This window comes from Mauremys reevesii, linkage group 6 (genome assembly GCF_016161935.1).
Source record: "Mauremys reevesii isolate NIE-2019 linkage group 6, ASM1616193v1, whole genome shotgun sequence".
Classification (NCBI taxonomy): Eukaryota; Metazoa; Chordata; order Testudines; family Geoemydidae; genus Mauremys; species Mauremys reevesii.
The window spans coordinates 112,380,697-112,452,785 of NC_052628.1; positions in this window are offsets into that span (position 1 = coordinate 112,380,697).

Sequence of the window (72,089 nt, forward strand, 5' to 3'; positions counted from 1 at the left end):
GCGGTACCGTATCAAACGCCTTACTGAAATCCAGATATATTAGATCCACCGCATTTCCCTTGTCTAAAAAATCTGTTACTCTCTCAAAGAAGGAGATCAAGTTGGTTTGGCACGATCTACCTTTCGTAAATCCATGCTGTAATCTATCCCAGTTGCCATCGGCCTCATGCTCCGGAACCACTCTCTCTTTTAAGATTTTTTCCATGACTTTGCATACTACAGATGTTAGACTAACAGGCCTATAATTCCCCGGGTCACTTTTTTTCCCCTTCTTGAATATAGGAACTACATTAGCTAATCTCCAGTCAGTCGGTACAATCCCCGAATTTAGGGATTTATTAAAGATTATCGCTAACGGGCTAGCAATATCCCTCGCCAATTCCCTTAATATTCTAGGATGAAGATTATCCGGGCCCCCCGATTTACTTCCGTTAAGCTGTTCAAGTTTGGCTTCTACCTCAGATACCGTAATGTCTACCCCCATATCTTCATTCCCATCGGTCCCTCTATCACTATTCCTTAGCCCTTCATTAGCCTCATTAAAGACCGAGGCAAAGTATTCGTTCAGATATTGTGCCATTCCAAGATTATCCCTAATCTCCACCCCGTTTATAGTTTTAAGCGGTCCCACTTCTTCTTTCTTGGTTTTCTTCCTATTTATATGGCTAAAAACCGTTTGCTATTGGTTTTAATCCTTCGCTAGGTCCATCTCCACTCGTCGCTGTGCCTGTCTCACAGCGTCCCTGCACCCTCTGACCTCAATAAGGTAGGTTTCCTTGCTGATCCCTCCCATTTTCCACTCCTGGTACGCTTTCTGTTTTTTCTTAATGACCCCTCTAAGACGTTTGCTCATCCAGCTCGGTCTAAAACTGCTACCTATGAGCCGTTTCCCCCTTCTCGGGATACATGCCTCTGACAACTCCTGCAACTTCAACCTGAAGTAACCCCAGGCGTCATCTGCCCTTAGATCCCTAAATATGTTAGCCCAGTCCACTTCCTAACTAGTCGCCTTAATTTAGTAAAATTAGCCCTTTTGAAATCATACACCCTAGTCTCAGATGCACTATTGATTATCCTCCCATTTATTTGGAAACGAATTAGCTCATGATCACTCGAGCCAAGGTTGTCCCCTACAACAATGTCCTCAACAAGGTCCTCGTTACTCACCAAAATCAAATCTAAAATGGCATCCCCCCTCGTCGGTTCAGCAACCACTTGATGAAGGAATTCATTAGCTATCATGTCTAGGAAAAGCTGAGCCCTATTATTATTACTAGCATTTGTTTCCCAATCTATATCCGAAGTTAAAGTCCCCAAGATCAAGCAGTTCCTATTAGTGTTTACCTCCTTAAAAACATTAAAGAGCACTCTATCCATCTCTAAGCTAGATCCGGCGGACTATAGCACACCCCAATCACTATCCCGGGTGAGGCTCTGGTAGTTTTCTTCCCCAATGTGACCATTGCCCAAACAGACTCTGTATTGTCCATTGCAGTGCTAGTTATCTCATTACATTTTACCTCATTATTGATATACAGTGCTACTCCCCCACCTTTACCTTTGCATCGGTCTTTCCTAAACAGCACATACCCTTCCATACCTGTACTCCAGTCATGGCTACTGTTCCACCATGTTTCTGTTATTCCTACGATATCGGTTTCAATTCCCGGACCAGGAGCTCCAGTTCCTCCATTTTGTTACCTAAGCTTCTCGCATTGGTGAACAAACATCCTAATTTTTCCTGTTGGGCTCCTCTCACTCTTTTCACCCAACTCGGTAGGGACACAGTACTTCCAGTATGACTTGTAGATCTAGAATCTGTCCCCCCCCTCTTCCTTACACGTAACCGCCCCCCTCTGGCTATATCTGTTGTTATCTTGTTGTCCTCACTCCCAATGTGAAAATTTGGCGTGGAGAGCACTAGGACCTCTCCCGACCGTCTCCCCCCAGTGTCTAGTTTAAAGCTCTTTTAATCAGATGTGCCAGCCTCCCTCCTAGAAGTCTACTTCCTTCCCTACTTAGGTGGAGCCCATCCCTTGAGAACAGTTGTCTGTCCCCAAAAGCCTCCCAGTGCCCATACATCCCAAGGCCCTCCTTGTAACACCACTCCCTCAGCCAACTATTAATCGTCACGATCCTCTCACCCCTTTGGCGCCCTTCCCTAGGGACAGGTAGAATCCCACTGAAGATCACCTGAGCCTCAATTTCCTTGAGCGTCTTACCCAACCTGGCATAGTCTCCCTTGATCCTCTCTAGCGAGAATCTAGCCGTGTCATTCGTTCCTACATGAAGGATGATCAAAGGGTTCTTACCCGCTCCTCTTAGGATCCTTTTCAACCTCAGGTCCACATCCCGTATTTTAGCACCCGGTAGACAGCACACCCTTCTGTTCTCCGGATCGGCCCTGGTCACAGGCCTGTCCAACCTTCGCAGTATGGAATCCCCAATCACGTAGACCTGCCTTCGCCCGGGGACAGCATGGTCCTCTAACCTATCCCCCGTTCCCCCTGGTTGCAGGCTCCTTCCATTCCTATCATCCCTTGTGGTTCCCCTTAAGCCATCCTGTATCCTCCCTGGGCCCAAACTTGGTGCTACTTCCATCGACTCCTCCCCTTTTTCTATGGGACTGGCCGCTCGCCTCTTTTTCTTTGGCCTCCCACCAATAGGTGATACTGGTGGTAGAATGTCTGTGCCTAATCGAGTAAAGAATGTGAGCAAAGCCAAACAGCAAAAATTAAGACGTTTGTACACCAATGAGAGGAGCCTAGGTAACAAAATGGAGGAACTAGAGTTACTGGTTCAGGAAGCGAAACCAAATATTATAGGGATAACAGAAACATGGTGGAATAGTAGTCATGATTGGAGTACAGGTATTGAAGAGTATGTGCTGCTTAGGAAAGACATTAATAAAGCCAAAGGTGGTGGAGTAGCACTGTATGTCAATGATGAGATAGACTGTAAAGAAATAAGAAGCACTGTAATGGATAAGACAGAGTCTGACTGGGCAAAAATCACATTGGGGAAGAAAGCTACTTGAGCCTCCTCTGGGATTGTGCTTGTGGTGTGTTATAGACCACCGTGATCTGATTTGGATATGGATAGAGACCTCTTTAATGTTTTTAATGAAGTAAATACTAATAGGAATTGTGTGATCATGGGAGACTTTAACTTGCCAGATATAGACTGGAGGACAAGTGCTAGTAATAATAATAGGGCTCAGATTTTTTCTTGGATGCAATAGCTGATGGATTCCTTCACCAAGTAGTTGCTGAACCAGCAAGGGGGGATGCCATTTTAGATTTGGTTTTGGTGAGTAGTGAGGACCTCATAGAAGAAATGGTTGTAGGGGACAACCTTGGTTTGAGCGATCATGAGCTAATTCAGTTCAAACTAAATGGAAGAATAAACAAAAATAGATCTGGGACTAGGGTTTTTTATTTCAAAAGGGCTAACTTTAAAAAATCAAGGAAACTAGTTAGGGAACTGGATTGGATTGAAGAACTTGTTGATCTAAAGGCAGAGGAGGCCTGGAATTACTTCAATTCAAAGTTGCAGAAACTATCAGAAGCCTGCATCCCAAGAAAGAGGAAAAAAATCATAGGCAGGAGTTGTAGACCAAGCTGGATGAGCAAGCATCTCAGAAAGGTGATATTAAGAAAAAGCAGAAAGACTACAAGGAGTGGAAGATGGGAGGGATTAGCAAGGAAAGCTACCTTATTGAGGTCAGAACATGTAGGGATAAAGTGAGAAAGGCCAAAAACAATGTAGAGTTGGACCTTCCAAAGGGAATTAAAACCAATAGTAAAAAGTTTTATAGTCATATAAATAAGAAGAAAACAAAGAAAGAAGTGGGACCACTAAACACTGAGGATGGAATGGAGGTTAAGGATAATCTAGGCATGGCCCAATATCTAATCAAATACTTTGCCTCATTCTTTACTGAGGCTAATGAGGACTTGGGGATAATGGCAGGATGACGAATGGGAATGAGGATATGGAGGTAGATATTACCACATCCAAGATATTACCACATCCAAACTCGAACAACTTAATGAGACTAAATCGGGGGGCCCAGATAATCTTCATCTACGAATATTAAAGGAACTGGCACATGAAATTGCAAGCCCATTAGCAAGAATTTTTAATGAATCTTGAAACTCAGGGGTTGTACCATATGACTGGAGAATTGCTAACATAGTTCCTATTTTTAAGAAAGGGAAAAAAAGGTGATCCAGATAACTACAGGCCTGTTCGTTTGACATCTGTAGTATGCAAGGTCTTAGAAAAAATTTTGAAAGAGAAAGTACCGTAGTTAAGGACATTGAGGTCAGTGGTAATTGGGACAAAATACAACATGGTTTTACAAAAGATGGATCATGCCAAACCAACTTGATCTCCTTCTTTGAGAAGGTAACAGATTTTTTAGACAAAGGAAACACAGTGGATCTAATTTACCTTGATTTCAGTAAGGCATTTGATACAGTTCCACATGGGGAATTATTAGTTAAATTGGAAAAGATGGGGATCAACATGAAAATTGAAAGGTGGATAAGAAACTGGTTAAAGGGGAGACTACAACAGCTCTTACTGAAAGGTGAACTGTCAGGCTGGAGGGAGGTTACTAGTGGAGTTTCTCAGGGATTGGTTTTGGGATCAATCTTATTTAATCTTTTTATTACTGACCTTGGCACAAAAAGTGGGAGTGCGCTAATAAAGTTTGTGGATGACACAAAGCTGGGAGGTATTGCCAATACAGAGAAGGACCGGGATATCCTACAGAAAGATCTGGATGACTTTGTAAACTGGAGTAATAGTAATGGATAAAATTTAATAGTGAAAAGTGCAAGGTCATGCATTTAGGGATTAACAACAAGAATTTTTGTTACAAGCTGGGGACTCATCAGTTGGAAGTAACAGAGGAGGAAAAGGACCTTGGAGTATTGGTTGATCACAGGATGACTATGAACCGCCAATGCGATATGGCCGTGAAAAAAGCTAATGCGGTTTTGGGATGCATCAGGCGAGGTATTTCCAGTAGTGATAAAGAGTTGTTAGTACCATTATACAAGGCACTGGTGAGACCTCATCTGGAATAGTGTGTGCAGTTCTGGTCTCCCATGTTTAAGAAGGATGAATTCAAACTGGAACAGGTACAGAGAAGGGCTACTAGGATGATCTGAGGAATGCAAACCCTGTCTTATGAAAGGAGACTCAAAGAGCTTGGCTTGTTTAGCCTAACCAAAAGAAGGCTGAGGGGAGATATGATTGCTCTCTGTATAAATATATCACAGGGATAAATACCAGAGAGGGAGAGGAATTATTTAAGCTCAGTACCAACATGGACACAAGAACAAATGGATATAAACTGGCCATCAGGAAGTATAGAATTGAAATTAGATGAAGATTTCTAACCATCAGAGGAGTGAAGTTCTAGAACAAACTTCCAAGGGGAGAAGTGGGGGCAAAAGACATATCTGGCTTCAAGACTAAGCTTGGAGGGGATGGTATGAAGGGATAGCCTAATTTTGGCAATTTTTGATCTTTGACTATTAGTGGTAAATATGCCCAATGGCCTGTGATGAGATGTTAGATGGGGTGTGATCTGAGTTACTACAGAGAATTCTTTCCTGGGTGCTGGCTGGTGAGTCTTGCCCACATGCTCAGGGTTTAACTGATCGCCATATTTGGGTCGGGAAGGAATTTTCCTCCAGGACAGATTGGCAGAGCCTCTGGGGGGTTTTCGCCTTCCTCTGCCGGGTGGGACATGGGTCACTTGCTGGAGGATTCTCTGCACCTTGAGGTCTTTAAACCATGATTTGAGGACTTCAATAGCTCAGACGTAGGTTAGGGGTTTATTATAGGAGTGGGTGGGAGAGATTCTGTGGCCTGCGTTGTGCAGGTCAGACTAGATGATCAGAAAGGTCCCTTCTGACCTTAAAGTCTATGACTAATCTATTGCACTATGTGAAATGTCCTTAGCAGAATCTGAAAACATGCAAACCTCACCCAATTTTGGGTTCTAGTAGCAAAGCCAATGAGAATATCAGGTTTGTAAAGTTTACGAAACATCAATACTGGACTAGATTTGGAAATGAGGTCTGTGATGTGTCCTCACCCCACAGGGTGCCACCTGAAACTGAGATACAGCTGAGCCCTGTATCTCACCAGTCTGGGTTCCCTCTCACACCCTGACATTGTGACAAGCTGCAAAGCCCTCCAAGCCTGCACTCAGACCAACACCCATAGGCAGGGGGCACATCCAGCTGTGTTCATGAATGCTCTGGCTAGCCACATATGAACCCACAGTAGAGAGGCTACAGTCACAATACTCCCATCTCCCCAGCCTAAGACATCAGAGCTGTACCATCCTGCCCTGGTCAAAACCCGACCAGTATGAATTTATTTCCCAGTCCACCATTTCTACAAAGGAAAGTGGATGACCAACTCTTGTTTATAAGCTGAGATGTATCCCCTTTGTACTTCAAACAAAGTTTTATGTTTTAGGGAAAATATAAAACAGATTTACCTACAGAAAAAGATAGCTTTTAAGTGATTATACGTGATAGCAAACAGATCAAAGTGGATTACCATAAGGAATAAAACAAAACCACAATCTAAGCCTAATGTACTAGTTAGTATTTGAATTAATCAGTGTCTCACCCATTTAGATAGTACAAGAGGGTTAGCTTTTGCATACACAAACAGGCTTCCTTCATTCCTGCCTGGGACCAGCACTCCCCTTCCACCCAGTTCAGTCTTTTTTCCTTCAGTCCTTTTAGGTGTGTTGCTGTAGGGAGAGTGAGGTCTAGTCATAATGTCATTTCCCCCTTTTATATCTTCTTTCAACTTGCTGGAAAACTCTTTTGCTGTGACCTGGGTCAAACCGTTCCTATTGTGTACTGCTATCTCTGAAAGGTTTTATTGTACCCAGTTCCTGGGGCAATCCTTCTGCTTGGATGCATTTCCTCAATAAGCCATTAACATTGTTTGGCCTTTTTATTGTTGTACCTGAAAGGCTGCGTGTGGGTGTTCTCGACCTCACAACATGTTTCAGTAATACATACAGTAACACAAAACTTCATAACTTCACATACGATGATAGCACATACAATCCAATGAGATATTAATGTCTAGCAGATCAAGACTTTTAGAATGATACCTCACAAGGCATACTTTGTACACAACATATCCTAATTATATGACAGTGGGGAATATGGGGGTGCCAGGGTGTCACAAGGTCCCCTTCTGGTTTTGAATCCATTCTGAAACCAAAACCATAGATGCATATTTGGATCCAGGGAATCAAGTATAGACGCCTTGAAATGTGAAGGTGCTTGGATTCAAGGGAACTACTTGCTTGTGTGAAATTAGAAATGGGTCCCCCTCACATTAGATATTAATATCCCCAGTATTATGAGGGAAGGGTTGGAACTTTGCGATCTGTCACCTGACAGATCGTAATGGTAACATGTGGATAAGGGAAATGAATTGTCAGGAAGGAAGGACATGGTAAGTCATAACAATGGTTTCAGTCTTGTTTTGAAGAGCTTGGTCTAGTGTTTGTGGGGCACTGTGTGAAATGAAACGTGGAGCGCCCCCTGCAAGTCACATATGCCACTGATTTGTGAGGAGGCAGCATTTGCTGTCTTGGCAAGGGATTGACATGCTTGTCATTAGCGAGCTGGGGAGAGACAAGGTCAGCAAATGGTTAGAATAATAATCAGCTCTTACCCATATTGTGGAGATACCTGTTCTTCCCCCTTTGGGCATGAGAGCCACAGTGAGTTGGCTTCAGCTGATGCTTTTGCATTTGAGACCACTTAGGCATGGCTGCTTTATGGGGAAAGTATCAGAGCTTCAAGCAAACAACTTGACAGTGGAAAATGCTTGGGGTGGTCCATTAATAAAGGTGGCCTCTAACTGTCACAGGAGGGCTACAATGAACAAGGATGTGCTAAGATGGCTCAGCTAAATAAATAACATCTTTTCTAATGGGTTTTATTCTGAGCTCACAAATCACTTTTTAGACGTTGACATTATTGTCCCAGTTTTATCAGCGGGAAACTGAAGCATAGAAAGGGACACTGAGTTGCTCATGCTCACAAAAAGCAGGTCAGTAGCAGAGCTAGGAGGGATGCTTGTATCTGTACGAGAGTTCCTGGAAAAATGCTACCTCCCATTGATGTCAATAACTGAATCACCTAATTCCTGTCATGAGGTTAGTTTCCTAGTTCTGATGGAATCATAGGCAGAAAACATAACACCGTGATAGCCAATGGGAAGGGACCTTTCAAGACTTTAAAATCATCCTGACCTCTTTGGTTCCTAATATATTTTTTTCAAATTTCAGCCTCTGCTCTGTTTAGATATACATATAACGCGTATATAAAGAATGTTTTGCAATTAGATTGATTCTGGAGGGCTATGTTTTCCATTACCATTTTAAATTTTATCTACTCCTGCTGCTAAAATAGCTTTGCCAAATCATCCTCCCCTTTCAATCAAAATGAAATCTTAACAACCACAGCAACACTCTTTATATACCTCTCTCTGGGTAGGAGGTATTTATATGTATTAAAATAATTTCTCTCTTCTAGCAGACCCAGGAAATGTGCCGTGTCTTATAGAAGGAGAGTTAATAGTTGTGAACAGCCATGGGAAAAATTGATTTGGTTCCATAAGTAAATGCAGAGAGAAGCCATTATGCTGTGTTTACAAGTTCAGAAACAATGAAGTGTTTTGTTTTGTTTTTTTAGGGTGGCAAACAAGGTCACTTTGAAACAGAATCATCTCGTCTCATATTTAAATGTGTTCAGTAAGAGCTAAGGGGATGTAAGTAATATAGATACATGAAAAGCAGGCAGTCTCGTCAAAGCACTAAGGACACTGAGTATTTGAAGCTAGGATTTAGTAACAGATACCAAACTTCCATCTGATGCTTTGGTTTTCTGGACATGGAGAAAGGCCTGACATGGCTGCATAACTAGCACTGTCAGCAGAAAGATGAGAGAGGGATCACAGTCACTTAGAAAAGGGAGGACTCAGGGCTCGTTCCTATGTGCACTGAAGTCAGTGGCAGAACTCCCACTGATTCCAATGGTGCACTAAAGGAGCATCTTTTTGTTACATATGTATACAATGCTTAGCACAAAGGCATCCTTGCTCCCAACCAGGGCTGCTAGGTTCTACCACAGTACGTATAATATATAGTAATAGGAACAGCAACATTAATGAGCTTACATAGGGAAATTCTAGGGGGAATTTGGGTAGGTGTGACAGAAAGCATTCCTGTATTCACACCCTGCACACTATTGTAATAATCTTTGTACAAGGCTGGCCAAACTGGTCAAACAGACCTGTTATGAACATAGGAGTGTATGCTTGTCTTAATTTGCATTTAATTAGAAAACAGAATCATCAAGCAGAAAGGGGGAAGGGGAAAAAACAAAGGAGGTTTACACAGGTGAAAAAAAACAGCAGGGAACATCCTTCCTCACAGACTCTGTCACCTGGTTCTCCACTGGAAGTGCTTTTCAAGAGTGGGACTGACACTATAAAGAGGAGGGACAAACACTGGAAGAGCCCCTGCCTCTCTCTCCTTGCCCATCTCACCATTTTCACTTGAGAAGACAAAAGAAGCAGCCATTGGACTTGAGGGGAGGGATCCTGACGTGAAGAGTTTGGTCAGTAATGCTGTTGGAAGCATATGGTAAGAAACTTCTCTTTAAATCTGATATGGTTTTGTTAAATTAGGCACTAGAAAACATTTCATCTTTATTTTTCTTGTAGCCATTTTTGACTCTTATGCCTCATTGCTTATACTCACTTAAAATCTCTTTGTAGTTAATAAACTTGTTTTATCTAATCCAGTGTGTTTAACTTAAAGTCTCTGGGTATCTCTGTTTAAGGGAACAAACTAATATCTATTATTCCCTTAAAGGAGTAGTGGATTTAATACATTTGAACTATCCAGGAGAGGGCTGGGCAGTACAAGACTAACATTTCTGGGAGAAAAATCTGGGACTGTATTGGAGTTGCCCTGCTGTATAACCAGGGCTGGTGAGATCTCAAGTGTAACCCAAGTGTGGCGGCAGGCTGCAGTTACACACAGACACTCAAAGTGTGGCTTGCATGCTGGAAGGCTGTTTGTGAACACCCTAGGTGGGAACTACTTCAGCGAGGTATTGTGAGACACTCAAGCTTACAGGGCAGGGGTGACACAGCGGTCTGGATTGCCCCCCGGTCTGGCACAATAGGCAGACACAAAATTTGCAGAAGGTCTTCTCCTGAAAACTGTGCTCCAGGATTAAAGCTTCCATGTTAAAGAAGTGATGGTTTTGATGTCTTAAATGGGATTTAGGTCATGCATGGGTCTTTTGACAAATTTCATGCACTGGGAGCAAATATATCTTGGTAAATCAAAACAAAAATATAATAAAGAAATCACTGAATACATCCGAGAGACTTCATTCTGTATAGCTGTAGCACCAAAAGGAATAAAAATCCACTTGATATTTCCATTCATTTTGTTGCAGTGAAAGTTGGACCAAAAGCCTAACAGACAAAAAGGGAAGCATATTCATAAAACATCACATTTTTCATGAGACGCTGTTAGGCCCGGACAACCTGAATCTGGAGAATGAGGTCAAACAATGTAATTGTTTTAGTTCACCAAGACCTCTGTGCAAAGTGTATGATAAGGAATTATTTTAGTTATGGTGGCTTTGTTGTTTGTAGTACATAACAGCCAATCTGCTTCTGGAAAGCAGCCAGATATCCAGCTACATTGTAAACCACTTAGAGATGGCATCATAAAACATTTTAGTTCAGCTTGGGTTGTTGAATGCTTCTAATGAGTGTATTTTTCCCCTCAAGCAGGTTTGCATGAAGTTCTATGAACAGGTTTTTTTTAATCTTTTAGTGAAGCCACATGCACCTACATCCTTAAAAGACATAAACAATGTTAATGATTCAACATATCAAATAAGAAACCTAACCAGAGGGGGGAAAATGCACATCAGACAGACAAGTGGGTGCCCAGCCATTCTTTTATTTTTTTCTTTTAGAGAAGGGTAATGCTTTCTGCTCTTTAAAGGGAAGGATTCACATGACATTTCAGGGTCAATTTTCAAAACAGTATGTAAAATTCACAACGCCCTAATGGATCTTGTACACACAGCTTGCATGCTGTTGCAAAAAGGTATGCCTTCAAAACCACTGTTCTTGGATTTGCATCGAACAAGAGTGAATCCAATGAGAACGCATGGAATCTAACTTCCACTGAAAAGTTAGTGGAGCTTCAGCAAGTTGTTTGCTTCATCACTCAGAGAGAACAGCCATTTAAAAACCATCAGTTCTCTAACTAAAGTATACAATGGATATAATCACTTATGGTTAAGGAATGTAAGCCAGTTACTGCTGTGCTAACTACTGGGTGAGTTTAGGAAGGGCCTTCTTCTGTAATCATAAGTATATGTAATTATTCATTATGAGCCATGCACATCTTCTTTATCATGTGCAAGCCATTGTTGGAGACAGGATACCAGACAACCTGCACCATTGGTCTGATCCAGTATGGCTATTTTCTGTGTGCTCACCTTGCAGGTTTTGTTCGCTCCACCTGCAGCAGAAACCATGATGAAAATGGCAGAAAAGATCAAATGATAAATTAGCTAAATGAATTCCAGAGAGACTGTGAAAAATGGAACAGGGGGAGGGGCAGGGATATTCTCTCTCCCTCTCCCCACCACCCCAGTATCTGCTAAATATATAGGGCACCCACTGGTGCCAATGTGATTTTTCAGAAATCATTCTTCTTCCCTAGTACAGTGTCCAGGCCCAAATGTATTGTGTGGCTCATTGGTGATGTTGAAAAGAGTCAGAGACAGATGTGGGTTGAGTGGGCGGAGACCAGGAGAATAAATCAGGCCCTACAATACTATGTTTTAGCAACAATGGGGAACGTTGTTTTACCTAATTCCAAAGCTACTGAAACATTGTGGGGGTCTCCAGCCTTGACTCACCTCTGAACATTGAGTTTAAACTGCTACTTACACATGAGTATGATAAAGGGAGCATGTACCTAATAGAAAATCTCATAGAATTGAATGGGGGTAAAACCAACTGGGCTCTGTAAGAAATTACCATAGAAAACCTATAGAATTGAATAGCAATGCAATTCATTTCTCTAGGTTGTTCAACTATATAATTCGATAGCAGGGATATAAATCTCTATTCCATTTTACAGAAAGGTTAAAAACACTATGGAAAGGATATAATTTTAATTGAAATCTGTAAGACTGTTCCAGAGGGTGAGAGGGGCCAGAGAGAAGTCGCAATTAAAAACGGAACAGAGATCAGACAAAGTGAACAATCAATACAGAGACACTGGGAAAAAGAGGGAAGAGAGCAAGAAAGATTCTAATTAAAATAAATCTAGTATATCAAGTCACTCACTCATGCCAGCCTGGACATTATGGGCAGTTCTTTCTTTCCTTTATATACAGCATAGGCTTCCCTTCTAGCTAGGAGCCGATGTCAATGGACCTCTGCAGAAACTACCACTCACATCCATGCGAACTATGAGTGTTCTACACCTCTGAAAATCAGACTGCTTATTTAAGTGCCTAACTTTAGGCACCCAAGTTTGAAAACATTGGTCTAGATGGAAAAAAAATGCACACACAAATGCATTTATTGGAGTTCAGAACATTTTTCTGTTTGCCCTATAAAAAAAAGATGTGCATTAAGAAAGGAAAGTCACAGAATTTTTCTATTTGCATGGATTCATATTTCTTAGAAGCAAAGCTTCAGAATGGTTCATTTTTATGGACTTAGATTTGTAAGGGAGCTTCATGCAAATGAAGAACTTACAATTATCAGAAGCCTGCCATAAAGCGATACAGAAAAAAAAATGCAAGTGTCCTTAGCCCTCCAGTCAGGGTATTATAAATCGATCGTTTCACTACCACTGAATCAGACTTTGTCCATATTAAAGAAGATTTGGTATACTGGAAAATAAAGTAATTTAGGATTAAGTATTGCCTTTAATTTCAGATATTTTTATTCTTTGTACTGTGTTTCCTTATCTATAATATTACCAATTAAAAAAATGGGTTATCTGTTTCTGTGAAGTGTTTTCCCCTCAAATAGTGCTTTGTATTTAGCCATCCCCTCTGGTAATTAACAGTGACCTGATTAGAAAGATTTATTTTCTGCACATGAGAGGTATGTTGGGCTTTGCTCTCTGTTTCATGGTCTGTTCCCTGCAGGTTGCTACAGTCTGCTCTCAGGCCTGGTCTACTGTTAAGGCTTTGCCAGCAGAGCTAGGTCAAGTAGGAGTTGGTGGAGGGGAGAGAACACACCCCTAACAGAGGTCATTTTGCCAGTACAGCTTATTTCCCTTAGGAAACTTGTTTAGGCTATACTGGCAAAGAGCACTCTTCCTAGTTTAAACTGCATCTCCACGAGGAGGGTTTGTTGGCATGGCTATATCAGGATACACACTGGCAAACCCTTTCCAATATAGGTATGACCACAGTGTGCAAATCCAGTGATTTATGAAGACCACTCATTAGAGCTGCCAAACCATTTAAGCAGATGTGTTATGGATAAAACAGCTCCTAGGTTTCTTTGGTTTTTTAAAAGACACAAGGATAGTCACATGTGAAGCCTTTCAAATGATAAAACCAGGTAGTTATAAACTGTACTACCAACACCAGTCAATGGTATTGCCTCCTTTCCAAGTGTGGCTATGCCAGCTCTCTCCAGCACTGCCCACAGAGGTAAGGGGTGAAAATTTGAGCTATGCTTTTGAGAAGTACAGAACAGAACTCACAGCCTGGAGGGAGGCTTTGATCTGCCTTTGCAACCTCCTAGTCATGCCCTGGTTTTTCCAAGGACTGGAGAGGTCTCTGGCCGTAACATGGCCTTGGGACCATAATATGGCCCGAACACACTTCCCATCCGCATCCCTGCCCAAACACTATGGCAGGAGCGGCCAACCTGTGGCTCGGGAGCCACATGCAGCTCTTCAGAAGTTAATATGTGTCTCCTTCTGCCCTTCTGTTGGATTAGGGGCAAGGATTCTCTCCTGATTACTTGGTGTGCTGTTTGAGACACCTTGAGAGGGCCTGATTTTCAGAGGAGGCACCTCTTAAGGTGTCTCAAGTTGGGGACCCAAAAATCATGAGTCACTTTTAAAAATTTAGGCCAAACACATTGCCATTTACCAAGAAATCTATAAACAGACAGTTTGGCTGAAAAGACAAGCACATATCATTAAAATGCTACTGAAGACAGAAAATAAAAAAGATATGATAGTATCTCAGAATAATGAAACACTCATCAAAAAATATCTCAGAACTACAATACTGATGAGCAGGAACATAAAAACCAAGGTCTACCCAACAGCTGCCAAGTCTTGACAGAGAAATATCAGACCCCACTAAGAGTGAGTGATAAAATCAAGCAGACATAACTCACAGCTGCAAAACAACATCTCTGCTGAAGTACTTGCTCTGTTAACTATAGAGTAGAAGGCTTTGTTCTTGTACAAAGCTCAAGTGGCAAATGGAATCCCTATATTCTGAAATGCACAACAAATACGTCTCATAAATGAAACAGCCAAGAGGAAAATGCTCACATGCAATAGGTAACACGTGATTAGAAAAAAGACAATTCGTTTAAAAAGAATAGAAGACAATGGGGACTATACTCAAGGCCTGGTGCAACCCACAGCAAGGTCGACATAAAGTTTGTGGCAAGGTCTCTGGATTCTGTAACACTCAGTGCCAGTGAAACAATTCAGTAAATTTGGGCACCTGTGAAGCTAACCTGGCAAAGTGAATTGGCAAAACAGCAACGAAGTGTGGTATAATGGATAGCACACTGGACTGGATATCAGAAACAATGGGTGTGAATCCCACTTTTGCTGGTGCTCTAGTGTATGACCTTGGATATGACACTTCACTTCTGTTTTCCCCTCCCATCCTTTCTATGTCTTAGCTCTTTAGGTTGTACACTCTTCAGGGCATAGACAGTCTCTCAATGTGTGCTTGTGCAGTACCTAACACAATGGGACCCTGATCTTGCAGTGAAGTCCTGTAATGTTAATAATAGTGTCGAGAAATGTGGCTCATGCCCATTAAATACCCCATTCTTGTGTAACCTAAAAAAAAAAAATTGCTGTGGTGGTCTGTCTCTCACCCTCCTCCGACCCCCAGAAAGTCATCAACATTGGAATATGCAGTTTGTGAAGGAGAGGGTGTCATTAGAGAATACACATGGGGAACCCTCTTGAAAAACAGCCCAGTGGTAGCTTGCAGGAAACATCTGTGCAATGTGCTTCACAGCACTGATAGTACAGTGAGGGAAATATAAAACAAATGGAGATGCCAGAGGAATGGAATGATACAAGCAAGCTCGGGGGAGCTCTTGATGGGCACAGCTTATTAAAATCACATTTCCCTGGCTATAATTTTCTCTTCAATCCATCTGAAAGACAGTAAGCCAGAATTCTTGCTTTGTCAGCAAGCAGCCCTCTTCATATGCACCATGAAGGGAACAAAACCAAAACAAGAATTATTTGTGTGTGTCCACAAAAATAGTGCTTAAAGGAGAAACAGATGATAAAATGTATTTGGACTTTCAAAAGACCTTTGACAAAGTCCTTTAAAACAGGTCATTAAGGGAAACAAAATAGTCCTGGAGTGAAAGTTGAACTGCTAGCATGGATTAGAAACTATGAGACTAATGGTGAAATCCTGGCCCCATGGAAATGATGGGAGTTTTGACAGTGATGTCTATGGGGACAGGATTTCACCCAGAAAACCAGATCAGGGATACATGATGTGTCAACATGGCAAAAGTGTCACAGCAGGGTGCCCCATGGATCCTTACTAAGACCAGTTTTGTTTAGTATATTTATTAATGATCTGGAAAGGAGGTGAACTCAGGTGGCAAATTTGACAGATCACACAATATTAATTAATTTGGACTAGGGCAGAGAAGTCTTTGAGGAACTCCAGAGACACCTAACAAAACGAGGTGGATGGACATCACAATGGCAGAAGAAATTTAGTGTTAAATGACAGGTAATACATATTGTGAGGAATGATATGAACTACTAATACACATTGATTACATTGTAATACACAATCTAGTACACTGATTCTAAATGTACTAGAATTATTCAGAAAAAAAAAAGGCTGTGATTCCATGAAAACATCTGCTCTATCCATGCATGTTGTTGCAAACAAAACAAATATCTGTTTGTTTTTGAACCAGTGTTCGTGAATACTTCCTTTGCAATATTTGTCCCAGTCTCTAGTCCTAGTCCATTAAATAAATAAATAAATAAATAAATAAATTAAGTGGGCATTAAGATTGCAACGTCAAGAAGCACTAAGAAATTAGGAAAGGCCAAAGTTAGGTTTGCTCATGGCCTGAACTGGATTATGCTCATGACACATGGAATGATTGGCAAATTTTGCGGCCAGCCTCTACTGCACCTCCACTAAATATGTGTAAATAGTCATTTTCAGAGGTTTTTAATTTAGCCAAATACGGGGGGATTTTCACAGGGATGGCAAAAGACACATTCCTAACACCAGTGTGGCCCCCTTGCCAACTTCCAAGTCTGTGTTCCAATGCATGGAAGTGCTAGAGATTCTCAGTCAAACAGCTGTAAGAATTTAACATTGGCAAAACAACCAACTTCCCCATAATTTTGTTCTCAGAAATGGCTGAACAATTTTAGCTGAAACTCTATGAAAAAACAAATTCCTGAGTCAGACACCCCACAGGAGAAAAAAGCAACTGAAACCAGGGTTTAATAATGGAAAGTTTAAGCACCTTTAACTATAGGCAGAGCTGTCAGCTCCATGTGGCTCAAGGCTAATGAGGTTTCCTTCTTTTCTCAATAGCAGGGTAGCTGTACTTTCAGAGCAGGAGAATCCAAATGCCATTCTGAAGTGGCTAGGCCATAATGTGCATCATAGTAACAACCATGACATTCCTAAATTGTTGCAGACTTGTACTACACAAGTGTGCTTATTTAATTTGAATGTTACTCCAGATATTGGTGCTTGTATTTCAATTATCATTAGTCACAGAGATATATCTGAATGTGTGATGTATGGAATGTTTGTGTTTGCCTATATTTGAACTGATTGCACATTCATTGCAAGTAAACACAGGTGCACCTAGTTGAAATATCACCCATTCAAGCAAATGCAGGTGTGTTTATCTGAATGTGCAAACTTACCAAATCTCTGAAAGCAGCCATTCTGAAAGCACTTCAAACACAGTTTTAAACAGGGGCACCTTAAAGAAAAGCACTTAAATCTATATGCAGACATCTAAATAAGTGATCTAAGCTGTATAAGTTCTGAACAATCACAAGTCCCTCTCAACTCAACTGGCATCATGCTGTGTACTGAGGGACTGCCTGTGTGGGTTGAATACCATGGCTTTTCAACTAACAGTATAAAGCACCATTCACACTGAACCTAAATTGATTTAAACTAAACCACGTATGGTTTGTCTACACTAGGCTTTACTCAAAGTTTTCTACTCTTACTACTTGTGGGGTCAGCTCCACAGCTTGTAGCAATGGTGGGACTGCCAGTGTAGACTAGTCAGTGCTACCTGCTGGTATCTTTTTAATTATTGTTTTGCCTAGACCTCCTTTAGCAGGGTTAGGGGGACACAAGAGTTAACATATTGGCACCTGATTAGGGCTCCCACCATTGCCAGTCTATACTGGTGCTCTCACTATTGTTTCTATGGTGCAACTTTGCCGGACCAGTAGTAGCAGAAGTGGGATATTTTCAGAAAAAAAAAGTCCCAGCTGTAGTAATTTTATGTGAAACCTAATCATGCTCTTAACGCTCTCTAACACCACTGAAACGGGATCTTTTAGAATGATTGTAAAGTAGCTCGGAAAAGATGTAGTGAGGGCGTCAACTGTGTTAACTACTACTTAGGCAGGGTTACTTTCCTTACTTTGGTTTAAAAACTGTAGCTTGGATAGTATCAGAGGGGTAGCCGTGTTAGTCTGGATCTGTAAAAGCAACAAAGAATCCTGTGGCACCTTATAGACTAACAGACGTTCTGCAGCATGAGCTTTCGTGGGTGAATACCCACTTCTTCAGATGCAAGTGGTGGAAATTTCCAGGGGCAGGTTTATATATGCAAGCAAGAATATCTCTATATATGCAAGCAAGAATATCTCTAGCTTGCTTCTTGCTTGCATATATAAACCTGCCCCTGGAAATTTCCACCACTTGCATCTGAAGAAGTGGGTATTCACCCACGAAAGCTCATGCTGCAGAACGTCTGTTAGTCTATAAGGTGCCACAGGATTCTTTGTTGCTTTAGCTTGGATAGGTTCTCAGTGGCTCAGTTAACCCTAACTGAGAAGGCAACAATGAAATTGTTACAGAAAGCAGTGAGTCATTCGAGTTTCACCTGCAAGTTGATTCCAATAGCTAGCATATTTGTAGGACACAAAATAGCCTTGATCTACAGGGATACACAAAAAGATCCATTATTTATCATGATAATCAGGCAGCTAAGAAAATACCTTGACATATGGGTAATGTTTTTAGAGAATTTCATTGGCGCAATTATGTGGCAGATGCAATTAGTGTCTAACAAGGTACTAGATTTGTTTACAGACCCATCAGGGGAAAAGAATTTGGAGCATATTTTCAAGGCACCTAATGGCTAATATTTGGGCTGAATGCTGGAAACTTGAAAGGTGCCACAAAATTATTATATTTCTGGAACTCTTTCATAGGTGTGGATCTGGTTTGTGGAGAAAGACAGAGAAACTAAAGAATTACAGAGATTTGATTTTTAATGGCCAACAATTTGGGAGTAGTTCAGGCAATTAATAGGCAGCCTGGTAATTCAAGAACATATGAAAAATTGCTATACACAATATGCTCATTTGGGATTCTGAAAAGTAAGTCCCATTGTTATCTAATTTGAACATTTATATGGTGAAGCAATAAACACAATGCTGGCATCAGCTAGTCTTCTGACTGAGAAGTTTCATTGAATGAAATTTCCACATCAATTTTAATGCTTCCATTGAATAGCACCGAGAACATGAAACAACTCAGCCCTGAATACTAACTAATGCAGCAGATGAGACCTGCACAGTGAGGCTGTTAATGAAAAAGAAATGTTTAGTCTGATGAGAACCCCACTTCTTTACTAAAACTGATTATGCTGTAAAAATTAAAGGGAAAAAAAGCACAACCACATTCCCGGTACTCACAAAAAAGCCTACACTGAACAAAGGAATACATATGCCCACTAACCTCTTTATTTGGAGGTGTGGGTTTTTTTAACATTTGAAAATTACAAAAGACTCACCCAACTGTGGAAACTGAATGGATTTCCCTGCATATAGGCATCAAGAGATTGTTATTTTCCAACTATTGTTTCATTTTTGGTTTACATCACTATTTCTTCTAACAGTTTGAATGCAAAGTTCCATTTTACAGGTATTAAAGTACCATTTAATTTTTTCTCCATCTAAATTATTTTTCCAGGTCAACATTTAAAAGGCAGGAAACATCTCTCCTTATTTACTATACCATTTCATAGTGGCCTAATTTCTGTCCATTCTAGAAGACAGGGTTTTAAATGTCACAAATACAAAATAAAGCATCTTGACGAACTAGGAAAAGTTTAAGGTTTATGGAATATATATTTTTATATTTCCCAGTGGAAGAATATATGCTAGTTGGATATGGTAGGGTGTATGGGTGCTTGTAACATGGGTTGGAAAATGTTGTGATCTGACTGCACTGTCTGGAGATCTAAGACATTCCATATATAGGTGTAAATGTAGCAGGTGGCTACCCACATGTTTAAACTAAAGATGGGCCAAGGAAGCAGCATTCAGATCTGGATTAGATTTAGACTATGATTTAGGTTCAAGGCTGAAGAACTACTAATTGGATTTGGAGGGTGTCTCAATACAGCAGTGGTGGAGAAGTTCCTAAGATAGACAGGATATGACCACACCAAAACCTTGCAGGATGCTTCTATTACATTATGGCCATATGCAAACCAGAAATAGAAAGTAGGTTCCTTTTGGGTTCAGATCCAATGCCGAACAAATAGAATAAGGTGGGGGGGGGGAGATGGAATTCTTACTCATGAGCTCTCTCCGCTATTATCTTGGCATACAAGGACCCTATCTAACTGCCCATTAAAGTCAATGGAATGACTCCCATTGACTTCAGTGGGAGCCGGATAACTCCTTAAAACAAAGATTCTGGTTGTTAGAAACAGGCCCCTGGTGTTACCTTGATCTAAGTTAGCATGTGCTTGCGTGGGGATGGGGGTGAATGGAACATTTTGCAAACATTCCAGCTTATATTTAGGAGGGGGGAAAAAAAGAGCTGTTAAACACAATCAGAAGCTAAAGGTACTCCTACTCACAGGCCACTTGTAATCTAGTCTGCACAAAACAAACACACAATGTGCTTGTCTGAAAGTACTCAAACCCTCGTTAATGGATTTACAAAGTTGCAGGAGAGGCAACAAAAGGATGCTGGTGTTTCATTGTAATTTATTTCAAGTGTGCCTAGAGGGTACGCAATAGGTACATTATATAATATCTAGTAAATAAATAACTATCTGACAAGCCAGGGCTGCAACTACCACGCTCTGCTATTAGGAATGGATAATCTAACCCTACTACCTTTCCTGTTTCTGACAGGACTGGATAAGAAGGTGATGTGATAAATGATAATTAATTAAAAGGAATTAATGGTAGGGATGGCACTGTACATATTTTACTGAGGCTGTCTTGAGAACATAGCAAACATTTGCACAGTTCCTGCAGTTATTTGATACTGGACTCATAGTGATGTCTTAAAGTGACCAGAGCACCTTTGGAGAAACAGGTGCGAAGACAAGTGAGGAATGAATAGTGCATGTTTAAATGTGTACACCAGATCAGAAGCTGCCCAGAACCATTCACTGTAATGGAGCTGGAACAGACACTGGCTGGCATCAAGTGTGGAACAGCTGTGGGCTATGACAACATATCTCCAGAATTCCTGAAAAACTTTGGCCCCTGTGCTCGACTTTGGCTTGTGAAATTCTTCACCAGGGTCATCAGTGAAGGAAGGCGACCGAAGATATGGTGCACCGCAAAAGTTATTGGCCCCCTAAAGCCTGGAAAGGACACAAGTCAAGCATCAAGCTATGGTCCCATATCATTATTGTCAGTGTGCTTCAAGGCACTGGAGCACTTGGTCTGACAGTGCATATTACCCAATGTGGAGAGAATTTTGAGCCCTGACCAATCCAACTTTCAACAAGGCCATAGCACATGTGACCAAGTACTCACACTGACCACATTTGTTGAAAATGGCTTCCAGAGAAACTTGAAAACAGGCGATGTTTTCATCAAATTAACAGCAGCATACGATACGGTATGGAACACTGGCCTGCTTGTGAAGGTATCATGGGTCCTGCTACCTTGGGTCACAGGTGTTGTTGAACTGTTTCTCTATGATAGGCAGTTCAAAGTCCATATGGGGGAGAAGATGAGTGCTTGGAGATGACAGAGCAATGGGTTACCCCAGGGCTCTGTGCTTTCGCCACCCTGTTCAACATCAATGACCTGTCAACAACAGACTCATGAAAGTTCATTTACACAGGCATCTGTTGCAGTACCCAGGCCCGGACGTTCCACAAGCTTGATGCCACTTTAAACCAGGAGATGACAAAGTTAGCTGACTACTGTATGACTTGGCACCTCCAGACAAGCTTCATAAAAACAGTCCCCAGTTTGTTCCATCTTCACCACGCCAGTGCAACCTGAGAACTGAATGTTTCTCTGAATGGTTATAAGGTGAAGCATGAAGTAGAACCGGTGTATCTAGGTGTGACCTTAGACTCACCTGAAGAAGACAGCATCTAAAATTAAGAAGTGCAACAATCTTCTCAGCAAACCAGCAGGTCCGTCATGGGGTGCTCGTGCTCCAACTCTGCAGACATCAGCTCTTGCCACCTCATATTTGGTGGCGGAGTACTGCGCACCAGTATGGAAGCGATTGTCGCACACCAAACTGGTGGATACACAGATACATGCCGCCATGCGTATCATCTCTGGCACCGTGCGTCCGACACCACTCCTGTGGCTTCCAGTTCTGAGCAATATTGCTCTTCCTATCAGACGAGAGGTTGCCACTGGCAAGTTACTAGAGAAAGTACACACCAACTCAAGCCTGCCACTGCACAATGACCTTTTAAAACCACCAGCTGCATGTTTGCCATCACGTCGTCCATTATGGTCTCATCTGCCATGCCAGGATGTTAGGGCGGAAACACTCTGGCGAGAGGAATAGATCTGTTATAATCCACAACCAGTCCCTCGTCGCCAACCCCACAATCTGCCTGCCTGGGTTTGACCTGCCCCGTCACCAGTGGTTCCTGTTGAACAGGTTCCGGACCAGGCAAGGTCTCTGTGCAGCCAGCCAGTATCGCTGGGACCTTCGTGACAGCCCTTTGTGCAGCTTTGGCTCAACACAGACGATGATGCACATTATCGAGGAATGCCTGCTGACTAGGTTCAGTGGTGGCCTAGAAGAACTGCATCACGCTACTGAAGATGCCATCGCTTGGCTAGATGACTATGCACATGCTAAATAAATAATGATGTCTCCAACTAAGAGTTTTAAGGTTGCAAATGGTTCCACCATTTATGCTAAAGAGTGTTAAAATACACTAGACAAACAAGTAAGACCTGGCCACTGTTTAAGAATGGAAAAATTGCAAGATTCCACCCCAAGATGGGTATCAGCAAGAGGCCTATCACCTGAGCTGCTCTTCTCAGAGAGACCAGAAAAGGACAGAAATGTTGCTAACCCTGCACCCATGACTCTCATGTAGCAGAGGGATCTCCTCTTACCTGTCTGTCCCATCTCATTTTCTCCTATTGAAAAGATCTTAAACCAAAATAAACATACAAAAAACCTACCACATTCCATAACAGGCCAACATACAGTATTAACAAATTATTATAAAAGCAGCAACATATTGATCACAATTGTTTTGTGGTGTTGGGCGTTGGAGGGGGTTTACCTGTTTTCATGTGTACTCCTTAAGGCATTTAATCACTGATCAAAGTAGAGCATATGCATCCAGAAAACAAAGTAATTCTCACTTAAAGTCATCCCGCTTAACGTTTTTTTGTTGTTACGTTGCTGATCAATTAGAGAACATGCTCGTTTAAAGTTGTGCAATGCTCCCTTATAACATTGTTTGGCAGCCGCCTGCTTTGTCCACTGCTTGCAGGAAGAGCAGCCCGTTGCAGCTAGCTGGTGGGGGCTTGTAACCAGGGTGGACTGGCAGCCCCCCCATCAGCTCCCTGCTCCCCTAAGTTCCCTGTGCGGCAGCCGCCCAGCAGGCTATCAATTGCCGGCAGTTCAGCTGTCCCTCCCCCCACTGCCCTCTGCTGCTCCTGGGAACCTCCTGCTTGCTGTGCAAGAGGGTTGGGGGGGGGGGGGAAGGGGTGCTAATGTCAGGGTGTCCCCCTTCACCCCTGCTCCTGCCCCCCGCTACTTTACCCCATTTCCATAGAGCTGGGGGGGGTGGCAACGACAGGGCTCAGGATGGAGCTTGCTGGCAGCAGCTGCTGTCTCAACTTGCTGATATACTTAAAAAGGCAACCTACTTAGAGTAGAGTCAGCGTACTTAAAGGGACAATGCAGTCTCTCTCTCTCTCACACACACACACACACTCACACACACACCCTGCATCATCAGCTCTAGGTGTCAAGTGGCATTTGGAGAAGGGGCTAGAAGTACAATTGGTTTGACCCACTCACATTCATCTTTGGGCCTCTCTCGGAGACGTGGCCTATGCCAAGTATGACTTCCCTCTCCCAGCATGCCATGTGCCCATCTCTCTGCATTCTGAACACAAGGCTCACATCTGCTAACCCACGTCACATAATGCCACCTCACCACCCCATAGTGTATATGTGTATATAGATTAACAGCTATGACTTAGCATTGCCTTCTAGGTCTCCCATTGCATTGCTGTCAGATCTTGTCAGTGCAAGGGCTGTGGCTTTGGGGGAGATTACAGAGGGTGAAATATTTCCTTGATAGAAACAGAACTGTAAGAAATTGAAGACAGTGATTCTTGCTCCATGCTGGCATAACATGTTCCAGGCAACCAGTTTCCTGGTTTTTGTCATTTTATCTCATTGTGCACTGATGGCGGGTGCTGTGGGTTATGATCAAACATGCATTAAATACAATGGCATTGACAAAGTCTCCATTTAGGAGGGTTTGGATGTTTGTTTGTTTGTTTGGGTGTTTGTTTTTTGTTTGTTTTTGCACTTTGTGAATTTGAGATACAGAGAGATTAACGGATGATGCCACATTTATTTGGTTTGGCTTTAAACAAGGGTTTACTTAATTCAATGAGTTCCACGCTATTTGCTACTTACTTTAATTATAGCAGTGACAGCTCTTCCCCTCTGCAATGAAGGATATGTCAGCATTTCCATTATAAACTCCTATTATCCAGGGTTTAGAAGTAGGCCATAACAATTCATGCTGTGCTGAAACTTAGCACACAAAGTAGCAGCCCAGACACATTTGTTTCCAAGTTTCATACTTAGCTGTGTGGGTTTGGCGTTGGGATTTTTTAATACATAAAAGTTCACATTTAAATAAAACATTTAACAGGACATTTCTTATGATTTCTTAGTTATACTGCTCCTATATTTCTTAGGAGCCCCAGTAACGAACCAGGACCCCATTGTGCTAGGGGCTGTAGAAACAGAGAACAAAAAAGGAGGCTCAGATTGCTTTATCTTGCTCTTGTTTCTTAAAGTACATTTTTCATCCCTGGGTAACGGCAAGGCTCCCACATGCCTTTTTGCTTTAAACTGCTCCATCCTTATGTTTTTGATTCGAACACCCAGTTAGAAAGGAACCCTCGTGGCTTCTGCTGTCTGGGCCGTTAAAAATCTGGTCAGCGGCGCAGCTTGGTTAAGGCAGACTCCCTGCCTTCCGCGATTCTGCGCGGCTCCCAGAAGCAGTGGCATGCCCTCCTCTGGCTCCTATGCATAGGGGCAGCAAGAGGCTCTGCATGCTGCCCCTACCACAAGCACCAGCTCTCATTGGCCGGGAACTGCAGCCAATGGGAGTTGTGGGGGTGGCACCTGTGCATGGGGCAGCGTGCAGAGCCACCTGGCTGTGCCTCCGCGTAGAAGCCGGAGGGGGGACATGTCACCGCTTCCAGGAGCTGCCTGAGGTAAGTGTTGACTGGAGCCTGCACCCCGACCCCGTTCCATGCTCCAATCCCCTGTTCTAGCCCTGATCCCGCTCCCACCCTCCAAACCCCTCAATCCCAGCCTGGAGCACCCTCCTGTACCCCAAACCCCTCATCCCCACCCCACCCCAGAGCCCTCACCCCAGCTGGAGTCCTTACCCCTGCCTGCATCCCAACTCACTGCCTCAGCCCAGAGCCACCTCCCGCACCCTGAACTCCTCATTTATTGCCCCCCCCGAGCCTGCACCCCCAGCCAGAGCCCTCACTCCCTCCTACACCCCAGCTCTCTGAGCCAGCCTGGTGAAAATGAGCAAGTGAGGGTGGGGAAAGTGAGGGTCGGGGGGAGGGGGATAGAGTGAGCAGGGGGTGGGGCCTCAGAGAAGGGACAGACCAGGGGCAGGGCCTCGGAGGAGGGACGGGGCAGAGCAAGGGTTTTGTTAGAGTAAAAAGTTGGCAACCCAAGAAATAGATGAAGCACATCAGTTCCACTCTTTGACTGGCTAGGGGTGCCACTGCTAAGTAACATAGGTTCTGAACATCTCGGCTAAAAGTGAAACTGCCAGACCACATGTGGCAGTGATGTGCAAGGTAATGGAGAAAGTTACATACCTGTAAGTGGATGTGGGTCTAAGTGAGAGTGTGGGAGTCTCAGCTCGGGTAACTCCAGGGGTGAACTGGTGGCCCTGAAATCAACAGCAGTCACCCTTTACGCCCCGGGGCCAGAAGAAGTTGTTAGAAGGTGTCAGTTAAAGGAAGGATGGGGCTATTTTTTTCTTACAACTTCTCACAGCCTCGTGGTAGTTGCAATTCTTGCTACACTTCTCTCCTTCCAGCCCATTTGCATGTAAAGTTATGCTCCTTGGTCCATATTTAAGTGTTCAATAAGTGGATTGAATTCCAAAAAGTGCTCACTACCCTGGCAACTCCCACTAATGTCAATGAGAGCTGCTGCATGCTCAACATTTTGAGAGAAAAAAAAAATCAAGCCACTTTCTAAACATCCACAACATGGTCTAAGCACCCTAACTTGAGACACCCCTTTTCTTTTTAAATCTTGGCCACTTTCTCTTAATTTGGCCTGTTGTCTGCCCAGTGCTCCAACCCATAGCATCTCTGGGACTCAGCTAATGAGAGTGAGAAACCATTCTAAGGACTTGAATTCAGGTCTGTGCTACATTCCAAGCACAGCACTCACGAGAACACCAATATACCAACAACAGCTCCATTTTAAAAATAATGCATTGGCACTGAGCAGTGAATATATTAAATTTAATGAGCCTGTGTTTTTAGCTGTCCAATGTTAAAAGCACAGTTTGCATAATTTGCTGTTTGCCTTAAAAGACACAGTCATTTTCATGTTGTCATTTGAATATGTATTTAAATTCTCAAATCACAAGACAGTGTGGAATTTGCAAGTTTAAAAAGCAAAATTTAACTGGGACTTTTAATGTGATATATTTGTTTTTCTCATTGACTCCAAGTTATTTCTTTCTTCTCTTTCTGTGTTCTCTTGCAGCGGCCTGGTCTACACTAGGGGGTGGGATCAATGTAAGATATGCAACTTCAGCTATGGGAATAGCATAGCTGAAGTCAAAGTATCTTATTTTGACTTACCTCCCATCCTCATGGTGTGGGATCGATGGCCATGGCTCCCCCTGTCGACTTCACTACCGCCACTCGCTTTGGTGGAGTTCTGGAGTCGACAGGAGCGCATTCAGGGATCGATTTATTGCGTCTAGATGAGACGCGATATATCAATCCCTGATAAACTGATTGGTACCCACCGATCCGGCGGGTAGTCTGGATGTACCCTCAGAGATTTTCTTTATTTTCAATCCTAATGTATAAAAGTATTTAAATAGAAAATGTTTAACCCTTCAGTTATGATGTCTATGGAAATTTTCCAGGTAAGAGCTAATAAGCAGAGCTGTAAAGAAAGGAAGTGTGCTGGTTATAATAAATATGAGGCCAGTTTAGTCAGAACTTGTGCATCAAGGTGTCTGTGCAAAACAATTCAACTGGATTTTGCCATCAAGGCCCAAGATTCAGTGTATGGCCCTTCTTTCCTCTACTCACACATGCCCTAACCTACCCTGTGTCACCTGCTTAGGCAAAGCACACCACTGAGGAGGGAGAATAGGTAATGTGTTCAAAACCGGGATGTGTGTTTGTGGAAGGAGTTGATGGGAGGTGAAGGCGGTTGAGGGGTGACTCACCAAAGAGTTCTCAATCAGCATGAAGTAGGCCAGAATCAAGGAATGGTCCTCATGGCCCTGAGCACTGCTAGCACCATGCTATTGTGAAAACATTTCCTCTCTATACATTAAAGCTTCATAAACATTCATTTATTCGCTGGGCATTAATTTATTAGACCCTTGCTGCTGAAGCGCACTGGAGAGTTTGCAAAACTCCAGCATAACTCACACTTTAGTCATTAAAAGCTCATCAATTCTCTCTGTCTTCAGCTCAAGGCCCCCAAAATGATTGTGTCACAGTCATTAGGCAAACTGCACTTGAGACTCCTTTTAGTCCCTCTTGAGTGACAAGTTTGGACAAGACTAGATGACCCTTGAGGCACCTTCTAACCCTATGATTCTACTTGGCACCCGCAATAAAACTTCCCTTTGGGAGTCCAGGATGGGCAGCTGATTAAAGTGACGTGAGTTGTATCAAAACAAAGGTGTTATTTATTCACCCAAAGGTACATAGCAATCAGGACAAGGGATATCACAATTAAAGGCCTATATGCTTGGTTCTTACCTACACTTTATTCTTTCCTTGCCGGTCTTGGGTAAGCACCGCTCAACCCAGACATCCCTACTCCAGGGCTGGCAATGACAGACAGCTCCTGCCACATCCTTTCCGTCTCTCTCTGCCACAGTCTGCTCTACAGCTGCTGCTGCCGCCTGTTCACCCCCCTTTCCTCGGGCCAGGGACTTTGAGTGATGTTGTGGCCCTTTGATCCCAGGTTTCGGTCTAAGACAAATAACTCTCACTAACCTAGTCAGAGCCAGGCACGTGGCTATGCCCCAATGGTTAGTTTCCTCAAGAATCCTCTGCTGATACCTTCTTTTTATCCATATTTAATTTTCTATTTGTTCCCCACCCACTCTCCCACAGCAGCCTCCTTTGATTTAACTCATTGCAGTCAGGCAATAGAACATCAAGCAAGTAAACTGAGGTGCACATGACATTCATAAAATAATACTGATAACCCCTCATTGTTCACAGGTGGGCATAGCACCTTCTGGTAGCACAGTACAGCATTTTCACCTCAGCACAAAGATTACCTCTACCTAATGATCCATTTAATCCCTCTATATTTTCAAAAAGCTTTAATTGCTTAGATAAATTTGATGTCTTAGAGGGAATCTAGAAGCATTTGGCATAAGCATAAATATTTTAAAGAGGAAAAGCACAAAATGTAGCAAAATTAAAAGTTTTGCGACTAAGTGTAAATATGAATGAGAGCAGCGTAATTATTAATAATGCATTTACTTAAAGCAGATATGCAGTAATTAGTGTGTAATGCAGCCATGAAAATTAAATGGTGCATTAGATGTTTGCTTTCCATTTGTGGTTACCATTAACTGACTCCCGTAAACTTGGAATTTTCTGCATTACACACATTTGGAGACTTGCTACGTGATAGCTGTGGATTTACAAACAAATTTCACTTGGAGACTGGAAATTCCAGTTCTGATATGTATTAATTCTATACCAGAGATCGAGTCATTAATTTGTTAGGACAGACTATTAACAAGAGGGGGCTCCTTTGATTAACTATGGTGCATACCCCTCTTAACTCTTACCATACTAAGAATGAGCATGCCCATTGCTCCAGTGCTCGCCCATCTTTACAAAGGCCCAAATCCCTGCCCCTCCATTTGCTTTACTCACTGGTACCTCACTACAACTCACATGCAAGCATCCCATCCTTCCCCATCCCATCTCCGGAGCACCTCTGCTACCCTCCATCATTCTACCATGGCTCTATCCTACAAGCATCTGAACTGATCTCCCCTCCAGACATTAAACCCCTCTGTACCACAAGTGACTAGTTCTGACCATAATCTCAACAGCTGAACCCTTCCTGAGGGTATGCTAATGACACTATAAAAATGATACATTCCTCCATGCACATGCTGTGAGCACAGCTCCAAAGGATGTAGGAACTTCACTTGAGCTCAGGGGTGTATAGTCCAATCAAACGCACACTAGCCATTCGTTTCCCCTTTATTTCAAAAGCAATCTTGATTTAAAATAATTACGTTTGGAAGGGCATGCTATAGATTCTCAGAGTTGCTAGCTTATAGAAATTAACCTGTTTTCATATTAAATGGTTTTTTTTTTCTGCAGTCTGCTAACTAATATAAAGGGAAAGAATTGCTAGGATGCCTTTTTGTATAGATCTGTTGAATAACTTGTGATTTCATCCTAGGGATCTTTTAAAGGTTTCTCCGAAAAAAGAAACATAAAGGTTCCTAGAAACTGAAAGCCTTTATTTAACTGCATAACAGCTACAGCACTGTCTCCATGGCCCATTCAAACATTGGTGCCAATCAGTGTCAATGTGATGCATAAACCTGTGCGCTGGCAATGGTACTGAGAACACCAAGTCATTACAAAACATGCCACCTAGCTGCCATCAGAGGTTTATGACTTTATCTCTGGAACTATTTTTTCCTAGTGAATTATTCAACTATTTTTTAAAAGCATTTGAAGACCTCCATTAAATACCTGTTATATATTTATTACTGAAATACTCACTAATTTATATCCTGAGAGAAGATGAATGCCAGTTTGTATTAAATCAAAGAGAAACCGTAAATCCATACCTTATTGAACATACATTATAGTTATGTTTATTTTATGCTATCATGCTATAGCAAGGTCCTTTTCATGTACTGGGCAGGATCTTCAGTTGCAAATGTGCGGTAAATCCAATTGATTTCAATTTGCACAGACTGAGGATTGGGCCAGTGTTCTCTGTGGTCTTTCATCTTAATTTTGCAAAGCACATAATATCAATAGCCAGGTTGTAGTGCTCTTCATCTGGCAGATGTTTTTCCCCCATAACTGACCTAATTTGAGAAGTAGTATTGAAAATCATATCATGTCAGTGAGAGAATACATCAGCACTGTGCATTTTAACAGTATACCTGTTATGATTCTGATTATTATTAGGATTTCGGTACTGCCCAGAGGCATCAACTGAGATCAGGGCCCCAATGGGCTAAGGGCTGCACACACATAAAATAGACTGTTCCTGCCCTGAAGAGTTTATACTCTAAATAGATAAGACAAAAAGTGGGAAGGGAAACAGGCATGGAGCAGCGAAGGGATTTACAGGGGTTATGCTGCAGAGCTGATAATAGAACCCAGGTCTAAGATCCAATCTAGTGTCCTGCCCATTGGACCATTCTGCCTCTCACTGAGACTTGTCATTTCAAATAATTGAATTCCAGGTAAAGTTACAACAGATTAAACGCTGAGAAGTTAACATCTAGGGGAAAGTTGGCTACCTAATTGATGAGGTATTAGGCATCTGAGCCAAAATTTTCAAAAATGGTGCCTAAAGCAAGGCCCCTTTATGCCTTTCATGCCCCGTTCTGAGTGGCTTGATGTTCAAAGGTGGGGAATAGCCAAGAATGAGTCTGTGGGAGAGGCTGAGTGTTTCACATTTTTGAAAACTCAGGTCACTCATGCATGTGCCTTATTACTTTAGGCCGAAATGCCTGAACCTTATCAATTAGGTAGCCACGTTTCTCCTTGATGTTAAGTACATATTATAATGTGGCAGCCATCCTCACGAGCCTTCCCTACGCATTAGAACCTGGCAGCTCTGAGCAGTTTTGTTTTCTTATGGGTAACAGTGTCCAACAACAAGGGGGCTCAGTCATTACTTCCTAAACAACATCTCTAGTGCCTGGCTTTCCTCTGTGCACATAGCCAAAACTCTCATATAAGCCCTCATCATTTGGTGTCTTGGCTAATATTGTCTTCTCCTTTCTGGCCTTGACTGTGGCAACCGTACTCCCCTCCAGTCTTTTCAAAATCCTAATTGAAAGACCACCCCTCTTGGCTCATCACTCTGGACACAGGAGCCTCCCTCTGGCTCCACCTTCATCTCCACATCAAATACAACGTTTTTTATTTACCTTTAAAGGCCCTTCTCTATTCAGCCTCTCCCTACACTGGTGATCTAATAATGTTTTGTGATGTTGACCACTTCCCTTTGCTCTGCCAATATTCTCAACCTTAACCGCTCACCAATGAGCTTCTCCTTTAAATACTTATGCTCCATCTCATTCATGGAGGAACCCTCCCCCATTCCCCAGTACAGCCATTACCTTGTTCTCTTTCAGGTACCTCCTTAGGTTTCGCCTCTGCCACAGTGCCTACAAAACCCTGTCTGCTGATTAGGCAGGTGATGGGCTGTGAGTGTCTCTCTCTCCCCACTTCTTTCCCTGACTCTGGTAACTGCCCCATTCCTGCCATTTCTCATCCTACCTTTACTCCCCATTTAAAAAAACAAACAAAAAAACCACCGCATGGAACTAACAGTGCTGGGCCAATCCTTCACCATACTAATTTGCTTGTTCTCTAGCCTGTCAGCTTTCTGGGGCAGATATTGTCTCTTATCTGTTTGTTCAGCACCAGGCATAAGTGGGCCAGTTGGAGAACTGGCATAACATACATATTTACTACCCACTAAGGCCTAGTGTATATATATATACACACACACATTTTTTTTTTTACCATCCTTAACTTTGCCCTGAGCTTCCTGGCTTTAGAAAAATAGATTAGATAGAGAGAGTGGCATTAGGTGATGCAACATCACTTAAATTAAGTTACAGAAAGAACAGTGCCATCACAACCCTCGAGGATGCATTAGAGTGAATTACTTTAATATCTGGAGGGTCAAGATCAACTTTAAACATCTTATCCTTTGCTATGTGTTTGGAGCAAACCTGTGGCATGATTTCTTATGGAAGTAGAAAAAGAGACAGAGAAAGGAGAATTCCAATAACCCAGGGATAACTGGCAAAATCATTCTTCAGCCTCTGCACTGAAGAAACATAAAATAGTGTAATTGTGGCTGAGAAGGCGAGGCATTGACAAATCTGAGTCACTAAGCATCCACACTTGCTCTTGAGAGGTATCAGTTCTATTCCATTGCTTAGTTCTGTTCCATTGCTGATACTTCACTCACATGAACCAAATTTTGAAAGCATCTCCTCTGACCCAAGAGTGACTCTCTCATCTTGCACTGGTATTGAGGTTGTGCAGCCTCTCATCTTCTGTTTACTAAGCATACCCATTTAGCAGCCAGGCAGAATTGTGATCTGATATCTACTCAATACTACAGAAGGAAGCTGTTCAATTCAGTTGGCAACACTCCTTCACCTCAAAGGGTAACTTGGGGGAAGAGACTGTCCAGGTTCTATTCCTATATGGGTCTGCTGGCACCCAGAAGCAGGCCCCATTTTTGATCAGCTTCAGTGAATATTACTGAGCTATTTTGTTTGTAACTACACAAGCAGAATTATATAAGGAACCTTTTCTCAGTGGCTACCCCATTCACTCCCTTCTCCTACCACCTGCAGAGTGCCTCTGGCGACAAGACACATTTATCCATGTATCTCACTGGGATAGACAAAAATCACACGGGTTAAAGTACAGACTATCTTTTATAGGATCAGATATAAAAAAGAAAGAAATATCCTTTTTTATATCATACTGGGAAGTTTGTCTATCTTCTGATAGTAACCAAGGCTACATAATGGTATTGTCCCCTTCTAGTGACCTGTAGCCTAATCTGTAAAGTGGGAATTTGATTCTATCTACCATGCAATGGTCTGAGAGGTTTCTGCCGCCAGATCAGCTACAGTAGTGAAGCTGTCATTAGACTGAGGGCTTTGAGGCGCACACAAGAAACAGTCCACAATGTGTTCTCTGATGTTATAATGTTAGGAACTTTATTAGCAAAACAAATAGAATCACAGACACTGCAAAAAAAGATAGAGCCAATTCTTATTGTCCAGCACTTTCATTACTCACATCATCCATTTGGGAACCCCAAAGTAGGTAAGATAATCTATGCATGCTCATGAGGTCACTGTGTTCCAATGTATCCTACTGCCCACAGGCTGGCTACTACCTTTTATAAGGGGTTATGCTGATACCCACTGTACTTTACACATATTCAATGATGGCTTCAGCTTCCTTTCCTTATATGCACTTCCACACCTCAATAATATCGGGGTTGATAACTTTGCTTTATAGTGTATTCATTAGCATTGACGCCAATTAGTTGCCGTGGTATGACTCATGGACTTTGAGGCAATCATAATCATCTAGTCTGATATCCTGCACCTCACAAGCCACAGAACCTCACCCACCTACTCCTGTAATAGACCCATAACCTCTGGCTAAATTACTGAAGACTTCAACATTACAGATAATCCACCATTTACTCTAGTTTAAACCAGCAAGTGACCCAGGCTGCAAAGGAAAGTGAAAAAAAATAGGGTCTCTCCCAATCGGACCTGGGGGGAAATATCTTCCCAATCTCAAACATGGCCATCAGTTAAATCCTAAGCATGTCAGCAAGACTCAACAGCCAGACATCAGGAAATAATTCTTTGTAGTAACTCAGAGCCCTCCCCATCTAGTGCCCCATCTTCAGCCACTGGGGATATTTGCTGCTAGCAGCTGCAATGGGCCACATGCCCGTGTAGGCAATCTCATCATACCACCCCCTCCATAAACTCATCAAGCTCAGTCTTGAAGCCAGTTAGATTTTTTTTTCTCTCATTGTTCCCCTTGGAAGACTGTTTCAGAACTTTACTCCTCTGATGATTAGAAACCTTCATCTAATTACAAGACCAGTTTATATCCACCTGTTCTTGAGTCAACACTGGTGCAAACTTAAATAAGTCCTCTCCCTCCCTGGTATTTAACCCCCTGATGTATTTATAAAAAGCAATCATATCTCCCCTTGGCCTTCATTTGATTAGGCTAAACAAGCAAAGCTCCTTGAGTTGCCTCTCATAAGGTGGGTTTTCTATTCCTCTGATCATCCTCATAGCCTTTCTCCACACCTGTTCCAGTTTGAATTAATCTTTCTTAAATATGGGACACCAGAACTGTACACAGTATTCCAGATGAGGTCTCACCAGTGCCACATATAATGGCAATAACACTTCCCAATCTCTACTGGAAATACCTCGCCTGTTGCATCCTAGGATTGCATAGCCTTTTCCACAGCTGCATCACATTGGCAGCTGAGTCATCCTGTGATCAACTAATACCTCCAGGTCTTTTTCCTCTTCTGTTGCTTCCAACAGATACATCCCAAGCTTATAGCAAAAATTCTTGTTGTTAGTCCCTAAGTGCAAGACCTTGCACTTTGCGCTATTAAATTTCAATCCATTTCTATTGCTCCAGGTTTCAGGTCATCCAGATCTCCTTGTATGATATTCCAGTCCTCCTCCATATTGGCGATACTTCCCAATTTTGTGTCATCCACAAATTATATTAGCACGCTCCCACTTTTTGTCCCAATGTCATTAATGAAAGTGTTAAATAAGATTGGTCCCAAAACCGATCCCTGAGGAACTCCACTAGTAACCTCTCCCAGTTCACCTTTCAGTATGACCTGTTGTAACCTCCCCTTTAACCAGTTCCTTATCCACCTTTCAATTCTCATATTAATCTCCATCTTCTACAATTTAACTAATAATTTCCCCTGTGGAACTGTATCAAATCTAGGTAGATTAGATCTATTGCATTTCCTTTGCCTAAAAAATCGGTTATCTGCTCAAAGGAAGAGATTGGGTCGGTCTGGCACAATCTACCTTCTGTAAAACCATTGTATTTTATCTCAATTGCTGTTTACCTCTATGTCCTTAACTACTTTCTCTTTCAAAATTTGTTCCAAAACCTTGCATACAATTGAGGTGAAACTAATGGCCCTGTAGTTTCCTGGATCATTTCCCCCGCTTTCTTAAAAGTAGATACCATATTAACATTTCTCCATTCAAAGGGTAAACCCCCCAAACTCACAGATTAATTAAAATATGCTTGCTATTGGGCTTTCAATTTTGTGTGCCAGTTCCTTAATATTCTTAAATGGAGATTATGCAGGGCCCTGCATTGGTCTCATTAAGCTGTTTGAGTTTGACTTCCACCTTGGACGTGGTAATTTCTCCTTCCATATCATTTTCATTAGCACCCTGCCACTATCCCTAATCTCCTCATTACCCTTATTAAAAACAGAGGCAAAGTATTTGCTTAGGTGTTTGGCCATGTCTAGGTTATCTCTAATCTCCATCCCTCCCTCAGTGCTTTGCAGTCCCACTTCTTCTTTCATGGTTTTCTTTTTATTTATATGGCTGTAGAAACGTTTAGTATTGATTTTAATTCTCTTTGCAAGGCCCAGCTCTGCTTGGCTTATGACAGTTCTCACTTTCCCCCTACACTTTCTGACCTCCAAGAATAGCTTCTCTTGTTGATCCTTCCCATGTTCCATTCCTTGTAGCATTTCTGCTTTCTTTTGATCGCCTGTTTGAGATGCTTGGTCTGCAACCCTTCCCTACGGATTTCCCCACCTTGCTTCAGATAGCTTCTGCAAGTCTGATTTAAAATAATTCAAATCCTCCTCCATATTCAGATCCTTTTTTTCTTCAGTCCAGTCCACTTCCATCACCAATTCCCTTCATTTTTTTAAAGTTTGCCCTTTTGAAATCAAGGACATCTCACTGCAGACCTACATTTGGTTATCCTTCCGTTTAGGTTAAACTGAATTAGCTCAATTACACTCAACATCCTTTAAACTTTCCCTAAAATTCCAAAAGTATATTCTTGTAGTGCTCTACTTTAAATTTTCCCAGCACATAACACTTTTGTTTACTGTCATAAGGTCTTGTGTCTGGTTATGCTAAGCTACCTGCCATACAGGCCTGAGGCCTATAGATCCTCGGGTTACAGTCTTATAGTATTTATGCCTTATCTATATAATCTCTCCCTATATATGGCATAATTTATATCTATGGCTCTTACCCATATGGCAGGCTACAGCCTGGACCATGTATACCTACAGGTTCCTAGTCTACTGCTGCGTCCAGGTTAATTGAGCTCATCGTTTAGCCCACTTCTCAAGAATGAGCAAGGTTTTAACAGATTTCAGTAGGCTAGACTGTAACCTTACAATGTGCCCTGAATAAAGAGCAGCAAGTAGCTGCCCCAGGAGCAGAGCAGGGACTGGAATTTTACAATCCACTTCCCACTTGCCTGGAGAGTGGGGGGCATGTGAGCTGGTTCAGCTTCTTTCCCCCAGGTGCCATCTCATCTGTATTGATCAGTGAATTGGTGGGGTGGGGGTGGAGCCAGAACCTCTGACCCTTCCTGCCACTCTCCGCCCATGGGATTGGGAATAGCAGCTCACTGGCAGCTGCCCTTCCCCACTCCCCGGTATACCGCTCCCTGCAATACAAATTACAAATGCGGGGGAGAAGAGGGGCTTACAGCATAATGAGCCCTGCATGTATTGCAAAGGTCACAATCTTCACGAACGTGTGGGAGGCTTTCTTGAAGCCAGTGAAGCCTTCGGTCATGCTGTGATTTTTCTCTCTTCTTCTAGTCTGTTCAACCCCTAATTCACTCTCTCCCCACCCTCTCTTTCTTCCTGCAGTCCCTCTATCGCTCTCTTTACCTCTTATCCGCTTCCAGCGCTGATACACTACCACAGGTCAGTGTAAAGGGATGCAACTATAGCCTGAAATAAAACAACTGAAAAACCCAGCACAAATGCTCAACATTTCAGAGGAAGCTGGATGGTTTTCTCCTTCTGCACTAGGATTTTTATTGTTACATGGTGCGCATACCCCGTTTAAGCAGGTGCATAAACACTGACCACTGTAGCCCCCGTCCAGTAAAGCACTTTTGCATGTGCTTAACTTTGAGGATGAGAACAGTAATGACAATGGAATTACTCACATGCTTCAAGTTAAGCACACGCTTAAGTGTTTTGCTTGGTTGGGGTCTATATAAATTACACCCAAGGAACTACTGAACCCATTTTGTGATATGGTTTAAACAAGAGTAAAACCACAGCATCTAAAAACCATGACTCTTTTATATTTAAAACTCAGTCCTTAAAACAGTTCTTTTCTACAATTTAGGAATGGATCCAAAATGCTAGAGTATCTTCTCTGGCTTGCTGACAACCATGTGGCCCTGTTCCTACAAAAAGCAGCTGCTCCGAACATCTCTTTTGTGAGTGTTGCAATCTTATTAGATTGCAACCTTGTCCCTTCGGAACCTTCCACTGGCTCCTCTCCCCACCACATCAAGTTTATTTTTGCCTACAAGAACCTGCTCCTCCCTATTTATCTATGTCCATTTCTGTTGCCTCCTGTTCCCTCCACTCCACCAGTGACGTCAGATTAGCACCCCATTTCATCCGTAACCATCTACATACTGTCCCCCAAGCATGAAATGTCTTTCCTCAGCTGGTCCACAAGGCCACTACTATCTCTACATTCAAATACATGTTGAAGATCCACATCTACCATCTCTGTATAAAAATGTGTTTTGAAGACCCTCTGCTGCCATAAAGCCTGCCAAAAAAGTTAACCGGTTGATTGTGGAAAGTTGGGAGAGTACATGGGGGAGCTGATATATTTGATCAAAAGAAAAGCACTGTTACAGTATTAAAACGTTGCACAACCCGGATATAGTCAATTACCTAAACAACCATATATATCATCCCTTTCTTCTATCCCCACTTCTGTACATTTTTATCAGAATATGATTTTTTAAAAATCCAAAAACACAATACCAAAGGGTTATTTTCTCCAGTTATCAGCAACCGAAACACCTTTGATTGTCACTGAAAATCCAAAACATTTTGGCAAAAATGGATTTTTTTTTCACAGAAGTTTCCAGTTCATCAAAACATAATTTTTCTACTGAGTAATGTTTTGACCAGCTGTACTGTTTTATCTTTTAGGAATGTGAGCTGTCTGAGGCAAGCACTGTGCCTCCTGTTATACTTCTGTGGAACCCAGCATGTTCTGGCTGCTACTTGGAAACAAACCATAAACAAAAATGGAGATGACCAAATCAGATTGCTGGTACGGGAAAAGGATTTCCAGCTTCACTGATGTGGACCACAGCATGTTCCGACATGCTTTCATGTTCAAGAACACCAGTGTCGCAAGATATACAAGCTGAAATTATTTTCAGCTCAATCATTATGCCTCGGAAATTAATTCCTATAAATCAGGAAAATTCTAGGCTGTCGTAAAGGCTGTGGAGACCGAGTTTTGCAAATCTATGGGGGAATCTGTCGTGTTATTGCTCATTTCTGGTTTAGCAACAAACAGAAAATTATAGTGTTCAAGGTATTCAATTTGCTTTTGATTCCCTCAGTTCCTCTATAGACTCACATAATCTGTATAAACCATAATGAAGCTCTATGTCCACACTGACTTCTTGCTGCCAAGATTATTATTGTGAGGGCTTGGTAATGATGCACTCATGTCTGACAGTCTGAAAGGCTAGATACAGTAGGATTTCTCTTGATTGTGGACAAACTATGGCAGGAAAATTGTTGGATCCACAAAATGATAAGAGAGCTGAGATCCAAGAGGAGAACCAAAAACCCTACTCCCTTGTCCTACTTTTTTCATGTCTACCTGGTAGGCCACTTCAGTCCCTTGCAGGGAGGATGGAACAGATCTAAAGTCTACTGAAGTCAGTTGAAAAGTTCCCATTGAATTTAAGAGGCTTTTAGTCTGGCTTCAGATTTCTGATGATAACATTTTATTTAGTGAAGGGAGTGGCTGAAGGCTAGATCGATCCCTCATTGTGGACAGGCAGGATTCAAATACTCTGTATGTTGTGTTGCTGCTTCCAGTACTTGAAGGTGAAGCACTCTGGGGCTAGTACATTCCAGGGACCACAGACCTAGTCTGAAACTCCAGGCTAAAGTTTAAGTTTAAGTTCAAGTTCCTTACAAGTTGTGTCTTGAGTTTATCGGTGGGTGGGAATTTTGGGGGGGCAATTTTGTCTTAAATCACGATGTGCTTTGGTATCATTTATCTTGTGCTTTTGAAGAACAATTTCAACAAGAATCCAATACAGAAAAGATGATGCAGGTTTATAACTGCAAAGAGATGACGCTCAGCAAAGCATTTAATAAAGACACACTGAAACTAACGAGAAACTAGCACCTCTGTAAAATGAATAGTAACTTATCACCATATAAGCAAGAATAAATTTTTTGGGTACCTAAAGTTCAGATCTCTTCCTAGAAGTAGCAAGATTTCTTACGAGGGGAAGCTATTAATTGCTCCCTTAGTGTTATCTGAGGGAATTCTGTGTGTAACACTTGCATTTTAAAGTTAGCCCTGCTCCCTGTGAGATGATTTAGGGTGCTACAAGCATATTAATAAATGTAACAGGATGAAACTCAGAAAAGGAAAATTCAGATTAAATATCAGGCAAAGCTTTCTGACAAAGCTATTAGGATAGTCTCTCAGAGGAAGAAGTGAAACCCCCTTATTTGAGTCATTTAAAACTAGGTTATTTTGCACTAGACAATGTTCCAGAAAGAACCATCCTGCATTGAAAGGGAGGAGGACCTACACTCTTGAGGGTAAAATCCTGACTCCATAGAAATCAATGGCAAAACTCCCAAAGACTCTAATGGAGCTAGAATTTCATCCTTGGCCCTTTAAAATTCATCTTGTCCTGAAGGATTTCCTGCCCTGTAGGGTGAATAACACTGAGTTCCTAAGAGAGACACTCTTCTAATGCAGTGGAAACCTTAAAGGGCTGGGAATATATTATTATCCCCGTCTCTCATTTCTGTGCTTCATTTCCATTTCCGGTTCAAAAATAGACCAAACAGACTGTATTGTGAAGCATTTTGTTGGTAAGGTGCGTGCATTCTTTCAGCATGCTGTACTGGGGAAAGTCACAGCTTCATCTACTCATTTTAAAGAGCACCACCTTGTCCCACTTGGGGCAGGTCACTCTGAGACTTGGCCCATTTCAAATTCAATTAGGTTCTTTTTAATTAGCTAGAATTTCAATAACCCTTATTAGATACCTTGAGAAGTTGTACCCATTCTCTAGTGGATCTGATGAGAGTTTCAACCCTGGCAGTTATGCAGGGGGCAGACTGAACAGAATTACAGCACAACAAAATCATTTAAAAAGACACTATAACCCTTGAAATCACACTTCACAAGCACTTTCCTAGTGTGTTCTGGATCCGAACTCCCTTCCTCTCCAACCACGCGTAGAAGGAGGGAGGTTATTTTATCTAACTGCATTCATGAGACTGATACTGGTATGCGGTGTCCAGTTCTGGTGCCCACATTTTTAAAAGGATTTTTTTCCAGACACAAAAATTATTCAGGAGGTAGAAAAATGCCTTATAATAGAGTTAAGGAGCTCAATCTGTTCAGTTTATCAAAAAGAAGATCAAGATGAACCAAATCTAAAAATTGTGAAGTATTTCAGCAAATTGAAAAAATATGAATGACTATGATGTGCTACTATGAATGACAGTGAATAACAAGAGAGAGAAAGTGAGAATGACTCTATAGCTTGTTGGTTGGGGCACTCACCTAAGATGTGGGGCACCCAATTTCAAGCTCCTGCTCCAATGGCTCTTTAATGATTTATACAAAATAGCTTCAACAGACGAGATTGAGAGACTCCCTCATGGCCCAGTGGTGAATGCACACACCTACAATATAGGATGTGCTGGTTCAAATCTTTTCTCTACATCGAGTGGAGGTGGGAACTGAATGTGTGTCTCCCAAATCCCAGGTGAATGGCCTAACCTTTTAGCTAAGTGGTTATAAGGGAGGTTAACTCCAACTCTGCTGCCCATTTGTGTCCCAAAATTTGTTTTGTGAGACTGAAACTATGTGACAAATTCATATTAAAATCAAGAATACTTTCGGGTTGACCAAAACTGCATTTTAGGGTGAGTAAATTATTCATCCGTTACAATTTGCCCAGCTCTAATATTATACAAGAGGTCAGATTAGCTGATCTATTAGTCTCTTCTGATCTTCATAAAAATCATTGAATCTATGAACAGATGAACCCAGTGTATATAGTACGGATGAATGACCACTTTTGGCATGAATACAGATATCTAAGTACATATACCTGAGTGCACATGGAATATATGTGTTTGTACATGATTACTTACATATACATGATTAAAAGCTCCTCTCAAAACACTTATTTCAAGCAAAATCTAGTTGAATGAATATTCAGAGAAATGTAAATCAAACTAAAAATCTTGTTGGTTTACATCACAATTTGAGTTTCATGGAGCAAATGCAATACCATGTGATGCAGATGACCAGTCCCTGAGCTTGTATACCAAATCATTTCAGGAATACTCACAGAGAATTGTCTATGAGGAATGTATAGGCTGAAATTTGTTTGCACTTGACAGACACCTTTGCATAAGGATCAAATTACATCTGTGGACACTTCACAAATAGGAAAAAGGGAGTTCACCGAGCTGTGATCATTAAGTTGAACAGATTCCCTGAGAGACATCACAATTGACTGACCATTTCAATGAGACCTGATTAAGTGGCGCATGCTGTATTCAAACCTTCCCCCACCTCACACACACACACACACACACACACACACACACACACACACACACACACACACACACACACACACACACACACACACACACACACACACACACACACACACACACACACACACACACACACACACACACCCTGTTGCCTGTGTTACTAATAAGGCCTTATTTTATTAAACATGAAAAGGTTTTGAAAATCTTACTTCCTTTTCACTGTTATTCTTGCTGTTTGTTTACCTCTGTTTACATTCAGATTTGACCGTGACATTAGAGTCTTCTCTTGTTAGCTAGTTTCATATTATCTGACTAGAGGGGTAAATAAAAGTCATTCAAATTGTTGTGATTCAGACATAAATTAACCTCTCACAGTTCTGGAAAACTGTCAAAAGGCAGGGGGGGATTTCTCTGCCAAATCTGCTTTCCATCATAGAAGCATCACACACACACAGATATAGCTGAACATCACCAACATGTGGTGATCTGAACTCTCAGTCAATCATAGGTTTTTGTGTTTGTTTGTTTTGTTTTCAAAGCAAGATGGTGGTGTTTTATCCTAGATTCCTTCTCTCTCTCCCCCCACCAGGGTGCGAGGACACCTTATGCAGAGAGATCACTAAGCTGAAAAGCACTTTAACAAGCTGAGGTGGAAGAAGCAGTGTTTATCATGCTATTTTCCCCTCCCAGTTGCCCTCATTTCTGGACTTTTTCTCCACATCAGCCCTTGCAGAACTGCATAGAAATAAATAAATAATTGGAACTCTCTCTCTCTGGCAGGGCTGAGACCACTTTTATTCAGCCAAAATTGAATCATGCTAACTTTACTGAGATGCTTCAGTCTCTTTCATTTATGATCTGTGGAGCTGACTAAAGAATCAGACTTGCAGGTGAATTGACGGTCTGCACTACCAGCTAGGCTGAACGTTCTTGGATTTTTTTTCTTTAAAAAATGAAATGAAAGATGTGACCGGAAAACAGATGAGGGGGATAAGGGCACAATAAATGAAAGGCAAGGGAGGTGTGGGCGAGAGAGGGGAGGAGAAAAAAGACCAAGACCAGAAAGACCAAGAACCAGGCAAATCACACTAGGCTACATTTCTCAAAAGCTGGGAGTGGGACTAGTTATCTGGATGCTACTTAGGGGCTCTGGATGGAGTAGGGCAACCAGATTTTCAAAAGAGGAGTTTGACTGCATGCAGATTGTCTGAGCACCAAGCAGCTACAGCAACTAAAGGGGCATAGTGGCGGCCTGGTCGAAGGACACAGGTGAATTTCAGACAGAATCTGCAGAAGCTCCCAGGAGCTGCCTCAAAATCAGTCATGTCGGAAGCACAACCAAGCTAGGCGTCACCCATTAAAGTACCCGAGCCTCATCACTGCTCTCTCAAAACAGACAGCAACCGGAGTAAGTGTTTTTGAATGGCAGATGAACAAATAGGACTCACTGAGGTGAGGGGTTACAGGATGAGCACAGAGGAGCAGAGTCGGGTTAGGATGGGGACAAGGAGGGATGAAGGTGGAAAGGGGTAAGGACATTAGTAAAAGGGCTGGTGGGGAAGGGAGCACTGAGAAGGGACAGCAGGTGCCCATTTTGCACGTGTATGCTACTTCATGAGACACCTCAGTGCAGGGAAGTGGCAGGAAAAGCAGACCAAGCCTCAGTGAAGGAAGGGCCCGTACCCGCCCAACAGGGCCTACAAGCCTCAAAGCACGTTTCTCTACCTCACTGAGGCAAGGTCATGGAAAGGTGCAGACTCCTCCCTGAGGCCACCAAGGCCATGAGAGATTACTGGGAGGAGAAGGGAGAGAGGCCACCTGAGAGGAGCCAGGCTCCTCCACTTCCCAATCAGAGTCAGTACAGGCCTCATAACCCTTCTCACCTGGTCCTTTTTGTGGATCTTCCTCTCGCATCAGCCAGTCTGCTGCCTCTGTGTACCTAGAGGGCACCCTAGTGTTAAGGTTATAATCCACAGGGTGACAGATTGCTTTAGTTTCTCTTTAGATAAAGAGACTAGACTACAGATTATGCAGGAATCCTGTGCCATAATGAAATTCTCCTCTGTACTGGGTATGGCAGGTAGTGCAAATATCTCCCTGACGGGGCCAAGAGGAAACAATGCAATGTATAGAAACAATAAATATACCAAGCCCATGAATCCTGGCAGCTGTTTCACTCACAAAGATGGTGTCCATAGTTGTGAAATATCCAGGACCCTGCCACACGACTCCTACGTCCTGCCAATGACCCCACCAGCACAAAGCTCATGCTGAGACGGAGGGATTATGAGCACTCCCTAGCCAGCTCATTCTCAAGGATGGGTCAGAGCTGTAATTAAGGCATCACTTTCTGGTCAGTTTCGTTGTGCTTCCCCTTGCATCTTTCATTCAGGGTCTTTCCACTTCCCATATAACCTGTGCCTGCCCCAGTTCCTGTGGATATGCCACTCCCTCACAGTGTCTGAGAACACCCTGCTCTTGCCACAGGAAATCATTAGCACATGTACGTCACTAATTTCCACATGCTAATATCGCCCTATTGGGCATTTCTGCTTGGCAGCCAGGCTATTTGTATGGGTGCTTCTAAAAATCTCTCCAAGCACCAGGTGACTGAACAATCTGAGGCCTAGTCAAACAGCAATTTTGAAAATCCTCTGGAAATCAATTTGCACTTCAGTATGCCCCAGAAATGGCTATTTGTGCTTCCCTAAGCTTATGGCCATGTGACCATGTTTTCCAAGAATGAGCACCACCTACATTCTGCTTTGAAAACTCCCTTTGTTTTCACAAGAGACTGATGGTGGGAGACAGAATCCTCCACAGAGCTTTCAACAGAGGCCTTTGAAAAGCTCCGTTATTCTCTTTCTGGTACAAAAATACTTATTCACCTCACAAGGCTGTTTGCCAGGGTTAATTAGGGCATGTTTATCTATCTATTTTATCTGTCATTTACATATTTATATTCGGGCTGTCAAATAATCACAGTTAACTCACACAATTAACTAAAAAAAATTAATTGCAATTAAAAATATTAATCATGATTAATCACACTGTTAAACAATAGAATATAAATTGAAATTTATTAAATATTTTTGGATATTTTTCTACATTTTCAAATATATTTATTTCTATTACAACACAGAATAAAAGTGTACAATGCTTACTTTATATTGTTTTATATTACAAATATTTGCACTGTAAAAATGATAAACAAAAGAAATAGTATTTTTCAGTTCACCTCATACAAGTACTGTAGTGGAATCTCTTTATCGTGAAAGTGTAACTTACAAATGTAGATTTTTTTGTTGTTACATAACTGCATTCAAAAACAAAACAATGTAAAACTTTAGAGCCTATAAGTACACTCAATCCTACTTCTTGTTCAGCCAGTTGCTAAGACAAACATGGGAGTTACTGCTGCCTGCTTCTTATTTACAGCGTCACCTGAAAGTGAGAACAGGCATTTTTGTAGCCAGCATTGCAAGGTATTTACATGCCAGATATGCTAAACATTCGTACACCCCTTCATGCTTCAGCCACCATTCCAGAAGACATGCTTCCATGCTGATGATGCTCATTCAAACATAATGTGTTAATTAAATTTGTGACTGAACTCTTGGGGGAGAATTGTATGTCTCCTGTTCTGTTTTACTCATATATTACTCATTCTGCCATATATTTCATATTATAGCAGTCTTGGATGATGACCCAGCACCTTACTCATTTTAAGAACACTTTCACTGCAGATATGACAATATGCAAAGAAGGTACCAATGTGAGATTTCTAAAGATAAGCTACAGCACCCGATGCAAGGTTTAAGAATCAGAAGTGCCATTCAAAATCTGATTGGGACAGGGTGCGCAGTGCTTTCAGAAGTCTTAAAATAGCAACACTCAGATGTGGAAACTACAGAACCCAAACCACCAAAAAAGAAAATCAACTTTCTGCTGGTAGCATCTGACTCAGACAATAAAATGAACATGCGTCGGTCCACTCTGCTTTGGATCATTATCGAGCAGAACCCACCATCAGCATGGACACATGTCCTCTGGAATGGTGGTTGAAGCATGAAGGGGCACATGAATCTTTAGCGCATCTGGCATGTAAATATCTTGCAATGCCAGCTACAATAGTACCATGCAAACACCTGTTCTCACTTTCAGTTGACATTGTAAACAAGAAGTGGGCAGCATTATCTTCTGCAATGTCAACAAACTTGTTTGTCTGAGCGATTGGCTGAAGAAGGTCTTACATTTTTTATTTTTGAATGCAGGGTTTTTTTGTACATAATTCTACATTTGTAAGTTCAACTTTTATATAAGAGATTGCACTACAGGAATTGTAATAGGTGAATTGAAAAATACTATTTCTTTTGTTTTTTAGAGTGCAAAGATTTGTAATAAAAAATATGAAATGAGCACTGAACACTTTGTATTCTGTGTTATAATTGAAATCAATATATTTGAAAATGTAGAAAACATCCACAAATATTTAAATAAATGGTATTTCATTATTGTTTAACAGTGCGAGTAACCAAGATTATTTTTTAATTGTGTGATTAATTGTGATTATTTTTTTAATCGCTTGACAGCCCTAATTTATATATTTATCTATTGATTTATCTGAAATGAATTCTGCAGGATCCCTGCATCTTACCAATTACAGAATCAGGGCTGATGGCTGAGCCAAACCTAGACCCAAAAATCCAAGGAAGTTTGCCTCTGTTTCTGAACTTTGCAGTTCACTTCTTTATATAGAATTTTGAGGTTGTTGGATGAAAGTTGCTATGTGCACAGTATTATTACTACTACTAAAGGATGAGACCATGGTGTCAGGGTTGCTGTCAAATTATGGCAAGAAATACTTCCCTACTTCATCTCTGAAACAATTTTTGGAAAATAATGGGATAATTATGCACACTGTCAGGGTTCCTTCCCCACTCTGAACTCTAGGGTACAGATGTGGGGACCCGCATGAAAGCCCCCTAAGCTTATTTCTACCAGCTTAGGTTAAAACCTGCTACACTGCCACCACCAAGTGATTTAACAAGAAACAGGGAAAGGACCACTTGGAGTTCTTCTTCCCCCAAAATATTCCCCCAAGCCCTTATACCCCCTTTCCTGGGGAAGCTTGAGAATCATATCCTAACCAATTGGTTACAAAGTGATCAAAGACCCAAACCCCGGGGTCTTTGGACAATGGAAAAATCAGTCAGGTTCTTAAAAGAAGGATGTTATTAAAAAGAAAATGTAAAAGTCATCTCTGTAAAAGCAGGATGGAAAATAACTTTACAGGGTAATCAGATTCAAAGAGCCCAGAGGAACCCCCTCTCGCCTTAGTTTCAAAGTTACAACAAAAACAGGGATCAACCTCCCTCTAGCAAAGATAAAATTGAGAAATTAAAGATAAACTAACACACCTTGCCTGGCTGTTACTTACAAGTTTGAAATATGAGAAACTTGTTCAGAAAGATTTAGAGAACATGGATTGATGTCCGGTCTTTCTTAGTCCCAAGAGTGAACACACACCAAAAACAAAGAGCACAAATAAAAGTCTCCTCCTCCCTTCCCAAGATTTGAAAGTATCTTGTCCCCTTATTGGTCCTTTGGGTCAGGTGTCAGCCAGGTTACCTGAGCTTCTTAACCCTTTACAGGTAAAAGGATTTTGCTGCCTCTGGCCAGGAGGGATTTTATAGTATTGTATACAGGAGGGTTGTTACCCTTTCCTTTATAGTTATGACAACCACTTTGTAGTATGGGAAGGAAGGCTAAAATCCTAAAAAATGCCCCCTTAATTACTTTAATGTTCAGGGTATGGTCCCGTTGAGAATCAGGCCTTCTGCTTTTTATTAGCGGTGAGCATCTTAATCTGGTTTTCCTCCCCTCGCTCAAAATCATAATCTGATCCAGAGAACATTTTTATTTTTGTAAAATTAATCTGTTTAGGCAGACAGAGTTTAATATCCCTTGTATGCACTGATCAAAATTGTAGAGGAGTTCCTTCCCCTTCCCCTGTGTCCTACACTTCCAAAAGGGTTACGGTTGTTTTCTGCCGACTCCTTCTATAGGGAACGTCATATTGGCCCCCTTTGGAAGTAGTGTAGTCAAAATCTGCATTTAAATGGAGATATTTAGAAAAACAAAACACAAGGAAAGTTGGAACTATTGATTTTTTTTCTTTCAATGAGGCATTTTATGACAGATTTTATTGAAAGTTCCACGGTCTGTCTAAAATAACAGAAGTATTCTTATGGGGACTCAAATGCAACTACACCAAATGTAACTCCGTTTCCTTCATTGTAAGTATAATTTTTATGTTTGTTGTCAAGGTGACATTCTGTGCCTTTCACAGCCACACTTTGCACTTCTAATCCAAGGCTCTCGAGTAATTTACCAACTTTAATGATCATTCTTAGTTGTTTATATCATGGTAGCACCTAGAAACCCCACAAAGACCTGGGATAAAATTTTCAAAAGACCTCAGTCACTTAGAAGCTGTGACGCTTCTCAGGGTCCCCAGGGCTGCGCGTCGCCTTGCTACCATCTGCCTCCAGCATGAAGGATCTTGCTTATGCCAGCTGGGTGTTTGTTCAATAACACTACCAGCCTGTCAGCACTAAAGCACTCTCCTCTGGGTTATGCCAGTCCTGCCGTTGCCCTGCTGGTTGACAATAGATAGACCCCAGCCCCTGATTCCCCTCCAAGTGTCCCTCTGTGGTATCCAGCCCCAATCACTGAATACCCACACAAATCCAAGATCCTCCATTCCCAAAGGACCCGTATATCCCACTTCACCAGTTTTATCTTTGACTGCCGCTTCTGTATCACCCACTGCACTTGAGTTCCATTACAGTCAAACATAATTAAATGTACTGAAGAAAGAATTGAGATTCAAACAGAAATGAATGTTAGTGATGGAAACAAATGGCTACTTATGAAACAAAATATACAACATGAACTAGGGCCTCATCCTAAAATTCAGTCTTTTGCAGTGTTTGCCGGCCCCAAGGAGCCAGGGCTCAGTCTTTCATGAAGCACCCACTCATCAAAGTACCTCTCAGTGAATAGATGCAGAGTGCCTTTCCCCATCGTGTGATATAGTGTCCGTCTTTTGTCTTTATTCACAGACAGGGCTTCGTTGTCATATCATTCCTTTTCAATTCCAAGTGGTTTCACTGTTTATAGTTGATCTTTGACGGTTTTCCATTGACTTTTCTGGGTTGGTGCAAAGGTAAACAATTGAGCAACACATGACATAATCATCTAGCCAGAGAGGGGTGGCAACTGCCTCCTGCTTCAGTGAGTCATCAATGAGACATATTGTTCCTCACCTTCACTCCAAGACCATATGGACATAATTTTGAATATAGTTAAGATTCCTTAAATATTACCTGTACACACACTTCACACTGATGATGAGAAAGTCCTCTATTAGGTGTAGTGAGTTTATCAGGTCGGAGACAGGAGTTGCTTGTAAAGCACAGTGAACTCTGCCAGTTGGCCCCAGTGGGTCTGTGCATCACAGGAACTTAAATCCCACTGACTTTCAGTTAAAACTTAGGCTCCTAAGTGCCTAGGATATTCTGAAAATGGGACTCCCAGCTGCTTTTGAAAATGTTACCCCCTTGTGCTATGAAGTGCTCTGTAAATACCCAAAGTAATAGACAGTCCATGCCCCGAAGAATTTATAATATAAATAGACAAGACAGACAAAGGGTGGGGAGAAGGAAGTATTAGTATCATACTCATGTTTACAGCTAGCAAAAATTGGAATTTCTGTCCTGAATTGAAAAGATAAATTGGAATATCAAATTATTCTGTGGAATGAAATATTTAAAAAAAAATTCTGAAATAACAAAATGTTTCGTTTCAGCATTTTGGACTAAAAGGAAACATCTAGGTTTTCACAAATCAAACCATTTTCTTTTGCTTTTCTGGACTGATATAAAACATTCCCTTTCAAGCTAGTTCAGTGATAAACCATATTTGCTGCATTGCCTCATGGGAGTTTCAGTTCAGATCAGATGAGCTGCTGAAAATTTCAATTTTGTGAAAACTCCATTTTCATCAACAAATCATTCCAATGGAAAATTTCCCACCAATGCTGCTCATCTTACAGATTGGAAAATGAGGCACAGAGATAGTAAATGTCTGGTGTAAAGTCATACAGGAATCCTCAGACAGAGTTGGGAATAAAACGCCAGGTCACTGAGGTTTAGTACAGTGGCTCAGACACAGGGCCACCCTACCATTTTGCTAGTTAAGGAAGCTTCAAAACACTTAGATGAGGTAGGTCAAATATTTTTGTACTTTTTTTACATCGTTCCAGAGGAGCTAATTTACCTACCCAAAGTCAGACAGTAAATCAGTGAAAGGCTGACTGAATGATTTCTCATCCCCTGAGCTATCCTCTAGACCACAAACTACCTCCATTGTGAACAAACAAGAAGAGTGAACGAGTAGTAGAAAATACCAGTGTAAGTAGCCTGGAAGGGGATAGTAGGCAGGAGAAGCTACCTGGTAGTTGACTGCTATACGTGCTTGTGTGAGCATTCATCACACTTTTCCTTTCTGCAAACTTCTCCATGAACAAATGCTTCTGCGTATAAATGTCCAGAGAAAGCAAATGTACAAAAACATTATGCGCTGTTGAAAAAAATTCACAGTTTTTATACAAATACATGTTCCTTGATACTTCATCACAATATTCAACAAGCTCTGGTCAGAAACTACAAAGACAGATTCTAAATATTAATTGTCACCATCAAAACTAAAAACATTTTGAAATATTCTTATGGTTTACTATGAAGTGAACTTCCGACCTCAACACACACACACACGACACTAAAGGATTATTTGTCACATGATTCTCTCAAATATTCTGCTGAATGACATTTTGGAGGTTTTGTAAAAAGTCTTTGCCATAAGACCATGGCTCTCAAATCCCTTGCTTTGTGTGTCAAGATATGTTGCAGTACTTTGGTACTACCAATTTCAGGTCAAGCTGAAACCATTAAGTTTCCCATGAGGAAGACTCTCAGATTCCCCCGAGTCCTTTTATGAGAGTGGAGGTCACAGACACTCCTTGCTCTTCCAAACCCTTCTATTACTGTGTAGAAGTCGGGAAACACACACACTGCAAAGGAAAGGAAGGTAAGTATCAATATACTCAATTTCACATGGAAAAACTATATAGAGAGGGAAAATGACTTCCCTAAAGTCACAGAGCAGATTAGTTGTAGCTCTAAATGAAGCACCCAGATATCACGACTCTCATTCCAGTGCTTTCTCCATAGGATCCCACTGTCTCCTGATGGAGAAACTTTGTGTTTGCACTATTGTAGCAGGCCATATAAGGGAGTCATACTGAATATATGGAAGTCTAAGGCCTGGGCTACACTAGAGGGGGGGTTCGAACAAGATACGCAACTTCAGCTATTCGCATAGCTGAAGTCGAAGTATCTTAGTTCGACTTACCTAACCGTCCTCACAGCGGTGAGTCGACCACCATGGCTCCCCCATCGACTCCGCTTACTCCTCCTGCTGAGGTGGAGTATGGTCGTCGATTTGGGATCAATTTATCATGTCTAGACAAGACGCAATAAATCGATCCCCAATACATCGAACACTACCCGTCGATCCGGCAGGTAGTATAGATGTACCCTAAGTTACGATATCCCACTCCTAGGGGTCAGAAGAGATGACCTAGCAAAAGAAAGCAACTAACAATAAAGAATACATTGAAGCAGATCAATCCCTACTTCACCAAAATGTCTCCTGCATCCTTGCAAGTTCCCCCAACATAACAGTAACTTACACATTAGTGGATGGGTATAAATAGTTCCCAGGAAATTTAATTCACAACACCTTAACTCTGACTCTCAATTTGTCACTTTGCCTCAGCCCAAAGAACAACTGGTCTCAATGCAAAACCCCAAAATTGAGATCTTCTATCAATGGACAATGTAATTTTGAAATTAATAGCCAAGATCCTCAGCTCGTATAAATCGACATAGCCCCACTGACTTTAGTGGAGCTGCACCGATTTATATCAACTGATGATCTAGTCAAGTGTTTTGGAAACACAAATGTCTCTGATTTGTGACCCTATTTTAATGCAGGTTTCCATGGTAATTGGTGGTTGTTTTATGGTTGGGGTGTTTTTATTTTCTTTGTCTAGACATTTTTCCATGCTGCAGTGACACATTCCTTTGATTATAGCTACCTTTTGTACCACTTAAAATCTATAAAGAAACATTTACACAAAGATGACATGAGTAGCAAAAAACTGCAGAAAAATAACACCAACTCGAGATGTTATGTCCATTGTTCCCTGAAACAGCACAAAGAAATCTGACAAACATTTTACATATTCTTTATAAAGTGCACAAAACAAAGAAAATTAAAGAAAACCACGAACTTCTTCCTAACACAAAGACACACAAAGTGTATATTACCTTGACATTCCCTTGACAGCTACAGCATGTAACAAGGGCTTGGGTGGAAAGTTCAAACATTAATTGGAACACACCGTAAAAAAAATCAAACCAGGGAAAGAGAGTCAATTGGTTAGAATTAGGTGTGAAATTGGGATCAGAACAATCTAGCTTGAAAACAGGCCAAGATCACCAGCTACATCTTCTTTGTTGGTGCCTACTTTTCTAAACTTTTTAATTAACTTACACAACCCACATGGCAGTGCAGTATCCATTACTCAGTCTTGTGAATATGCTAGTCTGTACCAAAACTTGTAGAGCACAAGCCGTACGATTTGATTAATGACATTTGGGACGCAGAAGAGTTCCCTAATGAACCACATCTTTTCCACTCAAGTTCACTGTCATTGTAATGTTCTTTACAACATTTCTGAGCTAAAGGCTTTAGGTACCTCACTGTCACTTTAGGCCCCACAGAGATCCTCAAAATCCTGCTCAGCTGCTGCCTCACTCTGTGAGCACCTTAAGTCCCCAGGCACCAAAATTTCCACAGTTCAAGTCCCTTAGGCACCTAAGTTTCTGCCAGTAATGATATGAACAGCTGCTTCCATCTAGGGACCCAAGCACCTATCTCACACCTAAGCCTCTGACAGATCCATTCCAATGTCAAACTTGCCTGTGTAAGCATTTTCAGACACCTAAACCCACAGAGGTGATGGAGGAAGTGGAAGTGCTGCCTTCTAACTTTTAGCATAGTTACATCACTCATCCCAGATGAAAAGTAGGACAGCTTTAAAAAGAAAGAGTGAGTGAAACCCACCCTGGAACACCCAATAGATTAAGGCTCACCTGGGCACAGGAAGACCCAAGTTCTTTTACTCCTAAGCAAGCCATGACTTCAACCTTTAAGGGTGCTATGTGGTGTCAGGCACCTTTCTCTACTGAAGTTCAGAACTCCTAGCATCTTGCAAGATCAGAGCCTTAGTGAGCTGTTTTAAAGCATGGAGTTCTTGCAGAAGAACCCCAGCAATACATAGCAATTTAAAAATGTCTCTTAAAATGTTTGAGATGGGTAGAAAGTGCAAGGTCTGGTTTACACAGTTTGCTGCATCTAGGTATTGTGACGGTCCCCTCACAGCAAGGTATTATATGTGCCATTATATGTGCTGCAATAAATAGGTGGAATGAAAAAAAAGTTTAAATAGTTTCTGAGCAAGATCCTTACCTAGCTTAAATCAGCTTAACTCCATCAATAGCTGATTTACACCAACTGAACAGGTCCTCATGCTGTAACTGTAAATTTCAGTCTAGTTTTGAGCCAAATCCTTGCCATATTTTTATAGGGTATTAAGTATTTTTTTCTGTGTTGTTCTTTAATAAGAAAGATTAAAATAATTTGGAGCATAATGTGATGTAACTTGGCAGAAATATGTAAAAATATGGTATAGTGCACATCAGTTTGTGTTCCTATTACTCATCATCATAATGCAAGAATGACAGGTCATGAATGAAGTTAAAATGCAACAAAATTAAAACAGATAAAAGGAAATGGAGTACAATTAACCCGTGGAACTCACTGCCAGAAGATATTACTGAGTCATGGCACATTTTAAAAAATAAAATAAGACTTTTTAGTAAATAAGAAAAATATAATTCAAAGTTACAGTGCATAGGTTTATCCCATTGCATAGGCATACGAGATATAAAACCTCATGTTTCAGGGTACAATCTAACTACAAACTTCCAATATGGCCATATCAGTACCCAATTGTCCTTCATAAGGGATTGTACATCTTCCTTTTGAAGTATCTGATATTAGGTCTCCGTTCTAGAATAGATAAACCAATTGTCTATCTGGCATGGAAATTCCTACATTTTGAGGCAAATTCTGTCCACTTCTATGTTTTTTCTTCTACCCAAGTTTGTTCTTAAGTAGGGATGAGTACAATTCTTACTCATAGAATATCAGGGTTGGAAGAGACCTCAAGAGGTTATCTAGTCCAACCCCCTTCTCAAAGCAGGACCAATCCCCAGACAGATCTTTACCCGTGTTCCCTAAATGGCCCCCTCAAGGATTGAGCTCACAACCTTGGGTTTAGCAGGCCAATGCTCAAACCACTGAGCTATCTGTCCCCCCTCATGTCAACAGGTGTTGCACACAGGTATCCTAGAGAAATAATTAAGATTAGCTATTGTAGCTAAGGCATAGATAAGAGAAAGAATGAGAAAAATCCATGATAAATGAATATACATTTAGTTCAGTCATTTAATACATCCCTATAAAACAATTCTTACAACTACAGGAGAAAAATACAGATCTTTTCAAGACTCTCCCTCTCTTTTCCCCTCACTATATATATCTATATCTGGATCCTGAGCTGATATCAATTGATGTAGCTCCATTGATGCATGGATCAACTGAGGATCCAACCAATTGTATCTTGCCAGATAGCTAGGAGAAGATGTCTAACAGTCTAACAAGATGTCTGACATGTTAACACATACACACACGTACCCTATGCTTTTAGAGGACTAAATAAGCTTCCATTTGAAAATGTTGAGTACATCCATACACTTATACTAAGCGGGCTACCAACAGGCCTATTTCTGCTCATGCTGTGGGTGCTAATTTAAAACAATAGGGCGATTAAGAAAAAATGATGGTGGGTGTCAATTGGCATAGCTCACTGAAGTCAACAGAAGCTATGTAGATTTACCCTAGCTGAGGATCAGGCCCCACATCAACATGTTAGACAGTACAGGAGAGACCTAACCTACCCACTCAAAAATATATATGATTCCTGAATCAAAAATAATACCTTTTGCTTTGAGCAACTGTACTTGTTGTGCACCAATGAGATCCCCTCTCACTGTTCTATACATGAGGTAAACCTGCCAGGTTTGCAGCCTGCTCATCTGGGGTGCGTGCCATGTGGATAAACAGAAAGCATTCATTTTTCAGGCTGGCAGACCCTAACCTTTTACAAGCATTAAATTAATCACAGACATTTAATTGGGCCTGGCCATATGATTGTGACTATAGTGCCAGCCTTGGCAATAAAGGAATGACAGAACAATTCATCACGTACGCAGTTGGTATTTAAGTCACATTGTTGGGCTCACTAGCATCACTTTCTTATTATCCCAACAGCAGTTTGTGTCAGCAGTATCCAAGGATACCTATATTTGCTTGGAATTATGAGCTTCATTACTTTTCTTCAGTCACAATCACACAGTAGGGAATATCATATTAAGTATAAAACTACACTAAATTCTACCATTCAGTAGCAGAATAGTTATATATGCAAGAATGTCAGTGTGTGTGTGTATACATATACATACATACACTCTCTCTCTCTCTGCATGTCATGAATGAAGTTAAAATGCAACAAAATTAAAACAGATAAAAGGAAGTGGGGTACAATTAACCTGTGGAACTCACTGCCAGAAGATATTACTGAGTCATGGCACATTTTTAAAAATAAAATAAGACTTTTAAGTAAATAAGGCAAATATAATTCAGAGTTACAGTGCATAGGTTTAGCCCATTGCATAGGTATAAGAGATGCCATTCACAAGGTGAATGGTAAAAGCAAGAGTGAATGAGGCAGGTCAGCCCAAATGAGCACTGTACACCATGTGACAAACCTGCACACCATGTGACAAAATCATGTATTCTGTATAGGACGAGTTACTCACTGACTGACGGCCAGATTGTAATTTAACAAATCTTCCCTGTGTAAGGGGCAGCACATATCTGCACTGCCCTAGAGGCAGAAGAGAGAAAGAATCTGACACAGTCATAATTCATTCCTTGGTTGCTCCCCCACCCTCCTTGCTCACAGCATAGACCAGTATCAGATTACTTCTCTCTGCACTGTGCCTCCACTTTGCTGGTTGGCTCCTGGAGGTCAGAACCAAGATTACATCTATTCCCTGCCCACCCGAATGGGAAAGGGAATAGTGGCCCTGAGGAGACTGCTCTCTGCACTGCGCTGTGACGTGCATGGAGGGCAAGAAACAATCTTGCTTTATGAATCATAGACTTAGACATGCCTTGGCTGTCAGCCCCTAATACATTCCCTTAGTACCAGTCCGCATTCTGGGTGCTTGATCTGCCTGAGACACGGTAATCTCAGAGTACATCTCCTTTTCCCCAGCAGGTCTGGAGATGCCTTCCCTATAGCCTTTCTTTCTGGTTTGCTCCACACATTGCTCTGATGCCCTTTGCTGCTCTGGCCTGGGACATCTGATCCTCCCTTGTAAAGTGCTTGAAAAGCGCTTTCCAAAAGCTAGATATTACTGTTATCATAGCACACTGTCTCATGTCGACTGCACATTTCCAGAAATACCACTTGTGCAATCAGGAGAGCGGGGTACATGCAGTTCTGTATCATTCCTGCTGCACAGGTAACCCACGGGTCACTGTGTGTTCCGTGTCCCCCTCTGTGCCTGACCCACAGAGGGCATGGGTTAGTTCCAGCTTTTAGCTCAAACTGCAGAGACTCATGGTTTTTTGCTTTGCAGCTCCCCAATTTGATCCCTGTTGTGTCATCTTAGCGGGTGGCTGTCATATAATATACACCACCTGTAAGTCCACTGCATTGTCTACCATCCACAACTAAACATTTTCCAGACTTTTGCTCCTGTGTTTTCTGGTAACTGATGGGCCTTCAGTGCAGCCACATTTACTCCTCTTTGCACACCTGCATACAGCCACACTTTGGCTTTTGCAAAACGCAGGCCAAGCTTCTCTTCCTACAGTTAGGCACCTAAAATAAGGGGCAGGCTTTCACAAGTGCTAAGTGCCCACAACTCTCATTCACTTCAGTTGCAATTGTGGGTACTAAGCACCTCTTAAAAATCAAACCACTTTGTGGATGCTTTAATATGAGCTAAATGTGAAAATGTTGCCCCTAATGTCCTGTCCTAGACATAATCTGTGCATATAGATTAAAGGCCTGGACTACAGCTCTCCTGGACAAACCCTCCGCAGTCCTGCCTTAGTTAGTTCAACTAAGTAATGAAACAATGTGCCCACAATTTACATGGAACATTATGATTGCCAGAAAGATAGTGGAAGTTGAGAAAAGTGTAACCAAAATGATCAGGAGGTTAAGTGGGACGGACTTATAAGGAAAGATTTGAAGAATGAAATATGCGTAACTTGGCTAAGCAACAACAAATGGGAGACAATATAATGATCTGTGGGTATTTGAATGTGTAAACACCAAGAATAGAGAGAAAATATTTACATTAATACAGGGGAGAATAAATGCAAGTAAAATGATGCAGTAAAGACAGGAAAAACATCAGAACAAGCTTCAGATCCAACGTCAGGATCTGACGATGGAAGGGGTGCTGTCCAGCCCACCTCCCACAAGACATTTAAACTTACACCGCACAAAGTAACAACAAACACAATAGGCCCGGTGCTGTACTGGAAAGGAAAGGATCAGCTTAAACCAATCAATATGTTTTTTCAGCTCTAATTTCAATGCTTATCCACTTGCAAAATTGCCAGCAACTGGAACGGAGCCCTGCACCCGAGTGAGGCCTGTGGGCACTTAGTAATAGAAATGCTACTGTTAATAATAACTGAAAACAAAGCTGTCAGCTGAATCCTTCAGATACAACAAGTGTGAACGAACAGCTGTGGAGATACCAAAGTATAACCAGCAGCATTTGAAGCATTTTCTCAGTAGGTTTGCTTAATGCCCATTGTTTCTGTCATGGCTGCAAAAATACATTGGACTCAATTTCTTCTTTGTTAGGCAGATCATGGAACCAATTCATCACAATGCACCTCTAGTTTTACACTGATGTAACTCCACTGGCATGTGAAGAGATTTACTGAAATGATCTCAAAAGGTGCGATTCACAAAGGTATTTAAGCACCTAACTCCCATTGATTTCAATGGGAGTTAGGCACCTAAGTACCTTTGTGAATCACACCCAAACTGCCTTTTCTTGAGCTTGGTGTAGTAATGCAAAAGGGAATCAGGCACCAAGGATATATTCCTCATGATGATGTTAAGCTTTCGAAAAGTGCTCTAACCAAACTTGTTCTCTTCTCATCGCTCATCTCTTTTTTATACTAATGGTTATACCTAGTCTGTATAGTTTGGTCTTTCTGGCTCAGCCCACCTAATTGTTATATTGTAACTGTAATACACCTGGGCCAACTTGTGCTTTTAGTTAGACTGAAGTAACTCCATCGGCTTTAAAGGCTAGTGGATACAGCACTGGACGGGGTTCTATTCCTGCTCTGCCACTGGCCTGCTGGGTCACCTTGGACAACTCATGTCACCTCTCCGCAAAATGGGGATAATTAGACTGACCTCCTTTGTAAAGCTATTTGAGATCTACTGACGAAAAGCACTACATCAGAGTTAGGTATTACTACTGTTTTCCAGGGTAATAACTTCCAATTTAGGCCAATGAGCCTTGTAGCAAAATTTGGCTGAAAATCTTCGCCAGGTTAAAAAAAATCCTCAATTTTTACTATTTTAGATCAATCATATCACACACATTAATCTGTTAATTACTAGACAGTCAGATAGGTAGGAGTTAGATTGCTTGACCACAAGGCTGCCCTATAAAGGTCAGATGTTGGGCTATATATGACTTCAATGGGTCTATGCAAATATACACTGCATGACAGAGCAAACCACAGCAGAGGTGGTGGGAACCCAAAAGGTAGGTGTGTGAAAGGGCTAATTCAGAAGTGTATGTTAATTGTATTAAAACCCCTTTCACTGAGTGATATGTAAAGTCCAAAGAGGAAGATAAGGAAAGAAAACCCAACTGCAGGGCGCACAATGCAGAGCTGGCTTCTTCCTCCCTTCTTCCAACTGGGCTCAAAATGCAGGAGACCTGAGCATGCTTACCTTTGGGCAGTCTCTTTGGTCCCTTTTTTCTCTGAAACCAGAAGAAACCAGAATTAGTTCCCAGTTGCTGCTGGACTCCATTATAGGTGACTGGGGGAGAGGGGGTACCTTCACTCTGCCCTTGTTTATAGTTTTACACAGAACCATCTGGTGTTAGCAATGCACTATTGGAAGGAAGGCAGCCCTGCAATTCACTACTGTGGACTAAGAAATGGTGTACATTAGCAAATTGGTCAAATTCTGGTTTGTTTGCTTAGGTGGGTGGTTTGTTGGCAGTGGCCCCTTACTTCCTTCTAGCCAAAGGAAGTAAGATGGAGAAGTATTTTACTGGGGAAAAAATCCACACACAAGAAAGGGGTAGGAAGGAAAAAAAACAACCAAAAACACTCTGGATGAGGAGCTAATTGGATGACACCAACATGGGAACTATAAATATGATATCTCCGTGGCTATTTATTCAGTCTAAAGCAAGGCAAATTTATGGTTAGAAACTAGTTATTTGAGTCAAATTCCTTTGTCCTTTTAAATGTATTTTAGGAAGGGGTGACTTTCACTTGGCTGTTGTTGCTGGGATTTTATAAATCAGATCATAATGTTCTGAACTCTCAGTCCCTCAGTTTTGATGTTTACGAAGGACTCCTGACTTCTTTCTGCCCTTCCTTGCTTCATTATTTCCAGGAGTCTACAACCCATAGCTCCCATGTGTAGAGTGACAGATCAGATGACCCAATAATTAAGTTCTGTTTTGAAAAACTCCCAGTGTTTTTTTAACCTGGCCAAATAGAAAGACAGCTGTGTACATACATATTTTTATTCATTTATGGAGTCTATTGTCCCATTCCCCTCAGTTCATTTTTAAAGCAGTTTGAAGATGGATAATTTCTTTTCACCTCAAGGGCATTACTGAATATACATTGCCTATGCGGATATTGAATCTCAACATCTGGGTTGCTTCAATTATAATATGTTTTTATTTGTAACACTGGTGTCATGTATTTGGTTATACTCAGCCTTATTTGCTTATATCAACATTATGTTTGCTCCTTGCACCTTTTGTATTGTATTGTATGATTTTTGTGAGTAGGGCAAAACAAACAAACAAAACATGAGCTCTGCTATCTCGCTGTAAAGATTAAGGGGTGACTCGATTACTGTCTATAACTATCTACATAGAGAAACAATTATTTAATAATGGGCTCTTCAAACTAGCAGAGAAAGGTAGAACATGAGCCATTGGCTGGAAGTTGAAGCTAAATAAATTCAGGCTGCAAACAAGGAATACATATTTAACGATGAGCGTGATTAACCACTGGAACAATTTACCAAGGGTCAGGGTGGATTCTCCCTCACTGACAATTTTTAAATCAAGGCTGGATATTTTTTTTTCTAAAAGGTCTGCTCTAGAAATTATTAGGGGGAAGTTCTGTGGCCTGTGTTAGACAGGTGGTCAGACTAGATTAGCACAATGGTCCCATCTGGCCTTGGAATCTATGAATCTGTAAATATAATGCAGTCAACTAACTATGCCACATTGCTTCAAAAACTTTTCATGTCCACTAACCAACCACACTGCAGTAGAAAGGCCAGTCTCACTTATGTCCTATTCATGGAAAAATTCCCCACTAATAGGGATTGTAAGAGAGTTAGTGAAAATGCCTTATATTCATCTTCATCTTATTAGTTTACTCTGCAACCTAAAGGATGCTGAACTGGTGTTAAAGCTGAGTCACACTTGCATAAATTTTCCAAAAATTGCTTTTGTTCATGTCGCAAGGGCAGTTTTGTGTGTGACAAGTGTATTTGAAAACAATGCTGTGTTTTCAAATATTATTAAATTATGTGTCTCTGTTGTTTATTTCACCTTTAGGAATTAAATGGTTTTCATATCCTGACCTATCTTTTAGAAGTGGAGTCAGTTATCTAAATGGATTATCTATAGCTCCTCAGACTGATATGACACTTACTATGTTTGATCAAAATTGCAGCTGCTCTTGCAGCTGTGACTCAAAAGCAAAGCAACTATTCTAGCTGTCTGAAGAATGGCATTACTCAAATATATGCTTAATTAGCCTCTTGCTAAACAGGTCACAGATGAAAGGCTGTAGCTAAATTTTATGCGAGTGTGTAAATAGAAGAAACTCTGTTGAAGCCAAATGGAGCAGTGTTCATTTAAAGTAGCCAAAAAATTAGCTCCTTGGCCCTGGGTTACCCTGGCCAAAGCCAAAGAAAATGGAGGATCTAGGGCCCCTAGTGGTGGAAAGTCCACACTACGGGGAAGAGCAGTGCAACGTATTCACGACCTCTACTCTGCCAGGGGCCCGCAAGCTATCAGTAAAGTCTCAGTAAAGGACCGTGTTGGGCAGTAATGGGCATGGCCCAGACAATCAGTGGATGTAGTGATGCCCTGGGTGGCCTCAACTGGCAGAGTGCTTATGTGCAATTTAAAGGTGCCCTTTCCCATTGAAAGCCATGGGAAAGATGCACAGTAAAGCACGACTTGCCTTCTTTCAGGGGTGAACTTTCATTCCTAACCCCAGCCCTGAGTGCAGTGTTCTTCACTAGTGCATGGAGGTGTAATTCCTACCTCCCAGGAGGCACAGCATTTTTTTAACTACTGATAAAGCTAAAATTGTGTGGCTTTAGCTTTCTCAAATTTTCTTACAGAGAAGACACTTCTGTCTTTCAAACTGTATATCTACCTCAGATCTGTTCCTTGCCGAATGACAAACCGGAGTAGCTGTTACTCAAAAGCAGCAAAGAGGGCAAGAAGGATGAGGATGGAGTAAGAAGCCCTGAGATTTAGCCATCTGAGACCTTGATGAGAGCAGTTTCACTGGAGAAGAGAGGGCAGAACCCAAACTGAAGGCAAGGAACTTAAGGCAACAGCTGTAAATTACTCCTTTGAGCCCTGATCCAGCAAAGCATTTAAGCATATGTGCGAAAAGAACAGGAGTACTCGTGGCACCTTAGAGACTAACAAATTTATTTGAGCATAAGCTTTTGTGGGCTACAGCCCACTTCATCGGATGCATAGATTGGAACAAATAGTGAAGAGATATATATACATACAGAGAACATGAAAAGGTGGGAGTTGCCCAACCAACTCTAAGAGGCTAATTATTTAAGATGAACTGTTGTCAGCAGGAGAAAAAAAACTTTTGTAGTTATACTCAAGATAGCTCATTTCAGACAGTTGACAAGAAGCTGTGAGGATACTTAACATGGGGAAATAGATTCAATGTGTGTAATGGTTCAGCCATTCCCAGTCTCTATTTAAGCCTAAGTTGATTGTATCTAGTCTGCATATCAATTCAAGTTCAGCAGTTTCTCCTTGAAGTCTGTTTTGAAGCTTTTCTGTTGCAAAATTGCCACCTTTAAATCTGTTACTGAATGGCCAGAGATGCTGAAGTGTTCTCCTACTGGTTTTTGAATATTATGATTCCTGATGTCGGATTTGTGTCCATTTATTCTTTTGCATAGAGATTGTCCAGTTTGGCCAATGTACATGGCAGAGGGGCATTGCTGGCACATGATGGCATATATCACATTGGTAGATGTGCAGGTGAATGAGCCCCTAATGGTGTGGCTGATGTGATTAGGTCCTGTGATGGTGTCACTTGAATAGATATGTGGACAGAATTGGTATCGGGCTTTGTTGCAAGGATAGGTTCCTGGGTTAGTATTTTTGTTCTGTGGTGTGTGGTTGCTGGTGAGTATTTGCTTCAGGTTGGGGGGCTGTCTGTAAGCGAGGACAGGTCTGTCTCCCAAGATCTGTGAGAGTGAGGGATCATCTTTCAGGATAGGTTGTAGATCTTTGATGATGTGCTGGAGAGGTTTTAGTTGGGGGCTGAAGGTAACGGCTAGTGGTGTTCTATTATTTTCTTTGTTGGGCCTGTCTTGTAGTAGGTGACTTCTGGGTACTCTTCTGGCTCTGTCAATCTGTTTTTTCACTTCAGCAGGTGGGTATTGTAGTTTTAAGAATGCTCGATAGAGATCTTGTAGGTGTTTGTCTCTGTCTGAGGGATTGGAGCAAATGTGGTTGTGTCTTAGAGCTTGGCTGTAGACAATGGATCATGTGGTGTGTCCTGGCTGGAAGCTGGAGGCATGTAAGTAAGTATAGCGGTGAGTAGATTTCTGGTATAGGGTGGTGTTTATGTGACCATCGCTTATTAGCACAGTACTGTCAAGGAAATGGACTGTTTGTGTGGATTGGTCTAGGCTGAGGTTGATGGTGGGATGGAAATTGTTGAAATCATGGTGGAATTCCTCAAGGGCTTCTTTTCCATGAGTCCAGATGATGAAGATGTCATCAATGTAGCGCAAGTAGAGTAGGGGTGTTAGAACAACGCTTCCTTAGCTCTCCTCCCCTAAGTCAGCCATAAAAATGTTGGCATACTGTGGGGCCATGCGGGTACCCATAGTAGGGCCACTGACTTGAAGGTATATATTGTCCCCAAATGTGAAATAGTTGTGGGTGAGGACAAAGTCGCAAAGTTCAGCCACCAGGTTTGTCGTGACATTATCGGGGATACTGTTCCTGACGGCTTGTAGTCCACCTTTGTGTGGAATGTTGGTGTAGAGCACTTCTACATCCATAGTGGCCAGGATGGTGTTTTCTGGAAGATCACCGATGGATTGTAGTTTCCTCAGGAAGTCAGTGGTGTCACAAAGATAGCTGGGAGTGCTGGTAGCATAAGGCCTGAGGAGAGAGTCCACATAGCCAGACAGTCCTGCCATTAGGGTGCCAATGCCTGGGATGATGGGGCATCCAGGATTTCCAGGTTTATGGATCTTGGGTAGCAAATAGAATACCCCTGGTCGGGGTTCTAGGTATGTGTCTGTACGGATCTGTTCCTGTGCTCTTTCAGGGAGTTTCTTGAGCAGATGGTGTAGTTTCTTTTGGTAATCCTCAGTGGGATAGGAGGATAATGGTCTGTAGAATGTGGTGTTAGAGAGCTGCCTAGCGACCTCTTGTTCATATTCCAACTTATTCATGATGACGACAGCACCTCCTTGTCAGCCTTTTTTATTACAATGTCAGAGTTGTTCCTGAGGCTGTTGATGGCGTTGTGTTCAGCACGGCTGAGGTTATGGGGCAAGTGATGCTGCTTTTCCACAATTTCAGCCTGTGCAGGTCGATGGAAGCAATCTATGTAGAAGTCCAGTCTGTTGCTTCAACCTTCAGGAGGAGTCCACACAGAATCCTTCTTTTTGTAGCGCTGGTAGGGAGGACTCTGTGGGATAGTATGTTGTTCAGAGATGTGTTGGAAATATTCTTTGAGACGGAAATGTCAAAAATAAGATTCTAGGTCACCGCAGAACTATATCATGTTCGTGGGTCCGGAGGGGCAAGAGGAGAGGCCCTGGGGTAAGACAGACTCTTCTGCCGGGCTAAGAGTATAGCTGGAAAAATTATCAATATTGTTGGGTGGGTTAAGGGAACTACTGTTGTGGTTCCTTGTGGCATGTATCATATGTGGAATCCCATTGAATTACAATAAGGGAAAAAGAAGAAAGGAAACGGGAAATTAGTTAAAGAGGCAGCCAGGGCTGAGGGATGGAGTTATTAGTAGTGGAGAAGTTTGGAGCATGCTTGTCTAATGCAGGGATGGAGCTGGAGCAGAATGAACATTTACAAAGAGAGGAGGGGTAAGACTGAGGACAAAAGAAGTCAAGAAGCGGGGGATAAGGTAAAGGTTGCAGAATGAGCACAGGTGGGAAGTCTTAGTGTTGGTGACAGAGGAGAGGTCATTAGGAGGAGGGGGAAAGATGGGAAGAGATCAATTAATACAGTCAGCTAATATTACAGGGATTAGAAAGAGTATGTATGTGAGGACAGGGTTGATGAGGGAGTCAAAGGTTGTAATAAGTCAAAGGAGTTGTGGGCATGGGGACATCAATGAGGGAGGTGGGAAGTATTCTATTCAGGTTCTGATACCATACCCACCATCTGCGTATCTGAGTGTTTTCCAGTAGAGCATTGGCTCTTGTCACGTATGGTGTCGTTCCTCCCTCCAGGAGGAAAATGATGTGTGGGTATTAAATTTGTATTAATGTATGCTGTGTTGTGTGTTTTTATTAGTGAAGGCACATTGAAGTAGCATACCTTGAATTTGGAATGGAAGGTGATGAGGCATGAACTAGTTCTCACATGCCGCAGCTTTTGGTTTCATAGTTTTGAACGGACTCCCCAAAAAATCTCTGTTTATTGTGCCTGAGAAGCAGAGGTGTTGACCATGGTTCGCTTCACAGAGCTGTTGGTGGTCTTTCAGTATCCCAAACACAAATCATTAAGCACCTTAAATAACATGGCTGAAATCTTTTAGTGCTGAAGGACAAGGAAGGGGGCAGAGCTGAAAAAAAGAGAACATACATGAAGTGGAGAAAGTCTATATGACAAAGGCACAGTCAGTGAACTCAGAAGTTGGGGCAAGTATGGGTCCATAGTCGGCAGTGCCCTGTCTGTGGCTTTTCTTGTGGATGGTATCACTGCTGTACTTGTACGGCTTTTTTTGTTTCTTTTTTCTGTATGATCATTAGTAGCTTGGAATCGCTCAAGCACCATGCTCTCCACTCTCCTTGAGAATACCAATTACAATTGCATTATCATTAGGTACATGGTCTTTCCATTCCCCAACAGCCCTTGCTACTTCATCTCCACTGGGACTAAGATTGCAATTTAATTCTTAAGCATTATGACACAGATTTTCTGCTCCCCTTCTCAGATCACTTCTGTTGGCAGTCCTAGTGTTCTCTTGTTTTGATTATAATCTAACTGCACTTTTGCTTCGGAGGAGGCTAGTTTTTACAAGTTTATCATTTTCATTATTCTCTTGGCTTACCCACATGTTCTCTTATTTAGTTTTCTTTTGACCCCATCTGGGTAATTTTATAGTTGAAGTTATTGATGTGGAAATAAAAGGTTTCTACCCTTTCTGGCACCTATAACATGTATGTATGGAAGAAGTAATCTCTCGTCTTTTCTTCATCCAACAGAGTCCAGATCTTTAGAACACTTTGCAAGACTTATTTCTTCAAGGTTCATTTCAAAGGACAGTTTGAGGGGTACATACAGCAGGGAGGATTTATTGTTAATATGTAGATTCTGATGACAATATTTATATATAAATCATAGTTGCTGGAGTAGATTAGTCCCTGGTGAAAGTCCATTCACTTCAGTGGATGGATTTTTCCTGTTCTATTGTACATATTCCTACAGGGCACAATTGGCACATTGCTATACATTAGAATAAAATAACCATAATTCCTTTCTTTTCACACATTAGATTTTAAAAGGCTCGGCTAACTTGGATTTATTAGGACATGCTTTCATTTCCATCTAAAATGAAATGCCTTTTAAAATTCCATTCAAGCATCCAAGGAAGATCACAAGATTAAAATTTTAATGGCTGTTAATTAGAATGGGTTAATAGGAATATTACCATTTCTGATTCTCATTAGATTCCCTGTTATAATGAGGAGAAATTCATGATTGTGCCAAGTTCTGATCTCACCACAATGTTTGACAAAACAAAGAGGCATCAAAAGTAAATATATTATTAAAATAATAATTATACATACATATATATATATATATATATATAACAACAGATGTCTGCAAGGCCCTTTACAATGATGCATAAATAACATTTCTGTATTACAGGTGGGGAACTGAGACAGAACTGAGACACAGAAGTATCAAACACAGGGAGTCTAAATGCAAAGCCATCATAGTACTCAGGTCCCCTAACTCCCACCCCATTACCCTATTCATGTACTATTGTTTTTCTACCTGCACCTTCTTTAAAGGGGAATAACTGGAGTAGATAGTTAAACTCTTCGGGATTGAGTCTGTGCCCACTGAAGTCAATGGCAAAGTTCCCATTGCCTTTAGTGGTACAGGATTAGGACCTTTATGTGCTGTCAGAAAGAATGATTAGCCAGTCAAACTGAACAGCAGTTTTAAATCAGTATAAAACATGGAGTCGTCCACAGTCTGTTAGAGTTTGTTCTCATACCTCTCCCAGAAGAGATATAAACCCAGGGCTGGTGCAAGGATGTTTCGCACTCTAGGCGAAACTTCCACCTTGCGCCCTCCTTCCCTCCCCCCGCACTCCTGCCCTGAGGCACCCACACCCCCTTGCGGCAGCTCCCCACCCCCACCCTCCGCCCTAGCTCACCCCTGCTCCGCCTCCACCCCGAGCATGCCGTCGCTGCTTCACTTCTACCGCCTCCCAGGCTCGCAGCGCCTAAGCTGATTGGCGCTGCAAGCCTGGGAGGCGGGAGAAGTGAAGCAGCCACAGTGTGCTTGGGGAGGAGGCGGGGCAGGGGTGAGCTGGAGCGGGGAGTTCCCCTGCATGCCGCCCCCCCCTTACTTGCTGCAGGCAGCCCTCCCTGCGCTCCCCTGCCTCAGCTCCCTCCACCTAAATTCCGGCGGCGACCGGGGCGGTCGAAGATCCATCCGCCGCGGTTGCTGCTGAAGAAAATGGCACCCCCCAAATCCTAATGCCCTAGGCAATCGCCTAGGTCGCCTAAATGGTTGCACCGGCCCTGTATAAACCCTGTCTGTATGATATCTCCATACATGTTCTTCCTATTCTCCATCTATTAATTTAAAAAATGCCTAATGATAAGAAAGCCTATGAAAAGCAGGCTTTCAGAGCGGTTAGCCCCAAATAGCTAGATTAAGCTATAGTACCTGTACCATCAAAATACACACAGACAGTTTAACTTTTAATCTTTAACATAAGTAGAACCCTTCCAAATTCACGGTTCATTTTGGTCAATTTCATGGTCATAGGATCTTAATCATAATTTTCACAGTTTCAGATATTTAAATCTGAAATTTCATGGAATTGTAACCATGGGGGTCCCGACCCAAAACGGGGTTGCGGGGGGGTCACAAGGCTATTGTAGGGAGGTTGTGGTATTGCCACCTTTGCTTCTGTGCTGATGCCTTCAGAGCTGGACAGCCAGAGAGCATACCATATCTTGCCACCCTCACTGCTGTGCTGCTGCTGGCAGTGGCGCTGCCTTCAGAGCTGGATTTCCAGCCAGCAGCTACAAAGCTTTCTGCAGCCGGTGATGGGTCTGACCCAGCCTCGGGAGCGGCCTGTGCAGAGGAAGAGGAAGTCCTGTCCCCCGCCAGACTGTCCAGGACTAGCAGCTGAAGCCAGGCACACAGTAGGAGCCCCCAGCTGGGGCATCCTCAGCTCTGCCCCTCTCCAGCTCCAGACCCAGCACTTGGGGGTTAAAGGGGCCATAGGCTAGCTCTGTGTACGTGTGTGTGTATGGGGAGGGAGAGAGGTGACCTGCTCCCTCCCTGACCACAAGGCCCTTGGCAGTCACCCGCTTGCCTGCCTGTAAGACCTGCCCTGCCCGCTGCTGAACTGATGACTCCCCACCATGCCAACTTCACTTCTGCACTGCTGCTGGCAGCGACACTGCCTTCAGAGCTGGTCTCCCAACCAGCAGCCACCGCTCTCTGGCCTCCCAACTGTGTGAAATCTGGTCTCCCCTACGATAGCCAGGTTTCACGGGGGAGATCACATTTCATGGTCCGTGACGTGTTTTTCATGGTTGTGAATTTAGTAAGGCCCTAAACATAAGTAACCCTGTCAACCATTTATAGGTGCTTCCCACTGTTGTCTGCTAGTTTAGATAGCATTAGGTTGTACAGGAGTATGCTGGATAACACTGTATGACTGCTATCTGCTTGCAATCTCCATTAAAGTGAGTAAGGCTTCCATGAACGTCACCAGCAGCGTGGCAGTGGGTCAGGAGAAGCAGGTGAGAAGATGAACAGATTCACTCAGGTGATACTTTCTCGTGAGATTGAGTTGGAATTGAGCAACGTCAGTTAAGATCCTCTTCCTAGCAGAAATACTGTTCCTCCCTCCCCCCGCCCAAAAACTTTTCTGTATTTCCCTAGTAAGAGCTAATGAAATCCTTGGTTGTATAAATTGGAGAGTAGTGAGTAGGAGTATGGAGGTTCTTTTACCTATGTATATGACATTGGTGTATATGACCAGCACTTGAATACAGGGAGTCCTCGGACATAGGACACAATTTGTTCCTCAGAATTACATTGTAAGTTGAAACATTGTAAGTCAATACCTATAGGAATCAATGGTATGAAGGGGGGATTGGTCCCTGAACCGAGGCTTGATGCATTATTTTCACCACAATAACCCAAATTTTTGTACTAAATGAATTATAGATGACTAATGTTGCAACATCAATGTATTTACTGTACACTGTATTTTGTAAACAGCATTCACATAAACATATAAACTCACATATGCTGCTCAGAATGCTGGTAACACAGGCTCAGAAAGCCAGGGAGAATGGCACACATACTGAGCCTCAGCTAATCATTGTTCAAGCTTTCTGATTGGCTGAGCCCGGGGCTGGGAGCCAATCAAAAACAAACAGCAACAAGCTACCCTGCTGCCTTAAAGCCAATCAGAAGCGACCCCTTCCAGCTCCATACGCGTATAGTGCAACCAGGAAGTGATTTCAAGCAAACTTTATGCAAATTGAGCATCATAAGGGCAAAACAAGCATCGTAGGGGTGAAACGGGTAGTTAGTTGAAAAGTGTCATAAGTGGCATCCAATGCAAGTCCAAGGACTCCCTGTACTTTGTACAGTTCTGGCGTCCACATTTTTAAAAGAATGTTGAAAACTTGGTAAGGGTGATTCAAGGGCAAGGGAAAAACTCCCTTATAATGAGAGATTCAAAGATTTCCGTTCAGCTTATCAAAAAGGAGGTTGAGAGGTGACCATGAGGATACATAAGTAATTTCACAGGGGGAGAATACCTACTACTGAAGTTAACCATTGGAAAAAGTTACCAAACTCTTGATGTCTTCAGATTAAGACTGGGTGCCTTTCTAGAAGATATGATTTAGTTATGATGAAATTCCATGGCCTGTGTTATAAAGGAGGTCAGACTAGATAACCTCATGTTCCCTTCTGGCCTTAAAATCTATGTATACCCCTGTTTGGAACGCAAACACCCATAAGGAAGGAGGTGAAGGTGCCAACTAAGGTAAAAGGTTATAAGGTAATAATTGGAGATATACCAATCTCCTAGAACTGGAAGGGACCTCGAAAGGTCATCGAGTCCAGCCCACTGCCTTCACTAGCAGGACCAATTTTTGCCCCAGATCCCTAAGTGGCCTCCTCAAGGATTGAACTCACAACCCTGGGTTTAGGAGGCCAATGCATCTTGGGCTCAAGTGGTGCATGGGCCATAGGCAGTAAGCACGTGTGCATGTGCACATTTCACTTCCACTCTGTAAAAGGGCTTGAGTGGCAGGATCGAGTACCTAGTGAGTTTCTTCTGAATGGGGGGAAAAAAAGGTGCAGTGAAAATATTATTGATCATGTAAGACAGTGGTTCTCAAAGCCGGTCTGCCACTTGTTCAGGGAAAGCCTCTGGCAGGCCTGGAAGGTTTGTTTACCTGCTGCGTCTGCAGGTTCGACTGATCGCAGCTCCGACTGGTCGCAGTTCGCTGCTCCAGGTCAATTGGGGCTGCGGGTAGGGTGGCCAGCACATCCCTCGGCCCGCGCCGCCTCCCGCAGCCTGGAGCCTGTGGACACAACAGGTAAACAAACTGGCCCGGCCTGCCAGGGGCTTTCCCTGTACAAGCGGCAGACTGACTTTGAGAACCACCCATGTAAGATAAATGGAGCGACCAAAGACTCAAAACCATTAGCATCACTGAAAACAGGTGCAACACCACAGAGTACAAAAGAATAAGTTAAGTGATGAGTTAGTCCAGGATTGTTTGGTTTAAAAAGTTATCATGAATTTTTCTCATGATATTTGTTACCCTCAAAGTTTCTGGAGTTTGAAGAAAACCTACAGCTTGTATCCTGAAGCAATCTTGTAATGTGTTGTCACAGTTGGCTTCCTCTAGATTGTGGAAGACATTCAGGGTTAAGGACCTGAAACTGACATTATAGCTCAATATGAGAAAAAATATAGATCAGCCGCTGAATCAATTTCAAGTTGCTTTCCTTGAGGAAAAGCTCATTGGATGAAATTTTACTCTGTTGGTATTGGCTTCCTTCCCTCTGGCATGTTTGTGGTTGATCACTTAAGCTGGAGAGTCCAGGGATGATTCCCATCAACTAACTTGGAAAGCTTTTTAGTTCATTTTTGTGCTGCTGCTAATCATGCCCCTTCTATTTCTACTGCTTGCCACTTCAAACAGTTTGTTCCTATTTTCCTTCCTCTAATGCCAGTACCATATATTAGTAGGCTAAATTTTGTCTGATTTAACTGCAGCCCTATTTACTCAGCAATATCACTACACCAACATTTTCCCTGCCCATTTACTGATTGTTTTCTTGGTACTCATTCCTGTTCAAGAGTCTATACTGTCAACATTGATCCATTAAACATGACACTAACACCTCATCTTCCTCTGCTCAATCTGGCTCAGAGGACAAGTAATGTGTATCCGGTGATCTGTGGGAAACTACCAGTGTAAGGAAATGTCTGTAACAAGAATTGGGAAGTGGATAGAGATTATAAGTGTTCAAATTAAAACCTGAGATTTTCATGAGTATTCAAAAGCATTTGTTAATTTGTTTCTGGACAAAATTTTACAGTTTATTCCACTGAAAAAGAGATGGTAAGACTTTACTATGACAAATGTGAATTTTCCATGACTTAGTGAAATCGAACCATTTTTATAGAGCAATGTTACTTTTCTTTCCCACTCCCCTCACCCAGGCACAACAATTTTTGTGATGTTAATTTGGTTTTATC